The 71,735-nt window shown below is 41.2% G+C and overlaps 6 protein-coding genes across 7 annotated transcripts in view; 3 read left to right on the top strand and 3 right to left on the bottom strand.

Annotated features, from left to right (window-relative positions):
* Positions 1–2,782, top strand: part of LOC117254372 (cocaine- and amphetamine-regulated transcript protein-like) — a 3,936-nt gene extending 1,154 nt beyond the window's left edge. The window contains exons 2-3 of the mRNA XM_033622596.2: positions 701–784; positions 2,675–2,782. Coding sequence (XP_033478487.1) covers positions 701–784; positions 2,675–2,782 — 192 coding nt within the window. The remainder of the gene's footprint in view (positions 1–700; positions 785–2,674) is intronic.
* The window catches only part of LOC117254361 (uncharacterized), a 17,605-nt gene extending 14,772 nt beyond the window's left edge, over positions 1–2,833 (top strand). The window contains exon 10 of the mRNA XM_078168422.1: positions 2,675–2,833. The gene's annotated coding sequence lies outside the window, so the exon portion shown is untranslated. The remainder of the gene's footprint in view (positions 1–2,674) is intronic.
* A 1,653-nt stretch (positions 2,834–4,486) lies between these two features.
* fam174c (family with sequence similarity 174 member C) lies at positions 4,487–15,546 on the bottom strand. The gene is made up of 3 exons (XM_033622257.2): positions 15,071–15,546; positions 13,266–13,388; positions 4,487–8,723 (listed from the first exon to the last, which is right to left on the bottom strand). Exons 1-3 carry the CDS (start codon positions 15,352–15,354, stop codon positions 8,720–8,722), a joined length of 411 nt encoding a protein of 136 aa, XP_033478148.1. The 5' UTR covers positions 15,355–15,546; the 3' UTR covers positions 4,487–8,719.
* Positions 15,547–20,391: 4,845 nt separating this feature from the next.
* LOC117253336 (calcium/calmodulin-dependent protein kinase type IV) lies at positions 20,392–62,089 on the top strand. Its single transcript, XM_033620695.2, has 11 exons — positions 20,392–23,208; positions 37,348–37,426; positions 38,974–39,036; positions 39,550–39,632; positions 40,462–40,534; positions 48,351–48,441; positions 50,549–50,623; positions 51,497–51,572; positions 51,999–52,125; positions 53,542–53,694; positions 53,803–62,089. The coding sequence occupies exons 1-11, from the start codon at positions 23,102–23,104 to the stop codon at positions 54,313–54,315; spliced, it is 1,440 nt and encodes a 479-aa protein (XP_033476586.1). The 5' UTR covers positions 20,392–23,101; the 3' UTR covers positions 54,316–62,089.
* Positions 62,090–62,153: 64 nt separating this feature from the next.
* Positions 62,154–65,984, bottom strand: LOC144463641 (uncharacterized). Of its 2 annotated transcripts, none has more exons than XM_078168424.1 (4): positions 65,746–65,984; positions 63,799–63,883; positions 62,891–63,042; positions 62,154–62,647 (listed from the first exon to the last, which is right to left on the bottom strand). In XM_078168424.1, the coding sequence occupies exons 2-4, from the start codon at positions 63,837–63,839 to the stop codon at positions 62,343–62,345; spliced, it is 498 nt and encodes a 165-aa protein (XP_078024550.1). In that variant the 5' UTR covers positions 63,840–63,883; positions 65,746–65,984; the 3' UTR covers positions 62,154–62,342. The 2 variants fall into 2 exon arrangements, with proteins under 2 accessions (XP_078024550.1, XP_078024549.1); XM_078168423.1 differs by having other exon boundaries at positions 63,799–63,880; positions 65,746–65,982.
* Positions 65,985–67,666: 1,682 nt separating this feature from the next.
* sid1 (secreted immunoglobulin domain 1) lies at positions 67,667–71,156 on the bottom strand. Its single transcript, XM_033620763.2, has 2 exons — positions 70,965–71,156; positions 67,667–70,315 (listed from the first exon to the last, which is right to left on the bottom strand). Exons 1-2 carry the CDS (start codon positions 71,005–71,007, stop codon positions 69,921–69,923), a joined length of 438 nt encoding a protein of 145 aa, XP_033476654.1. The 5' UTR covers positions 71,008–71,156; the 3' UTR covers positions 67,667–69,920.
* Positions 71,157–71,735: the final 579 nt, after the last annotated feature.

Below are 71,735 nucleotides of genomic sequence, written 5' to 3'. Positions count from 1 at the left end.
ACTCTTCATTCAGAGTCGACAGAAACAAAATAAGACTCACAAAAACCATCTTGGTTCATCTTTCCACTGTTCCAACAATCACCAGCTCTGGTTTGGTTTAAATTAACCCTTAACTCACCAGTTAGATGTGACAACATGCTGCCTCTATACACACTAACATGACTGTTGATTTAAATGGAGTCTGGTGGGTTTGGTGACGGTGATTTCAGGACTGTTTCTGGATCTTTATCTTCAACACAAAGCTCTATCTCTGTAGGGATCCTTCCATAATGCTGTCAGACACTGAGAATAACAATCTGGGCCTGTCAGCCTGTTTCACTGCGGCACGCTCTCTCTCATTACTGTTGTTCCCATCAGTCACTGAGGCACAAATCATGGGAACATAAAGTCCAGGTTGACAAATACCAGTTACTCTTTAAATGAGTCGAGTCCTTTAACATTATGTCGGGCCTCCGTCTCCTCTCCCTGGATTTCCTCTGTGTCAGACTTGTGATGAAGTCTGAGCAGGCAGAGGATTATACTTTTACTGAATTCATATTTGATGTGTTTCCTAATGATCTGTACATGTAATGAAGACTAGAGCCATGGATGACAGTGGTTTTTATGTGTTTTCCCCCTCAGAGAAGTTTACTGTTGAGCAGCAGACGTGTTAAATATCTGATGGAAGGACAGGAAGTTGACGCATGTCTTCTCTCCTCAGATTGAAGCTCTGCAGGAAGTTCTGGAGAAGTTAAAGAACAAACAGCTGCCGTCGTCAGAGAAGAAGCTCGGCTGGGTTCCTTCTGTAAGAAACTCTCATTTATTCACCTGATTATTCACCTGAGGGGCTCAGCAGGTCTGCACGGGTCCTGTCTGTTCAACACTGCTCAGGTCTGAGGAGGTTTATAAAGCAGGGTTTGAGTGAGACGAACTAACTGAAGCCTGTTTTATGAGCAGCCCCAGACTGCTTTGGCTTTTTTGTCAGACGGTGTTCAGTTGTTGAACGTGCGTCATGCTGTCACTTCTCTGCCACAGCTGGAGAGAGTGATGAACTATGAAAAGAAACAACCTGCAGAAATAACACCAGTCAGAAAAGCAGCACTTGAACTGTTCATGGTTAAAGGACATTATTTTAACCTTACATGGATGATGGAGATAAAAACAGCAGTTAGCTCAGACACAAACTGACATGACGTCAGAGAACAGCACTGAGTCAAAGGTCCCGTCACACCGACCACTTCCCTGTGTGATCCACAACTTTCCCCAGTTCACATTCCCAGATTGCATCGAGAAACGTTCCAGTTTCTGTCTGACATTTCCAACATTAATAATTAGCCAACAGCCCGTCCTGAACAACTTAGAAGGATAAAGTAAAACCTATGGATTACTTTATACTGAGTTATATTTCCCAGTATTTGATGGTATTTTCAACCATCCCTCAGTGTTTTATGCACACCCTCGGTCCTTCTGCCAAATGACCCTCAGATTTTTACAAATATCTTTTGGTAACCCACTGAGCTGCCCTGTGTGCTTATACCAGGCAATTCCAAAAATTACACTGTGAATGAATTGGCCTTTAGTGAAGCAGCTTCTGATTTAAAATCAGTTCTAAAATCAACAGGTGACCAGTGTTGGGAAGCCGAGATCAGGGTGATGTCGTCATGTTTTCTAGTCCCAGTCAAGATTCTAGCAGCAGAGTTTTGGATGAGCTGAAGGTGCGTTTACTGATGTCAGAGAGTGAGGAAATGAGAATAGGTAACACAGTGACTGTGGATAAATATCTCATACAACCCCGCTCCAAAACGTCAGGAGCCGTTTACACAAAGAGCCTGAGAAGTGTCTCACAGAGCTCCTTAACTCAGCCTAAAACCCTTTAGCCAGCAGTCAGAGGTCAGAGGTCAGGAGTGATTCAGGAAAGTTCTGTGAGTGATGAAGGGACAGAAACTGTGACCTCAGTGAGGAGGTGTGGTCGACCCTGTTGTTAGGTGTGATGTGATTGGTTGTCAGAGACACGCCCCTCTGTGAGCCTGTAAGGTGTGAGGACACCCAGTGGACATGAGATGAACTGCAGACTGTGACAGTGTCAGTGTTAGTGTGATCACTGCTGATGAAGGTTGAGACAGACTCAACTCATCACTGCTGCTCTGACCTCACATACCTCAGTGATGATGTCATCATTTTGTTTCTGACGTTACAGAGTCAGCTGGGAAATGTGTGTGTATCCCTGATGACATCATCTGATCTGCAGCGTCTCATTTCCTCTGTCGTCCAGTGTTTGGAGAATATTTCTCTGACCTCTTTGTGTTTCCACCATTTTCTCCTCTGATTCAGAAACTCTTAAACTCCTCCTCCTGCTCCCAACACTTTGTCTCCTCAGGAGCTCTTTTAAGATCAGAGATGGTTTGTGAATAACGTTTATCTTAACGAGGACCTCGTCTTAAGTTTAAGGGAAAATTCTAAGAAAACGTCACAATTCTTAGAATTTTCTTAGAGTTTCATCACTACGAGCCACTCTTAGCACGAGGAAGCTTTGTGAATACGACCCCTGGATCTGTCCCTTTAATCAGGTGTGTTTGTAAAGGAACATTTCACTGCATTTTTTTATTTTATTCTGTTTTCTTCAAGTCGTGTGTGTGTGTGTATATTTTATAGTATTAACTGTGTGTGTGTGTGTGTGTGTGTGTGTGTGTCTCAGTGTGATGCAGGTGAGCAGTGTGCGGTGCGTAAAGGTTCGAGGATCGGGAAGTTGTGCGGATGTCCCGGAGGAACCGTCTGTAACTTCACTGTCCTCAAGTGCCTGTAGGAACTTCCTATTTTTCTCAGCTACAAAATAAAAGCGGCTTTTTCAAAACTCCACTGCTCTCTGTTTGTTTCATATCACACACACCATGCTCCTGCTGCTCCAGGCACCAAACACTCACATCATTTGTCTCATAGCAGGCGTGGTCAAACTTTGGTTTGCAGGTCATTCAGTTATAATACAGTCATATTACATGTGACTTTTTTCTCTTGTTTCTCAGGTTGATGTTGAAGATCTCACACTTTATTTTATGAACTCAGTAGATTTATTTCTCAGGACGTCCACATCCAGTGTCTCCATCTGTGAGATCATAACTAGTTTTAACAACTAAAGACTCTCTGAACAAACTGTCACACTCAGTCTGTTTCTATGGCATCAGAGAAAATGGATTTATTGATATTAAAATCCCTGTAAACATGTCAGTGTGAGTGAAATGGTCCTGCAGTGAATGTGTCACAGTGGGACTAACACACCCAGATCATGTGACTCCTGCATGTATACAGTCAATCAGACCCAAACTGGCCGAGGCGCTCTGAGCATGCTCCACAGTTTCCGCCCCGGGCTTTGACCCGGAAGTCCAATAGCATTAAATGTGTAAGAGAAGAAGAAGCCGGTAACAACATGGAGAAATCTACATCCAGAGCCGTGACTTTTTGGACGCACCAAATGTACAGAGCTGTAAAGTTGTCCACCATGGTAGCAGTTAGCTGCTAGCTAACCGTAGCTAACTTTTTTGTCCATTGTTTGGTCTGTGACGTAATAGGTCAACAGGAAAAAGGTCCAATACTAACAAGCTGAAAGGGGGCATATCTCCACCTATCGTAGAGGAGTCGCACATACTTGGCTCAATAAATGGATTCCCCTCCCGTGCTTGTATACTGGGACAAGGACAGTAGGCCAGTTAGATGTCCTCGTCCAGCTGGGACTGGAGCTACACTTCACTGTTTCCATGGAAACGGACTGAGTGAAGCTCATCTGGAAGCTCATCATCCTCACCAGGGTCGACCTGACAGCAGTTGCCGTGTTGTGCAGCTGTGAGGTCAGTTGATGTACTGCTGGTTGGATGTTCAGAAACAACACTGGAGACGTCTCCTGGTTGTGAAATGAACACAGTTGACAGTCAGCAGCTCTGGTGGATGTTCCTGCAGTCAGCATGTTAACAACACGCTCTGTCTGTGTCATGTGATCAAACATGGTTCATCTCTCCACTGTCCCAACAATCACCAGCTCTGCTTTGGTTGAAATGAACCCAGTTAGATGTAAAACATGCCTCTCTGTACAAGAGTTTCTCCACGTCAGAGAAACTCCACTGGTTCATGGATTCTGGCTTGTTTTGGGATTTTTATTCTTCTTGCATTTTAACTGGCTGCTGTGCTCGCTCTTTGTGGCGTGTAGCCGTTCAACTCGTCAGTGTTTATAGTTGTAACAACAGGTCGCTCAGTGAGACTTTCACCTGGTTAAACAGAGGATGGATCAGTCTGAGGCACACGTGTCAGGTGCTGCTCACTGTCACAGTTTAAAATATTCTACTGAGCGCATCAAAAGTTTTCAACCTGTGAAAAATGAGAGCAAAAACAAAGTGCTGTGTGAAGTGTTGCTCAGTATATGATCATTATCACATGTTAAATATGCAGCAACAATAAAGGAGCAGTTCAAGTGCAAACCAAACAGTTTGAGATTTAATTTCAGCGCAGACAGAAACATGGAGAGATTTTAAAAACACTTTAATGTTTTTAGTAAAAGTGAAACTTTGGCATTTTCTGACAGGAAACAGCAGCAGAGAGAAATACGGGCACTTCATTTACCTTCAGTTTAAAGCTGTGGAAAATATCAAAGATGCTGAAACATGTTAAAATGTTTATTTCATAAGTTCCAAGAATTCTCCTGGAAATATGAGAAACGTGAAACTGAAATGTGACCTGAGAGTTTTAGTTGCTGAAAAGCAGCTGAATATGAAACACGAGTCGTCTGCAGGCAGAAAAACAACAGGTGGAGAAAAAGATTCAAATCATAAATAAACAAAGAATTCGTATTTATTTGGCTTTAAACTGACGATCTTCTCATTATTGGTCACTAAAAGTTGTTTCTGAGAAACTTCAGTTCTGAGGAAACGATTTATCGTAAAGTCAGTGAGCTCATCCGTCCACCTCATGAAGAGCCCCCCCCCCGTACATCTTACATCATATCATCGTCATCATCGGGATTTTAGTTAAGACCAACTTAAAGGAAAACTCTTCTTTACATCAGCCTGATGGGTTTTACATGAACGTAACTTTGACTCAAATCATTTCAAACACTTTGTTGTTTGTTCAACACAAAATAAACTGGTTTATTTACGTGTAGATGACGCCTGTGACACACTGCCTGCCTCAGGCGTGTGTTGTTGTTTGTTTGTTTTTTGGCGTCCATGTTAAGAGGTTAGATCAGCCACACTGCCTGTGTGAGCAGTGCTTCTCAGATGCTGCTGAGCGTGAGCTGAGTGGTTCCCAGCTGGTGGGTCGTGGGTCCGTTCTGAGTGGACAGCAAGTGACTCGCGAATGTGTCAAGTTTGTAAAAAAAACAAAAAAAAACACTTTATTTTGAAGTACAGTGAATTTTTGGCACAGCTTTTATTTTGAAGACGGCAAACTAGGCAAAGGCAGGTATGACGCAGCATGTCTTAAAGTGTGCGGAGGCTAAACTGATGACTGAGAAATGTGGAGCAGTTAGGAATCACTGGTGTAGAGAAGAGAGTGCCCCGGGTATGATTCTTAAAACCCAGAAATGAGTTTGCATGTTAGCATGTTAGCGCTTCCTGTTCCCTGGTCTTGAGGTCAGTGTTTTTGGTTCAGTGTGTGAAATAACACAAGCTGAGAGACTTTCACATTTTGTTCTTTGTCAGTAAATACCCAGTGTGAACTCTGAAGCTTTTATGTGTCTCTAACAAGAGTCTAAATGAGATGACAGAACGTCGTCACGCTGAACACGACTTTACAGCCTCACTGTGGTGGCGATGTTAAAGTCATGTGACCGTGATGTAGTTAGTTTACAGCCTTACGTTAGCGTTTTACCTCTGTTGATTTAATTTATTCTTCAATAATCATAAAGTGGTGTTCGTCAGTGAAGATTATCTCACTGGACAAAACCTGAAGAATCAGAAACGTTTATTTTCTGTAATAATCCAAAATCAAACAAAAAAAATCCTGTTTACTTTCTGACCAGGGAACCAGGGCGACGCTGACTTCAGGGCTGGCCAACAGAGAAGTACATCCTGCAGCGCTCTGTGGGAGCCCCGCCTGTTTTATTTTTCTGCGTGCGGTTTTCAGCAAAAACAATTGAAAGTGTTTTTTTTTTGATGAAAGATTCTTTTTGTGTTTGTAAATGTGTTTTGTGGGCGGAGCCAAACTGGCGGCAGAAAGTGACAGTAGTGGTGTCGGCATTAGCGCCAAATAAAACATAAAAATCACTGTCACGTTTATATTTCTCAACCGATTGCAATGAGTCATTTTTCGATCCACGAGTTTATGATCTACGTGTAGTGGAAATGAAGTTTTGTCTGCAGTTAATTATAATCTGGATATTCAGACTGTAATAGCTGCTGGATGCTCAGTAGAGGAGTGTGTGTTTGGATCATTTATTATTTACATGGTGATAAATCATCATAAGAATTGAAAAAAACTCACATTTGTCAAACATGGATTTGTCTTATTATCCTTAATTAATAGTTGTGGAGACGTCCACATATAATTTAATTTAATGTGGACGTCCATCTTATCAACGTGCTAGCATGCTAGCTAGCTAACGCTGTCTGTTTATTAACTCCTGGATCATAACAAAGTACATTAACTGTCACCACTGCTCACTTTAGAAAGGACACCACAAGAAAACCCTTAATGTGCATTTAGATCGGTTCATCTGCATCCAGGCACGGAAAGTGAAGGGCTCGCTAACATTAGCCATGTAGCTAACGTAGCTAGCATGCTACCTATGGCTGATCGCTGACAGAAACAAACAATGACCTAGTGTCTGTTTATTAATTTCAACAAAGAACATGTTTTCTTGTGGTGTCCTTTCTAAAATGAGCAGTTTCTATATTCTGTTCTGATCCAGGAGTTCATGAACAGACAGCGTTAGCTAGCTAGCTACAAAGGTGTCTGATGTTGCTTCCACATTAAATGATATTCTGTGTGGACGTCTACTCAAGTTTGAACCAGGGACAATGAGACAAATCCATGTTTGACAGATGTGAGTTTTTACAGTTCCAATGATGATGAATTATCTTTCAGCACATCAGTGATTCAGTTCATGTAATCCAAACACACACTCTTCTGCTGAGCGTCCAGCAGCCATTACAGCCTGAATATACACATTAGAATTAACCAAAGACGAAATTTTATCTTCTACTACGGCGTCCTCAGAGACGGTTTTCCATAAAATGAAGGTTATCTTAAACTGTGTTCCTATTCTGACATCCAACGACACCACAAGACATCTTTATTCTGGGTCTGTCTTGCTTCTCTCTGATGTCGGCTGTTTTTCTGCCACCAGGAGGCGCACGCCACTGCTGTGACGTAACTGTGACGTCCACTCAGAGCTGGTCTATTAACGTCACGCCACCTTTCACCGCAGTTTAAACGTCTATCTGTCACAGATATGAAAAAATAAAAATATTTCTTATTAACTCAGCCCTTCCTGTTTCAAAATAAAAGCCTTCAGACAGTGTATCTGTGACAGGATCCCTTCATCTGTCAACACCACGCTTTTAATTGTGAAATATTTGCAGAGTCGTGATGTTGTCGATGCAGCGGCTGCACGGTGCAGTGAGTTTTTAGGGGATCGGCTTTTAACTGTGTAAATACAGTCGTTACAGCAGCAACGCCGTCTTTGTGACACACGTGCGAGCTGCAGCGAGGTAGCATCACACGCTGCTCGTGCAGTGATCGAGACCCTTGCTCTGGTTTGTGTTTCATGTGATACAAGCGATGTTTCAACAGTCACAGATTTCTAATTAATAACACGAGGAAGACATTTCACGTAACGTCTGACATGTCTTTGGCTCTTTGTGAACTTTTCTTAAACAACAGCCAAAACAACGTGTGATCAGCACTTTTCTAAACATATCGTTCATTCAAAGCCTGAAAAACAGTTTTTGTAGTTTGATAACTTTTCCAGGGGTTGTATGACCGTGTGAACTGTCACTGCGATCTGATATCACCTCAGAGGAAAGTTTCGGCTGTGTTGGATTATTCAGTTTAAAAAAATACCCCAAAATAAAAAAGACATCTCAGAGTGAGCGTGGAGAGCGAGGAGTCGTCACACAGCTGTTACTGTGCAGCTTCATTCCTGCACATCAGGAAGTTTCAGGCACTCGTTTGCAAACAGCCAAAGACACACACTGACAGCCTCACACAGGTAAACAAAGTCGACCTGGACGTCTGCAGTGAGCCAATCACACGGCTGCTCTCAGTGTTTACTTTGTGTCACAGACTCAGAGTGTTTGAGATGACTCAGGTTTATTGTGAACTACGTTCTAATTTCACTGAGTCTCAGGTGGAGAGTCACATCAGTAGAGCGGAATCGTCCTTTAACACAGCGTTTAAACTTGAACACGCCGCCGCCATCAGACGGCAGAAAGTGAAAGTGAAACCTCAAAGTGTCTCAGCTGGTCTGGAGTCAGTCTGCAGTAGTTTAAGCACAGTCAGAGCAGAAAACTCAAGACACAAGAACGTTCTTAGAAATAATAATAAACAGAAGGTGATTATATCAACACAAACTAACCAATACCACCTTAAAAAAATAATAATTATCCCGCTCGGGTTCGTCGAGCAGCTTTGGCGTTAATCTTCAATAACTGTTTGGTCCGTCTCTTCCTCCTCCAGCAGTCTCTCTCTCTGATCCATAATCAATACCATGTGATCACGTCTGATCCGTCAGGTGACGACATGACAGCTCCGACGGGACTCATCTGAACAGAGACACAGATAAAACTGATCAATCAATCAATCAATCAATACTTCAGTTACAACACGTTACTGAAGCTCAGGACACGGCTGACCCCGGGTCAGATCCAGGCTTCAGAACCTCTTGTTGTTTATGTTTATTATGTGGGGTCATAGCTTTAACTCTTTAATGTCCACACCAGGAAAACAGAAATTATTGATCGAACAGACCCGGTCATTTCTTATCTACAGAACAGATGAGACGTCTCTTCATAGTGTTTGTAAAAATCTACATTACAAACCATGTTCTGTTATAATATCTCTAATATGTTAATATAGAAACATATATCAGGGGTTACCGTGGAAACAGCAGTGTTAGCAGTACGAATAATATGTCCATGGATTTATTCTGGATATTTACCATCACAGAAAACATCATACAGATATAATTTTATTCATCAAATATATAAAGTGAAAATGGGGGAGGCGTGTCAAATCATTTTAAGCTTCGGGGGGATATACCTCAAATAAATACCCCAAATAAATACCTCAAATAGATGCCTCAAATAAATACCTCAAAAAAATACCCCAAATAGATACCCCAAATAAATACCTCAAATAGATGCCTCAAATAAATACCTCAAATAAATACCCCAAATAAATACCTCAAAAAAATACCCCAAATAGATACCCCAAATAAATACCTCAAATAAATACCTCAAATAGATGCCTCAAATAAATACCCCAAATAGATACCTCAAATAAATACCCCAAATAAATACCTCAAATAAATACCTCAAAAAAATACCCCAAATAGATACCTCAAATAAATACCTCAAAAAAATACCTCAAATAGATACCTCAAATAAATACCTCAAAAAAATACCTCAAATAAATACCTCAAAAAAATACCCCAAATAGATACCTCAAATAAATACCCCGAATAAATACCCCAAATAAATACCTCAAATAAATACCTCAAATAAATACCTCAAATAGATACCTCAAATAAATACCTCAAAAAAATACCCCAAATAAATACCTCAAATAAATACCCCAAATAGATACCTCAAATAAATACCTCAAATAAATACCCCAAATAAATACCCCAAATAGATACCTCAAATAAATACCTCAAATAGATACCTCAAATAAATACCTCAAAAAAATACCCCAAATAAATACCTCAAATAAATACCCCAAATAGATACCTCAAATAAATACCTCAAATAAATACCTCAAATAAATACCCCAAATAAATACCTCAAATAAATACCTCAAATAAATACCCCGAATAAATACCCCGAATAAATACCTCAAATAAATACCCCAAATAAATACCTCAAATAAATAACCCGAATAAATACCCCGAATAAATACCTCAAATAAATACCTCAAATAAATACCCCGAATAAATACCCCGAATAAATACCTCAAATAAATACCCCAAATAAATACCCCAAATAAATACCTCAAATAAATACCCCAAATAGATACCTCAAATAAATACCTCAAATAAATACCCCGAATAAATGCCCCAAATAAATACCTCAAATAAATACCTCAAATAAATACCTCAAATAAATACCTCAAATAAATACCCCAAATAAATACCCCAAATAGATACCTCAAATAAATACCTCAAATAGATACCTCAAATAAATACCTCAAAAAAATACCCCAAATAAATACCTCAAATAAATACCCCAAATAGATACCTCAAATAAATACCTCAAATAAATACCCCGAATAAATGCCCCAAATAAATACCTCAAATAAATGCCTCAAATAAATACCTCAAAAAAATACCCCAAATAAATACCTCAAATAAATACCCCAAATAGATACCTCAAATAAATACCTCAAATAAATACCTCAAATAAATACCCCAAATAAATACCTCAAATAAATACCCCAAATAAATGCCCCAAATAAATACCTCAAATAAATACCCCAAATAAATACCCCAAATAAATACCCCAAATAAATACCTCAAATAAATACCTCAAATAAATACCCCAAATAAATACCTCAAATAAATACCTCAAATAAATACCTCAAATAAATACCCCGAATAAATACCCCGAATAAATACCCCGAATAAATACCTCAAATAAATACCCCAAATAGATACCTCAAATAAATACCTCAAATAAATACCTCAAATAAATACCCCAAATAAATACCTCAAATAAATACCTCAAATAAATACCCCAAATAAATACCCCGAATAAATACCCCGAATAAATACCCCGAATAAATACCTCAAATAAATACCCCAAATAAATACCTCAAATAAATACCCCGAATAAATACCCCGAATAAATACCTCAAATAAATACCTCAAAAAAATACCCCAAATAAATACCTCAAATAAATACCCCAAATAGATACCTCAAATAAATACCTCAAATAAATACCTCAAATAAATACCCCAAATAAATACCCCAAATAGATACCTCAAATAAATACCTCAAATAGATACCTCAAATAAATACCTCAAAAAAATACCCCAAATAAATACCTCAAATAAATACCCCAAATAGATACCTCAAATAAATACCTCAAATAAATACCTCAAATAAATACCCCGAATAAATGCCCCAAATAAATACCTCAAATAAATGCCTCAAATAAATACCTCAAAAAAATACCCCAAATAAATACCTCAAATAAATACCTCAAATAGATACCTCAAATAAATACCTCAAATAAATACCTCAAATAAATACCCCAAATAAATACCTCAAATAAATACCCCGAATAAATGCCCCAAATAAATACCTCAAATAAATACCCCAAATAAATACCTCAAATAAATACCCCAAATAAATACCTCAAATAAATACCTCAAATAAATACCCCAAATAAATACCTCAAATAAATACCCCGAATAAATACCCCGAATAAATACCTCAAATAAATACCCCAAATAAATACCTCAAATAAATACCCCGAATAAATACCCCGAATAAATACCTCAAATAAATACCTCAAATAAATACCCCGAATAAATACCCCGAATAAATACCTCAAATAAATACCCCAAATAAATACCTCAAATAAATACCTCAAATAAATACCTCGAATAAATACCCCAAATAAATACCTCAAATAAATACCCCAAATAAATACCTCAAATAAATACCTCAAATAAATACCCCAAATAAATACCTCGAATAAATACCCCAAATAAATACCCCAAATAAACACCTCAAATAAATACCTCAAATAAATACCCCAAATAAATACCTCAAATAAATACCTCGAATAAATACCTCGAATAAATACCCCAAATAAATACCTCGAATAAATACCCCAAATAAATACCTCGAATAAATACCCCAAATAAACACCTCAAATAAATACCCCAAATAAATACCTCAAATAAATACCCCAAATAAATACCTCGAATAAATACCCCAAATAAATACCCCAAATAAACACCTCAAATAAATACCTCAAATAAATACCTCAAATAAATACCGCAAATAAATACCTCAAATAAATACCCCAAATAAATACCTCGAATAAATACCTCGAATAAATACCCCAAATAAATACCTCAAATAAATACCTCAAATAAATACCCCAAATAAACACCTCAAATAAATACCTCAAATAAATACCCCAAATAAATACCTCAAATAAATACCCCAAATAAATACCTCGAATAAATACCTCAAATAAATACCCCAAATAAATACCCCAAATAAATACCTCGAATAAATACCTCAAATAAATACCTCAAATAAATACCCCAAATAAATACCTCAAATAAATACCCCAAATAAATACCTCAAATAAAGGAGAGATTCTCCGTCCAGTTATCATAGATAAGTGAATGTACACGGTGTGATAGCTGTCAGCTTTTATATCACAGTATATCGCTGCCACTCTTCCCACCACACAGAGCCGTCATGTCTGCAGCGACTGTTTCTGATACTAACTTCCTGTAAAGACAGACTATTTAAAGACACAGTGACATCTAGTGGATGTTTGTAGCATAACAGACTCAAACTGAAGGGTAGAGACAGCTCAGTCAGGTCGACTTCAGAGACTCAGAAGGAGCTCCACCAAACTGTGAGCTCAAGTTGATCGATATCTGTCGCTTGTTTTATTCTTTGTCTTACTTTTATTTGGCGGCTACTCCGTTTGAAGCTACAGTTCCCATAATGCTTTTGGGAATGTAAACAGGAAGTGTAATGTTGCTGTGAGTTAAACTTTGAGCCCTGTTGTTTTTAATCTGGTGAAATAGTCTCGATTCACAGTGAGCTGAACGATGTGAGAGCAGCTCCTGTCTGCAGTGAGCCTACTGATGTACAGGCGTCTGTGACACTGCAGATAATATCAAGACATGAGGATCCTCAGGGAGGTTCCTCTGGTTTCTTAGTGGATTGGCAGGTGTTTATTCTGGACAGACGTCAGAGAGAACGAGACGTCACACTGATATAAACATGTTTCTGTGTGTTCACATTTCACTGAGTGATGAAGAAGAGGAGGAGGAGGAGTTCTGACTGAGTGAGTTGGTGCTAACATGCAGTATTCTGTGTGTGTTGACCTCTGACCTGCGGAGGCTGCGAGCTTCGTAAAGCGTCTCGTCCTCATCGCTTTCCACCGCATCCATCTCCACGGAGTCGTCGTAGTTGGACAGCAGGCCGTACTTCTTCTTGTAGGTGGGTCGCTTCAGCCTGACAACCAGGTAGAAATCATCATTACCAGACTCTAATGCTGGTGGAGGGAAATGATTCAGCGTTGTGTTTGGTGGATCAGACGCATGCTGAACTAAAGAGAGGCTCCAACTGCTTCAGAAAACCACCTGAATCATGTTGACAGAGTGTGTGCGGCTTCTGGTGAGAGACAGAGTTTAAACTGTGAGGTTCCTGGGTGGAGTTTGGTGTGACGGCTAAAGGGGCCGTTATGGAGGTATGGTTAGTTTTTAGTGAAAACAGATAAACTGATTTAACTAAACTGATCAAGTGTCAAACCTTGACTACATAAAAATAATCTTGAAGGATAAATTCATCATTAAAATATTTGCTTGGTGGGCTGAACGCAGCGATGAATGCAGAACTAAAGAGTAAATCCAACAGCGTTAGAAAAACACATGACTCACATTTAACGTGTGTACAGTCGATAACGGGAGAGAAAGCATTAAATTACTTGGTTTTTTAAATGGACTTTGGTGTGATGTCTGTCCACAGGTAAGACAGGCAGTCAGTGAGGTGACATTACAGTTGAGATAAGGAGGTACAGACCTCGTACTGTACGACCACTAATCAAATTTTCTACAAATCTCTCCCTGTGGTTCTGTTCCTTCCACCTGCCAGTCACCTGGATGTGCAAAGACACCACACCAAACTCCATGGATAAATCTGCTGATTTAATGCTCCTCCTCTTATCAGCACTTCGACATCGTCTGTTAAATGTGATGCATGTGATTTTCTAAAGCTGCAGGAGCGACTCTTCAGCTCAGCTTACATCTGAACCAAGAACAGCCTCAGTGATGTTCACAGCTTGGACGAAAATAAACAGATATTGCAGGTAAAGGGAAGAGTTTATTGTATTTTGATGATGTGTAGATTTGATCATTTGATGAATGCTGTTTGACTCAATGTCCATATGTTGTAATGAAAGTATATTTATGGTTATTCTCTGTGTCCAGCTCTGATGCAGAGGCACCACTCTATAAATAGCTACTACACAACATGTTTGATTGACTTCCTGAGAAACTAACTTGGTGAGGGAGGATGGTGAGAGTTAGGAGGAGGTTCACATGCTGAATTAAAGAGTGGCCACAGACATGATACTAAAGGGCATAAATCATCTTTCACAGCATATACACACCTGCTGATACTAGAGGAAGAATTAAATTGATAGGTTTATGAATGAGGTTTGGTTTAACAGCAACAAATCTATTAGTTTTGGGTTAATATAATATTTGGCAACTGTCTTTATGTAGTTTTGAACATCTTTTATCTGAGCTGTGCCTTAAACCCATCATATTTAATATCACAGACATTACACTAAGCTCTGCTTCTTCCTTTACACACACACACAGTTTGGACGCAGTACCAAACTCCATTGATAAATCTAGTGATTTAATACTTCTTCTCTTACCAACACTAACACATAATGTATTAACTGTCATACATGTGATTTTCTGAAGCTGGCAGTGACGCATTTCCGTTCGGCTTACATCCCGTCTGAGAATACAGTTAATCTTTCTATAATAATAATAATAATAATAATAATGTTTTTAACATTATGGGAGATAAATGTCAGGACCAAAGTTAACATGGTGTTTAGTTCAGGTGTTCACAGAGTTGTAGATTGTTCGTTTTACTGAGCGGAGTCAAACAGTTGTTCTCACCTCACGGCTCGGATCAGGAAGTAGAGAACTCCGATCATGGTGATGCCGATGAGGACGTACAGGGCCCTCTGGATCATCGAGCTGTCCACATCGAACCCGTTAGACAGCCCTCCGATACCCTTCCCGCCGCCGCTGTGTGTGGAGTTCAGCCCGCTGGAGTTCGTCACGGCGGGTTGGATCGCCGCGGTGCTGCCTGGGGCCGCTGAAGTCACATCCTCCGCCGCGGACACGAACAGCCAACAGATCGGTACAAGAGCCGCCGAGAGAAGTCTGTAAAAAGTCATTTTAACAACCGGAAACTGTCCGCGCGGACTGAGAGGAGAAAGCAATGGCGGGAGAGTGTGGCGTTTTTCACCGGAACCGAGAGCAGACCCGGGTTTTCCAGATACACGTCGCGTTGGCTGAACTCTGTTGATATCATAAAGTAAATCCAAAACTAGGAAGTTCACATCCACCTACCAATGACGTCAGGCCTGTCTGTGGAGCACGTTCTCCCTCAGTCTGACTCGTAGGACTTTCAGGTAACTCCTGCCAACCAATCACAAGCCAGACACCTGCAAGGTCAGATCCGGGGTTTAAATAACACAGCACAGCAAGGAAATGTGAATCACTTTATTTTATCCAAAATTAGATTCTTTTTTTAAATTAATTTTTAGACCAGATTGAGCCGAACTGATGAGCGGCTCCTCTCAATGCAAGAAAATATATAGATCACATTTTACAGACAATGTAGAAGTGTTATGAAGAGAAGAAGCATTAAATCACTACATTTATGAGAGGAGTTTGGTACAGCGTGTGTTTACATACAGGTGAACAGAAGGTTGTTGTTTTTAAATGAGTCAGTTTTTGCCTCAGTTCAGATGAGGAGGTTCAGAACTCCAAAAGGAGGAGTAAGAATATCTACTGATATAAGAGGTCATCAGTGAAATGACTTTAATCACTAAATTGTGATATTTATGGATGGAGTTTGGTGTGGGGTCTGTCCAGGCACAGGTGAATGACAGGACGTATGCTGTTAGGAAGGTAACGTTAGTTTTCATCACAGTTTATGAGGAGGAGCTAAACCATCAGGATATCAGTGTTACTGAGGGTTTAAATGACACATGTAGTTGTCAGTAAATGCAGTGAAGATTAAAATGACCAAACGTGAACAAAGTGAAGAAAATACTATGCAAAACCAATAATTAGTGTCCAAAATAATGAAATAATTTCAAACATTTTCAGATCAGATATGAGCTGAACTGAAGAGCGACTCCTTCAGCTTTAGAAAAACATATAAATCACATTCTTCAAAGTAAGAATTCCTCTTGATATGTGAGATATCTTTAAATTGTGAGATTTATGAAAGGAGTTTGGTGTGGTGTCTGTCCAGGCACAGGTAAACCACGTTGAGCTTTTATCAAGGTAATGTTTTGTCATACTTCATGAGGAGGTGCAGAAATGTTGGCATTAAACGTGTTACCGATAAACAGTTTGAGAATTATATATATTTTAGAAATCTATATATATTTAAAAAGGTCAGAATAATTAGAGGGGATCAGCTGTGTGAGATGCATGCAGAGTGATTCTACAGAGTGTACCAATGCTGAAAACAAATAAACCATCACATGGCTGAATTTAAAATAGAGTTTGGTGTGAATTAATTTATACAGCTGATAAATGATAAATAATAATGATGGATCAGTTGGCTTCATGCCAAACTCCATTAGCAAATCCAGCTAATTAAATGCTTCCCGTCTGATCAGCAGAGGGATATGTGCTGTAAAATATGATTTATATTTTTTGTAAAGTTTTAGGAGCCACCCTTCAAGTCAGCATGCATCCTTTCCACAGAAGATAAAACTTTATTGATCTCCAGAGGAAAAACAATCGCTTGTCCCAGCAGCACAGAGACAGACTGAGAGCGAAGAGACAAATTTGACTGAAAGAAATACAGATAAATATTGATATTGATGATGCAAACTGTTCTCTGTCCTCAGCCTGATCAATCCGCAGATATCCAGTTACACGTGACCTTCGGCCAGTCTCATTTGTAATTGATTGTATAACCAAGTCCAAGTCATGTGACCTCACCTCAGCTGTATACTGGAGAGGTCAAAGTTCACCATCATGCTGAATCCTTTCTTCATGACGGCCTTTTTCCCTCTGATTTTACAAACCTCTGCTTAATAACTTTTCATGTAAACATCACAGAAACACGTTCAATATCTTGAATTAAAGAAAACATTTTCTTTATTTATACAGGCCTGTTTAATCGACCCTTTTAGGTGACGTCATGATGATGTCATGTTATCAGCTGGAGGTGCAGCTGCCTCTCCCCCACAGGGCTGTAGGCTCCATAGGAGTGTTAAAATGTGTTTGTCTTGTTGTGTTATTGGGAGCCAGAATAGAAGGAGTCATGGCTCAAAACCAGCCGCCACTGCCCGTCAACAAAAACAAAGACAACTATGGTTAAATGTGATAAGACCAAAGGACTGGACGGAGGCCATCATCAAAAATGCTCACATGTGACAGTGTCCAGAGTGCGCTCAGCTGCTCCGTCTCCACAGACAGAGTGTCCAGAGTGCGCTCTGCCACTCTGAGAGTGCGCTGCTCTGGATAACCCAACGCTACATTCAGACAGCACTCCCAATTTATCAACGCTCCAGTTTGTGTCAGAGTGCGCTCCCACACTCACAATGAGTGTTTCTGAACGCACCACTCACATCATCTTCCTCCATCGTCTAAAACAAGACAACACAACTTGTTAGCTAGCGCTAGCTAATGTCTGTGGAGAACTGTTTTGCCTCCAGCTAAGCCCCGCCCACCAAAAACCACCACACTGTTCACTAACAGTTAAAGGGTCCATATTTCCTTTTGTGAGCCAAAATCTCGCAAAACTGGCTAAAATGTGTTTTTTAATTTTTTGTTCCAGATTGTTTTGAACAGCCAAAGAATGAACAACAGATGCAGCGTCTCTCTGAATATCACTTTTTTAAAATCCCTTCTTCACGAGTCATGACTGAAATATTCATATAGTTTAGTCACTCATAATACATTTTTCACCTGTTTTTTTGGAGGAGTTTTTCCTGATCAGCTGTGACGGTCCAAAGGACAGAGGGCTGTGGTCTGCTGTAAAACCTCTGAGCCAAACTGTGATCTGTGATATTGGGCTTTATAAATAAAATTGAATTTAAATTCTTGTTTGTAGAAATCTGCTGCCTCTGCAGAGTCTGCAGACGGTCATCCAACAGCAACAACACCTCCATCACAGAGTCAGCACCACCTCTGTTTAACCTGAGAGACAAAACCCAGGGTCAACACATAAAAAAGTCTTTTTTCATTTAAACATGCAGGAAGTTCACACCTCACAAAGTACACATGGTGTGTGTTTCATCAGCTAATAAGGAATCTTTAGACTGACTCTGACTCACTGTAGGCCAAATAGACAGTAATTAAATAACAGATAAATAAAGTCTTTCACATTCACTGTTAACTGAATGAATACATTATTTATAGAGAGGTGGTGGCGACGTGGCGTGTTTCTCCCGTCTGTTGCAGGTCACAGCTGGACTCTGTGAGAACATCTGGACAGCTTCAGATCTCTGCTGATCTTGGTGGTGGTGGTGTTTCCTCCGTCTCTGCGTCCTGATGATTTCTCCATCAGCTGTAATCCTGAGCAGCAGCAGCAGCTGTCTACCTGCCTTTTTAACTGATGAGCACTGAGCACGCTCACATCTGGACAGATGACATCACTCGGAGCTAATGATTACACTCTCACCTGTTCATCCTGATGGTCTCACACACACACACATACACACACACACACTTGTTAATGCTGACATCACACTAACACTGTTGTCTGCACCAGGAACACGTCTAGATTTAATTTAAAACAAAATATATGTATTTTTTTAGAGATAGATTAACTCTATTTTAAGATGTTTATGTGTGTGTGTGTGTGTGTGTGTGTGTGTAAATATATATATCAGTATCTGAAGTTAAAGTTGTTGTTATCACAGGCAGCAGAGCTTTTGTCCACACGAGGGCGCTGTGGTGTTTCTACTGCAGTGAATGGACTTCAGTCAGCTGTATGAAGGAGTGTCACAGTCCCCATAGTGTATCCCCACAGTGTGTCAGAGTCCCCACAGTGTGTCAGAGTCCCCACAGTGTGTCAAAGTCCCCACAGTGTGTCAGAGTCTCCACAGTGTGTCAGAGTCCCCACAGTGTGTCAGAGTCCCCACAGTGTGTCAAAGTCCCCACAGTGTGTCAGAGTCTCCACAGTGTGTCAAAGTCCCCACAGTGTGTCAGAGTCCCCACAGTGTGTCAAAGCCCCCACAGTGTGTCAGTGTCCCCACAGTGTGTCAAAGTCCCCACAGTGTGTCAGAGTCCCCACAGTGTGTCAAAGTCCCCACAGTGTGTCAAAGCCCCCACAGTGTGTCAGAGTCTCCACAGTGTTTTACAGTCAAAGTCCCCACAGTGTGTCAAAGTCCCCACAGTGTTTTACAGTCAAAGTCCCCACAGTGTGTCAAAGTCCCCACAGTGTGTCAAAGTCCCCACAGTGTGTCAAAGTCCCCACAGTGTGTCAGAGTCTCCACAGTGTGTCAAAGTCCCCACAGTGTTTTACAGTCAAAGTCCCCACAGTGTTTTACAGTCAAAGTCCCCACAGTGTGTCAGAGTCCCCACAGTGTGTCAAAGTCCCCACAGTGTGTCAAAGTCCCCACAGTGTGTCAGAGTCTCCACAGTGTGTCAAAGTCCCCACAGTGTTTTACAGTCAAAGTCCCCACAGTGTTTTACAGTCAAAGTCCCCACAGTGTGTCAGAGTCCCCACAGTGTGTCAAAGTCCCCACAGTGTTTTACAGTCAAAGTCTCCACAGTGTGTCAAAGTCTCCACAGTGTGTCAAAGTCCCCACAGTGTGTCAAAGTCCCCACAGTGTGTCAGAGTCTCCACAGTGTGTCAAAGTCCCCACAGTGTGTCAAAGTCCCCACAGTGTGTCAGAGTCTCCACAGTGTGTCAAAGTCCCCACAGTGTTTTACAGTCAAAGTCCCCACAGTGTGTCAGAGTCCCCACAGTGTTTGTGTTTACTAATATTTGTTGGGTAATATCAGCTTTCAGATATTTGGCTTACATTCTTTCAGATGAATTATTAACTTTTGTCCAGTATTTTACTAATATTTTGGACTTTTTTAAAAGATATTTTACAAAATGTAGTCAGATATTTTACTAATATTATCAGGATGTCCAAATAATATTTTTTAAGGAAATTTTAGTCACATCTTTCCGATATTTTACCGGTCAATATTATTTCAGATGTTATAAAAACATATTTTGGATGTTTTACTTAAATATTTTTGGATACTCTACTAAATATTCTACTAAAGTTTTTCACATATTTTACTTTTTTTTTTGGACTTTGGACTTTACTTACATATTTTGGATACTGTAATAACATTTTTCTTTATATTTGGCTCACATTTTTTCAAATATTTTATTAACTTTATGTTAATGGGTATGTTTTTTAGATAGCTCACTAATATTTTCAAGATGTTCTACTAATATTTTTTAAGATATTTTACTGATATTTTTTGAATATTTTATAAGCTAATATCTTTTTTCTGCTGTTGTAACATATTTTGGATATTTTACAGGTATGTTTTTGGATATTTAATGGATATATTTTGGGATATTCTAATAATATTTATGGGATACTTTACCAATATTAGTCAGATATTTTACAAACATAAACAGTTTATTCACTAAACCTGATAAATCCATGGGCAATTTTTACAATGGATTAAAAAAATGCATCTGAAAAAAACAGACTCAGTGTGCAAAGACCATAAGTTAATTGGACCTAGAGGCTAACAAGAACTAGAAGCTAACTCTCAGTCAGCTGGATACCTACAGAGATAGAGCTTTGTGTTGAAGATAAAGATCCAGAAACAGCCCTGAAATCACCGTCACCAAACCCACCAGACTCCATTTAAATCAACAGTCATGTTAGTGTGTATAGAGGCAGCATGTCGTCACATCTAACTGGTGAGTTAAGGGTTAATTTAAACCAAACCAGAGCTGGTGATTGTTGGAACAGTGGAAAGATGAACCAAGATGGTTTTTGTGAGTCTTATTTTGTTTCTGTCGACTTTAAATGAAGTGTGTTTGACAATGATATATTTACTCTTTATTTAAATGGAGTCTGGTGGGTTTGGTGATGGTGATTTCAGGACTGTTTCTGGATCTGACTCTTAAACAAATCAATCAATCAATTTTATTTATAAAGCCCAATATCACAAATCACAATTTGCCTCACAGGGCTTTACAGCATACGACATCCCTCTGTCCTTATGACCCTCACAGCTGATCAGGAAAAACTCCCCAAAAAAACCCTTTAACGGGGAAAAAATACGGTAGAAACCTCAGGAAGAGCAACTGAGGAGGGATCCCTCTTCCAGGACGGACAGACGTGCAATAGATGTCGTACAGAACAGATCAGCATAATAAATTAACAGTAATCCGTATGACACAATGAGACAGAGAGAGAGACAGAGAGAGAGACAGACAGACAGTCCTAACAAAGAGCTCTGTCTCTGTCTCTGTAGGGATCCTTTCATAATGTTGTCAGACACTGAGGAAAACACTCTGAGCCTGTCAGTGACAAAAACAAACACTTTTAGTGGACAGACACTGAGGAGAGTGGTGACATCACTGCTGTCTGTACCGGACCAGTCTCAAAATCTACTGTTCCCATTTCAGTCCTGTAGACACAAAAACATGAACATGAACAGAGTCCAGGTTTAAAAACACCAGAGTTAGCCTTTAAGGTAAAAAAGAAGAAGAAAAAAAAAGTTGTTGCTTTTCTGAAAAGTCCTCTGGTCTGGACTTTAAACAAAGATCTGATGAGCACACTGAGAGGAGGTAAATAATAGACTGACAAAACTGTAAATATGGAGACATTAAACATTCTGACGTGTGTGTTAATAAACGTGACTGAAACTATTAAAACATGTGACAGACCTTCTGTTTGTCAGGAAGAATTAAATGAAGAAGAAATAAAAACGGGAGAAACGCGCGTGTGTTGGTGTGAGAGTTGCGGGTTTGATTCCCGCAGGATCAAAGCCTCCAGATGTCACGCTAATGTACATTTATGTATTTAGGTTATTTCTGTATTTAGGTTGCTGACAGAGGCTCCGCTGACTGACAGGCCCGCCGTCCAATGGGAGCGCGGCTCGGCTCTCCTGCGGGGCTGTGATTGGTCGGCGCGGTGACAGAGGGGCGGGGCTGTGAGATTACAGCAGCATCTCTCTCTCTGCAGATCCAGCGGACATCTGGAGCTGCCCTGCCCGGGAATCAAACCTCCGAGCTCCGAGCACCGACATCCCGCACCGAGCCTGTCCGGGTTTCGCTGTCTGTTTCCCGGTGAAAACGTCTCCGGGCTACGGTGTTGTTGTCGCGGCTCTCCGGGCTGGATCTCCGCTGGGAGGCTGCAGCGCTCCGGAGGGACGGACGGACCGTTTCTGCCGGTAAAAACACGGAACTACGAATAAAACCCGGGAGGGGGGGTGATGGACTGAAGTGATCCGACATCTGAGAGGGTTTTAGGCCCGATGGAAGCTGCGACACATCCGGACCCGGTGCGTCTGGATCCCGGTTCCCACTCCAGTCTGGACTGAGGACTCGTGTTTGTCTCTCGGGATTTGAAATAATTTCTCTTCTTACAGTTTTTCAGTTTTGATCTTTGCTCTGATAAACGGTCCTGATTGAGAGTTTGAGGGTGCAGGCGGATCCTCCTCCTCCTCCTCCTCATCCTCCTCCTCCTCCTGCTGGTCTGGATTAGAGCCCATCAGGATCATGAATCATCCCCCCTCTGCTCCTCTAATCTGGGCTTTACCGAGCTGGATTTAAATCTGAGATCTGATCTGGATTACTCTGCTCCTGGATCTGATCGGGTCACATCTGACCCGGTCTGACCCGTCCCTGGTCCTGGTCTTGGAGGGATCTTGGACTCGGTGCTGGCCCTCTTGGTCCTGGTTTTGGGGAGTTCTGCTGTCACCATGCCAACGTCCCGGCCTGGTTCGGCTCCGGTGGAGTTCTGGGTGGACGGGTCGAGGCGGGACGGGGCGGTGGAGGAGTTCTACACCCTGAGCTCCGAGCTGGGCAGGTCTGGACCACATTAATAGGGGGCACAGGGGTAAAGTGACACACGGGTGGTGGTGAGCTCACATGGACCCCTCATTGGACCAAAGGGGCCCACATGAGGGGTCCATGTGATCCTCCTCAGGTCCTGAATTATCTATAATAAACACACCAAGGGGGCACAGCAGTGGTCATGTAGAGGGTCTGTGGTGGACCACACCTCCAGGACACCAAACCGCCAGTTCGAACCAGCAGCAGGGGTCGTGATGGGAGGGTCGCGTACATATGGAGGATGAAATAACCCTCAGTCCTGTCCTGTCACATCATAAATACATTAACTGTTATTAGATATCAGACTGTAAAGTTCTCACAGGTTCTACTTCCATTTTGTCTCTGCAGCTGGAAGGATTCTTCATGTGTTTAAGGTGGGAAGGAATTCTTTGTTACAGAGGTCACCGTGTCACAGAGGTCACATGACTCTGTTTAATGATTATTAAAGACATGTATAGCTGCAGAAATATTCTGTTTGTAACGTATTGGACACGCCCCTACAAACCACGCCCACCACTAGTACAAAACAAACCCACCAATGAGACAGTTATCTGAACCCTGTAAAACTTTATAGCTAGCAAATTGCTAACTTAGCATTAGTATAGGTAACTTCCCATTACCCTTACCCTATCCTTAATCACCTCTCTTTTAACGGAAAACATCATAGCTAGCTAACTGCTATCTTAGCAATTTCGTCGGGACTTCTGCTTCCGGGTCAAGGAGCGAGGGGGGCTGACCATGGACTGATGTGTAGGTATGGTGGGCGAGTCATGTAGCTAGATTTTGGGTCATGTAGCTGCTCCAGCTGCAGTTTTACCCACTGTGATTATCTTCTGCTAAAAGTTAAACAGTCTTCAACTTTTAGTTTGGCTGTTCTTTGCCGCTGAATCAAATGGCTGCCACAGCTTTCCGTATACATTACATACCACTTCGCTGCTGCATGGTGTGTTGTCGGCGTAAGACAGCAGATAAGTGTAGTTTCAACAAAGTGCTTTATGAACAGAAAGATCTCTGTGAAGCTCTCAGCATCGTCTCTGTCCACAGTGCAAACTTTAAGGTTGGAGGTTTGCCATGTGTCTCTTCCTGAACCTAGCCACAGTAACTTTACTCAGCTAAACCTAACCTCTGTAACTTTACGTCAAGAACGTAACGTCATCTGTGGGGTGCTAACTCATAAGATATCATGCAAACCATAGACAAGAGGATACATTGAATGTTTACAGCAGAGGCTTTGTTTACGTAGAAATTAATACCATCAGGTCACCAGCAGGTGCTTTAAGGTATCCCAACTAATATGCCCAGTGAGTGATGGAATATTGTGAGCGTCTGGTTGCTATGATACAGAATATCTGCAGAAATTAAAATGTGTGCCCAAGATAGAGTACCTGCTCTGGATGAAGAGAGGACTGATGCATGTGAAAGGACAGGGTGAACCCACCTATGTAGGTGGGTGTGGTGGGCGGGCACTGGGGAGCGATTCATCCCAGCACTTAGAGAAAAATAAAGACTTAAAGAAAAAAAAAAAAACTTAAAGAAATACTCCCACCGCTTTTTTTTAAAACGATGTGCTCTGCATTGGTTTTGTTTCTATGCCAACAATATATTGGCACTAACATTAGTTTGATCGCTAACATAATGCGATGTTAACAGCGGGTTGACACAGATAACATCTAGCTTACAGAGGTCACAGTAGGGCATGGCGATATGGACAAAATTTCATATCTTGGTATTTACAGGTGATACACAATATATTTATGTGTATATATATATATATATATATATATATATCGGTATTTTCTACTAAATGCGCTCCATGTTTTTAGCTGCAAGTGAAAGCTGACATCACAAGCAGTTGTATAAAAACAGACTGATCAAAATAAAACGCAGTGATTTTATTCCCGTGTTTGAAAATATAGAGCTGCACAACAGTTACACCTCCAGAACACTAGTTCGTGGCAGAAGTGCTGTAAAGTTTAGTTGATTCAAAACACACATTAAACACGTATTAAACACATTAAACACACATTAAAGACATCAAACACACATTAAACACAGTAAACACACATTAAACACACAAACACATTAAACTCACAGTAAACACACATTAAACACACAGTAAACACACAATAAACACAGTTAACATACATTAAACACATTAAACACACATTAAACACACCGTAAACACATTAAACACACAGTAAACAAACACACATTAAACACAGTAAACACATTAAATAAACACAGTAAACACACATTAAACACATTAAACACAGTAAACACATTAAACACATTAAACACATTAAATAAACACACATTAAACACATTAAACACACATTAAACACATTAAACACACAGTAAACACATTAAACACACATTAAACACATTAAATACATTAAAATCACATTAAACACATTAAACACACATTAAACACATTAAACACACATTAAACACGCAGTAAACACACATTAAACACACATTAAAGACATTAAACACACATTAAACACAGTAAACACACATTAAACACATTAAATAAACACACAGTAAACATAGTAAACACACAGTAAACACATTAAACACACATTAAACTCACATTAAACACATTAAACACACATTAAACACATTAAATACATTAAACTCACATTAAACACACATTAAACACGCAGTAAACACACATTAAACACATTAAACACACATTAAACACATGAAACACACATTAAACACATTAAACACATGAAACACACAGTAAACACACTTTAAACACACATTAAACACAGTAAACACATTAAATAAACACAGTAAACACACATTAAACACATTAAACACACATTAAACACATTAAACACACAGTAAACACATTAAACACACATTAAACACATTAAATACATTAAACTCACATTAAACACATTAAACACACATTAAACACATTAAACACACATTAAACACACATTAAAGACATTAAACACACATTAAACACAGTAAACACATCAAACACACATTAAACACAGTAAACACACATTAAACACATTAAATAAACACACAGTAAACACACAGTAAACACATTAAACTCACATTAAACACATTAAACACACAGTAAACACATTAAATACACATTAAACACATTAAATACATTAAACTCACATTAAACACATTAAACACACATTAAACATATTAAACACACAAACACACATTAAACACATATTAAACACACATTAAACACATTAAATACATTAAACTCACATTAAACACACATTAAACATATTAAACACACAAACACACATTAAACACATATTAAACACACATTAAAGACATTAAACACACATTAAACACAGTAAACACACATTAAACACATTAAATAAACACACAGTAAACACATTAAACACACATTAAACTCACATTAAACACATTAAATACATTAAACTCACATTAAACACATTAAACACACATTAAACACATTAAACACACAGTAAACACATTAAACACACATTAAACACATTAAATACATTAAACTCACATTAAACACACATTAAACACGCAGTAAACACACATTAAACACACATTAAAGACATTAAACACACATTAAACACAGTAAACACACATTAAACACATTAAATAAACACACAGTAAACACACAGTAAACACATTAAATACACATTAAACACATTAAATACATTAAACTCACATTAAACGCAAACACACATTAAACATATTAAACACACAAACACACATTAAACACGTATTAAACACACAGTAAACACACAGTAAATACACATTAAACACACAGTAAACACATTAAATACACATTAAACACATTAAATACATTAAACTCACATTAAACACATTAAACACACATTAAACATATTAAACACACAAACACACATTAAACACGTATTAAACACAGTAAACACACAGTAAATACACATTAAACACACAGTAAACACACAGTAAACACACATTAAACATATTAAACACACAAACACACATTAAACACATTAAACACACATTAAACACACATTAAACACAAACACATTAAACACATATTTAATACATATTAAACACATTAAAGCAGCTGTGCGGAACTTTATGTTTTTGTTAATTATAGCGCCCCCTTTGGTCAAAGTGGGATGACACCCACAGCCTGGTGTCGTAAAATTCCGACTGCAGCCGGCATTCGGCTTCATTCATAAAATCTCAACTGCAGCCGGCACTTACCGCATGCATTTGTTTTGGAGAGCGAGAGGAAAATCATAAATGTTCTGGTGTAGCTCTAATTTCTTATAAACTGAGGACAACTGCCTGCTGTATGTTTGTGTTCATGGTCACAGTCACAGATAATTTTGTGGCGTTTGTTGTAACGTTACTAGACAAAAGCGGCTCACATCAGCTAACGTTACATTTAGCTTGCTTATAACATCCATGTTGTCATATATTGAAGTGAAACAATGTCTAACAAGTTGCGGTATATTCTCTAAATAAAAACAAAAAATACATACCTGTCGATTAGGAAAAGGGCCAACTCGGGATCAGTTTTAAAACCTTTCAAATCTCTCAGCTCTCTGCACTTGGTGAATGCCCGACCGAGGTTTACACGCGTTTGGACTCGAGTCCTGTCACTGTCCTGTTTAGCCTTCTTCTGTTCTTCTGTTCTTTTTCTTTTAGATGGTGCTCCTTCTTTATCCGCCATGACATCAAAAGTACAACCAAGCCCTTATAGATACATCTGGTAAAACTGTTGTGTTCAGCAATGCCCGTTGCGTACCGCTTACTCGAAGAACACTCTCTGTAAACACGGCTCTTCTTCTTCTCTCAATTTATTGGCGGATCGTAAACAACTTCCAGGTGCATACCACCACCTACTGTACAAGAGTGTGCAATGTGTCTGAAATCATTCACTACTCCCTACTACATGTCATTTAGCCTGTTTCTTAAATCCTACTCGTAAACACGGCTCCTTCTTCTTCTTCTTCTGTGGTTTAATGGCTGCGGGCCGTTGCAGGTGTGCAGACTTACTTCCGCCTCCGGGTGCCGTATTCTGGTTTGCTGACTTCCGCTGTGTCCGACCCGACCGAGGCTACGCTAAATAGCCATATAGAGAAAGGCTTTTTTGTCACTGTTGGGTTCAAATAATACGAATGATACGAACTAGGGACAGTTTTATAAATGGTAAAAAAGTTCAGCACAACTGCTTTAAACACACATTTAATACACATTAAACACACATTAAGCACACATTAAACACACATTAAACACACATTAAGCACACATTACACACACATTAAACACACATTAAGCACACATTACACACACATTAAACATGGCTTAATAGAGACAGTTTCAAACACAAATCAGCTTCACTATAACTCACAGCATTCACAGACAAACACTTGTCTTTATCTGGACACATTTTCACCACAAATACAACATGCTAACGTTATTAGCACAAGCCTATGGCATTTTACATTGTATAAATTAGCCTAGCAGCTAGCAGAGATTTCCTCTGCTCATATTTCAGCCAGGATAAATCACACACAGTGTGTGGAGGCTTTATTGTCTTCACAATTTATTGTTTCTTATCTGTGAAATTAAAGTATTCACACTGGACTTTTTATTTTTTTCGCTGTCGCTCGGTTCGCCCCTTTGATATCGCTTCTTCACTCAGTTGCAATCGCTCGTCAATGTGGCAGAAATCAACAGACTCGCTTTTTCGCTTTGATGACGTCATTGAAGCAATCGGGGGGGGGGGGGGGGGTGCTTGACTGTCATGACATGTCAGCTTCATTAAAAGTATAGCTGCAAATTAAAAGCAACAATAGATGTAAAAACACACAAAGACAATGCATCTGAACATTTATACCTCCGACCGTGGCAGCGGCTGAAAATTATACATTTTGATACATACAGGTATACATATTGCAAAACTCTGTACAAGTACACCAAAGCATACATTTTCGTTTCCAGATATTTATTTGAAAACGAAACCATTCATACGGTCTATAAAAAACCATTTTGTTAATAATAAAAAACGAATGTAATCTCAACAGTGACCGTGCCAGCCGTGTGTGTGCGTGCGTGTGTGTGTGTGTGTGTGTGTGTGTTAGTATGTCAGAGAGGAGGAGTATCACTGAAGAAAAAGTTTCCAGTAATTATTTCGGTGTTTATTTCTTTTATTCTTAAGGTTTTTTCATTAGAATGCGTAATATAGCCAACAATATTATAGACCAAAAGTGAATCTAATTTATTATTGTAGAATGTATTTAGCAAATCACCACTTTCAACTGGAGACACAGTGCAGCAGCAGCAAAAACAAAGGCATTATAAAAAGCCGACAAATAGTGTTAATTAATTGACATGAGACATTGGAGAGGTTGTCAGTCCTATTCTATAGTCTGTAATACTTTTTTTTATTTTATCATAACTTCTCAGAAATTACTCAAAAATGCATTCATTGTGTAGACTCACAAGTCAGTCTTTAGATGCTTTGCTTAACTAAAGACTGATGACTTTCTCCCTGATTTTGTGTTTAGATGGGCGGATACAATTTCAGAGTTTAAAAAACTCCCTACGTTGCAGAACCAATAGTAAATCTGCAGGGCGGTCCTTCGGTGGCTCGCTGAACTCTTGTGCTTGTAAACATAGTCCCACTAGAAACACGTATAGCGGTACAAAATGGCTCAGCCGTGCTCGCAGAAAACGCCGTCAAAGTTAGTGGATGTTTGTCGCGTTTGCGGCGACACATTCTCGCCAACTAAAAGAAACAAACATAGTCTTTTACAAGGCCATGACTCATCCATCCGGACGGACGCGCCTTGTTGTTGTTTACAAATACTTCCGGGTAGAAAACCAGCAGAGCTTTTAGGTATATACATATATATATGTATGTATATATATATATATATATATACATCTTTACAGAGACACACAGGAGGTCTGCGTCACTATGACGTGGAGTTGCATTTCTGGGGAGGTGCATGTCAGGCTAATGCCAGGTTCACACTACACAATATCGGCCTGATTACAGCCCGAACCAGCGACTTATGGTGTGGGCATGGATCGTGAATGACAAGTGTCGTACACGATGCCACGTCTTTGACGCCTCACGACGTTCCAACAGAAAGTCTAGCGTGTTTGATTTTCTTTTTGTCTTCCACAACTTCTCCCGTCACAGCCGTCACTTTGACCAATAGGAACACAGAGCGATCTGTTGCCATGGAAACTGTAGGACAACAACAGCCCAGCCTTTTAGATATTTCCTGTAGGGACGTTAGCACACAGAATACAAAGGAAACAGCAGAGGCACTTAATCAACCCGCTGAGTACTGCCATTAGCATCAAGCTAGCAAAGAATGTTCTTTCTTCATAATGGAGGATATAAAGGAATCAAACTCCTGTGGAGGATTCAGTGACTTGTATGTTTGTGTACAGTACTTCAAATGTAGCTCCGCCCATCTGGTGGCGCTTTTTTACGTTACTACAGTAACAGTTCAGCTGGCACATGAACAGACACAGTGACTGAGATAATTGTAAAAGTAATAAAAATAGGACAAGAATAACCTGATGACATCACACATGTCGTGAAAGACGACCGGGGATAATTGGTCGTGGACCATCGTGTAGTGTGTCATGTCTGTCGGCCATGTCACGGCACGATTTTATGACTCCACAATCACCTAATGTGACATAGTGACTGTTGGAATGGACAGAAATGTTGTGTACTGTGAACCAGGCATCAGGCTCTAAAAGTGTTGATGGAGAACTTGTGAGTGAGTGAGGGGGCGGAGCTATGTGGAGTGTGACAGAGGAGAGATGAACACTGGGATGCGTCGTGTAACGCAGCTTGACCCTATATCGATATAAACGTTGTCTAAATTTATATCTTGCTTAAAAAATATATTGATATATCGTACAGTCATTTTATCGCCCAGCCCTAGCTCACAGTGATGAAAGCACAACACTCACCAGCAACATCCAGAGTCCCCCGGCCGATCTGCTTCCAAAAATGAGCTTCTCTGTCTTTGCTGTGACAGTAGCTTCACTAAAGACGCAGCAGTGATGTCATCGGCACCTTTTTGAAGAGTTCAGAGATTTTGAACCTTAAGCACTCGGAGCAGCTGCACAAAAAAGGCAGTGTGCTCTTAGAAAAGATGCTGGGCGCGGCGCTCTCTGTGGTGGACACGCCCTTATTTCTTCAAACAACAGCGCTCTCATTTCAGTGTGGAGCGTCCGACTGGTTTCACCCCGCCAGCTAAGAGAAGCAGGCGCTGTCTGTCCTGACATAAGGACGAAATTAGAGCTCCAACAATTAAGTGATTAATCGATTAGTTGACAACGATTAAATTACCTGTTAACTAATTTGACAATCAATTTTTGATTTGGTACAAGAATCAGATTCCAGCCTCTTAAATGTGAGTATTTTCTGGTTTATTCTCTGAGACAGTAAACTGAATATTTGAGGACGTCGTCGGGAGCCGTAGGAACACTGATCAACATTTTTCACCATCGTCTGACATTTTATTGAAAAAACAACTCATTGATTTATGAATTGACATGAAGGTAATCATTAGTTTCAGCTCTAGATTTATTTACTTTTTTAAATAAATAAACAGACCAGAAAAGGTTCTCGAGAAAACAAAACAAGGTCGATATAATTACATACTCAATAAAAAATGCATTTCTGAAGGTATCATTATCTCCGACATCCGTCCTGAAGAAACGACCCGTATGCTGTCACTCAGTGGATGGATGATGTCACAGGAAGCCAGTCTTACAAAGGAGGACGACACTTGTTTGTTTTGCTATGGAAGCTAACGTTAGCTAATGTGCTAAAAAGTTAGCATTCCAGAGAAATTTCCAGAGCTTTACCTCCAGGTGATAACATGATGTCATCGTGACGTCAGGCCTTAAAAGGTCCATTAAACAGGCCTATATGCTGATGTTAGCGTGTTAGCATCTAAAAGGTTAGCATTACGACCCAGGTGAATTGACTTCTATCACAATCAGGATTTGATCCATTTGGATAATATTTGAGTCTAGAAGAGCCACAAGATTAACTTCTTTTGTTCCCATTCAAGTTAACAGAAGCCAGAAGTAGACCGCTCGGCCGGCGGAAGTCTCTAGTGTGCCTGCTCTATGGGCCCGTGGGCCTGGTGATGTGGAAGCAGGGCTGATTACCTGAGCGATAGATAGACAGCAGCTGAACGCTTTGGCTTCATGCGCCACTGAGCAACCTTCATAGAAATGAACAGGGTCCTGCCTCCAACGCTGTATCCAGGTGTCTTCATACATCCAAGGCTGCTACGAGGTAGAGAAAAAGACATACTACGCTGTATTTTCATTTTTTGACTTTGTATTATTTGTATCATTTTGTGGAAGGACCCCCTCGAAAATGAGATGATTCATCTCAAGGGGCTATCCTGAATAAATAAATCTCTCTAAAGGAAGGCTGAAGCTGGGGCGTCGGTAGCGTAGTGGATAGTGCTGGCGCCCCATGTATAGAGGTGACGCCTCGCTGCCGCGGTCGCAGGCTCAACACCGGCTTGCAACCCTTTGCTGCATGTCAACCCCCACTTTCTCTCTCACCCCATTTCACTCTGTCCTGTTCATTAAAGGCAAAAAACACCGCAAAAAATAATCTTAAAAAAAAAAAAATAATAATAATAATAATAAAGGAAGGCTGAAGCTCATAGTGAGGATGAACCCGCCAGTCTGTGTGGATTCAGTTTTTATTTCTGCTCCATTGTTGTTGTTGTTTAGCGATGTGACGGTTGGTCTTTGTGGTATTTGTCCCGCCCCTCCTCCACTGTGATTGGACAGCTGGGTAAACCTGTACTGACCTCAGCTTGTAGTGAAGTCTGCTGGTCAAGTCAAAATGACCACTGTTGGCTTGCTGCAGCAGGTGCTCCGTCCCCACAGAGCCCTCTGTTTCTGTCCTCACAGTGTGCCGGTGTCAGACGGTGGGTCGCTGCTGCTGCTGGCTGTATGTGCTTATGCCCCGCCCACACACACATTCTCATTGACTGATGAATTGGCGCTGGTTATTTATATTATTGTGGCGTATTGATTATGAATACAGTCCATCTGATGCTGGTTTTGTTTCATCACTGTAGCCAGTATCTCACTATCACTATCCTCATTCAGATTTTAAGAAGCTACAAATTATATTCAGCCACAAAATAAGTCTGAAAAGATGCAAATCAGAACAAAGCACAGAGAGTTGTTGACTAGAGACGATACGCCGTCTCATGGTGGTCACTTCCTGTCAACGTTACAGATCAGAAGCACAGAGAGTTGTTGACTAGAGATGATACGCCGTCTCATGGTGGTCACTTCCTGTCAACGTTACAGATCAGAAGCACAGAGAGTCGTTGACTAGAGATGATACGCCGTCTCATGGTGGTCACTTCCTGTCGACGTTACAGATCAGAAGCACAGAGAGTCGTTGACTAGAGATGATACGCCGTCTCATGGTGGTCACTTCCTGTCGACGTTACAGATCAGAAGCACAGAGAGTCGTTGACTAGAGATGATACGCCGTCTCATGGCGGTCACTTCCTGTCGACGTTACAGATCAGAAGCACAGAGAGTCGTTGACTAGAGATGATACGCCGTCTCATGGTGGTCACTTCCTGTCGACGTTACAGATCAGAAGCACAGAGAGTCGTTGACTAGAGATGATACGCCGTCTCATGGCGGTCACTTCCTGTCGACGTTACAGATCAGAAGCACAGAGAGTCGTTGACTAGAGATGATACGCCGTCTCATGGTGGTCACTTCCTGTGAACCAGCAGCTTTTTACAACATTACAGAACGGAGCGTTGACAGTAGGTGTTTGTTTCAACTTGTCTTGTCGTGAATCTTTGGTCTGAACTGGACTTAAAAGCTTTTTGAGTGGCTGGAAGACGAGACAGGAGCTGTATGAGTGCTGTTGGTCTACTGCTGCCTCCATCAGTTAGTTTGTGATCTCTGTAGACGAGGACCTGCTCCCTATGTAGATATAAACGTCTCATTATGAGGGAACCAGAACCAGAACACAACCATCCTGATCAGTGGAGCTTTAAGACACCAGCAGCTACCCGAACTGTTTAGATCCAACTTCAACATGATCGCAGACTCAGCAGCACACAGGTAGAAATACTCACAGTGATGTGGAGCCTGCGTACAACATTAAACCCTGAAACACATCAGCTGATAAATGCTGCGATATAAAAAACTGCTCTATGAAATTCTAATCATTATTATTATTATTGTTAGTTGAAACACACTGTTAACTGTTTCCTCCTTCAATAAAACAGCCACTTCCTTGATTCAGCTGCACGTTCTGATGCAATCACAGAGCTCAGTCATTAATTTTACATTCACAGAGATAATAATGACCAGTTTGTGTTGACTGTCACAGAGAAATGAATTTAACCAGATTATTATTGAGGTGGTTTGTGGTGATGTTAAACTGAACTTTAATGTCTGTAAATGGAACAACCTCAGTTTAATGTCGTCCAGTTCAAAAAAAAAAAAGAATTCCTCTGTGACAGTCGACAAAAACTGAACCTTATTATCTTTGTCACTGATATATTGATCATGTATCAGCATTATAATGCAACGTACGCCCGTTCAAAAATCGCTGAACTTTTAATTCATCAGAATATGCAGACTCTGAAACTGGACACTTGATACTGAAATGTTGATCAACAAAAACAAAACCGTGACGTCTGCCACTCAAAGACAAGTTTGGATTAACAGATTGGCAGATGAAGTTTTTGGAGGTTAAACTACAAGATTTTGGCTCGTAAGGGACACGACAGAAACCTTCAGTGCAGTGTGTCTGTGTGTGCTGAGCAGGGACGGAGGGACAGGTGAGCTGGACGTCAGTGAACGGTCAGCGTGAACCACAGCTCGTCAGAACCGTAGGACCGGTGAAGCTGTTTCAGCTGCAGAAGAGAAATTCAGTTGCATGTTTTGAGTCACATGACAGGGTGCCGGCTCCGGCCTACGGGTCCTACGTTTGACACCCCTGTCTGAGATGCTCATTAAATATGCTTAAAAACTAAAATAAGTCTGTGCAGGTGTGCCTAATAAAGTGGCCAGTGTGACATCATCAACACTGTCCAATCAGTGAGTTCCCTGTGAGTCAGTGTGAACAGGAACTGAAACAACAACAGTCTTTATGTCCTCAGGTTTGTTTATTGTGTGTGTGTGTGTGTGTGTGTGTGTGTGTGTGTTTACAAGTCACGTTGTTTGTTGTTATCTCAGTAAACAACAACAACACTAACAGCTCCGTGGAAACAGTAAAATGATGTCAGCAGAGAATTCAGGACCCTGTGAGCAGGCCGCCACCGGCTCTGTTACCAGGTGTCCTGTTGCCATGGTGACCAGCCAGGACCGTGTGTGTGTGTGTGTGTGTGTGTGTGTGTGTGTGTGGTTGCTCTTCAGATGGATCCGTTTCCTCCATCTGTCCCAGCAGAATAACAGATCCCCTCTAAACACACTCCGCACACACACACACACACACACACACACACACACACGGTCGTATTTTTGTGTGTTTTCTCAGTCTGAATTTGTGTCCACACCACTTTTCACTGAGAGCGGAGGAGACGGCGTCTGCAGCCGACACTAATTAGATCATTTCCTGCAGTAAAAGTAAAAGTATGATGAAAATACTCCATTACAGGTACGAGTCCTGTGTTCAGACCCAGACTGCAGAACAGGAAGTAGTAGCGGCAGTGTGTTTGTTTCTGATGTTTGTGGATGCATCTTCATTTGTTTTTCCTGCTGTAGATGTTGAACTCATTGCAGTGCATTTTCATAAAAACTTTTTTTTAAAAATTTGAACAAAAAGCTGAGAAAATGAATCGCTGGTAAAGAGTCATTTTCAATATAAAATCTTTCACATTTACATTTTTTGTTTTGTGTTTTTCTCATTTCCTTGCATCAGCTTGAATCGTAGAAATCAAAGTAATAATAATAATAATGATATTGTCGTTGAGGTTCAGAGGAGCACGTTGTCACGTTCAGTGTTCTGTCGTCTCCGTCTCCTCTGTGGTCGTCTCATCCGTGTGTCACTGTCCCTGTAGTCTCGCTCACCAGACCTTTCTCAAGAAAAGAAAGGTCTGGCTGGGCTGACTCTCACTTTAAAACGCCCCGGCTGCTTGTATTTCTTTCAACCAATCACAATCGTTCTGGGCGGTGCCACAGCAATGGTGCGCTTGCAAAAATATTGCATATTGGTGTAACATGCCCACAAAAATATCGCCTATAGGACGCGAACCATGGCAGAAAAATGGCTACATCCCCGCAAGATCAAACACCGCAAAAGTTAGTAAAGGACGTGTTGAAAACAGTAGAAAACTGCTGCACAACCAGAGGTGGTAGGGCGGGACTTCAGCGGGTGGCTCGTTCCACCCAATGAGAGGCTGATCTGTGCAGCAAACTTCCGCCCACTCAGACTACTGTCCCCGTCATGGAGATCTCGTTTCGTCCCACCAAACTCGTTTGTTTCTTCGCCCAATCAGATTCACAATGTTGATCAAAACAGGAAGTGCCGCGGTCTGAGTCCATCAACGTCTCCACGGCTTCAGAAACCGTAAACGTTTCCATCGGCGCCGGCATTTTCACGTTCAGTTTGTAAACTGCAACATCTTCTTCTGGTTTCCAGCAGATCTTCTTCTTCCTTTGTTTGTGGACACAGCCGTGCTGTTCTATTTCACAAGATGTGTAACAGCGCCCCCTGTCTATATCAGTGAAAACACAGACGGCCAGAAAATCTCGTCAATGGCGGGGAAAGAGTTAAAAAATCTCACTGTAAATTGAAAATGGTGCCATTTGCTATAAGCTTGTGTCTTAAAAAAATGCAAACTCATCTCCATTATCATTTTCTTTTCTTTTGTTTTTTTTGGGGAAAACAGTCGTAGCAATCTGTAACAAAATGAAATCCTTGTTTTACATCAACAATAAAACCGAATAAAGTAAAGCCAACAGCCTGTTGGTCGGTTAATCACAAACAGGTTTGTTATTTCCAAACCTTTTACAGCTTCTTGTTCCTGACATCTGTCTGACACAGGACAAAAACACGTGTGGCGTTCAGGTCTAACTCTGTGCTCTGGTGCTTTGTGTTTTGTTGCAGAGGAGCGACGTCCATTGTGTATCGCTGTGAGGAGAAACAGACTCAGAAACCCTACGCTCTCAAAGTCCTCAAGAAAACGGTCAGTGAATCTTGATACTGCACACACACACACACACAAACACACACACACACAGGCACCACAAACGGGGGAAGAAAAAAAAACCTAAATGTTTATCTTTTACTATTTTTCACTAAAACTATCACTGCTATTATTTTGAAATATTAATATAACCACATATCAAAGCCTGCTAAATAACAGAGAGGCCTTTTTGTCTGGGTTCATGTGGCCCCCCCAAACCCCCCCCCCCCCCCCCCCCCCCCCGTTAGCAGTTAGCAGCTAGTTATTGTTATCTCTGAGCAGCTGGTGAACACAACCAACATCTTACAGAGGTTACATTGATTTACATTGTGAGGCGTTCAGGCTCTATTCTGTATAAATGAGTACTGAGTGAAGGAAATTATAAGGTTCTCATGATGTGTTCAGTGTAATCTTGTAAAATGTAACTTTTGGAGGTAAAGTTGAATAAATCAGTTGTTTGAAGGAGAAATGTGTCGATGCTGTCACAGCATGATAAAACAGATATTACAGATGAATTATGACGGATCATATATAGTAAATATATGTTTAAAGATGTTTTTCAAGTGAAGGTTGTCTCATAAATGTGTGTTATTGAATTTGTGCTCATTCAAAGGTGTGAAGTGTGATGAAGGACTGAATTCATGTATTTTTTATAGTGTAGATTTCTGTGTTTCCCTGGAAACAAAAGAGGAATAAATAAAAACAAAAAACAAAAGCAACACTAATATAAAAACCTTGGTGTCAGTATCGACCCAGAATTTCAAAATCGCTGCATCCCTCGTTCAGTAAGAAAGTTAATTTGTACTTTTTTTTTTGATGTCGTTTATTATTTTATTGTTTATTCTTCTGAACAAGTTGATTTTTAATACCTTTTTATAGATGAATTAATGATTCTTATCCTCCTGAGACCTGAACTTTTGTTTGGTATGCCTTTTTAATTTCTCCTAGCTACTTGGGATCAGTGTGAGTATGAAAAAATTAAATATTGTCAACAATAATAAAGTCCCAATGACCTCAAATCAGATGATAATTAAGCCTAATGTCTTCAGTGTCTTATCTTGTTACTGTTGCTAAAATTGGTAAAATGTGTTGCCATATCAACCGACAAACATTATTAATCATAAATAAACAATTGTCAACAATAACTTGAGATCAGGTTTTGGACCTTGTCCACTTTTGTGTCGGGATCAGCTGCAGACTGACTCTGCAGAGATGGCTGCCATCTTGTTTGTACATAAATTAGAGTTTTGTGCTCATACTGCCACTAGAGGGCACACAATAGTGTCCACAAACGAGGACGACAGGTCTGAGTTAAGAAGAATGAAGTATAAGGTCAAGTAAACCCAAATTGTGATGTCATCATATGAGGACACAGGGTCTCAGGAGGAACTAAATGTGCTTGAACCGCCACCACACACACACACACACACACACACACACACACACACACACAAGCTGATCTATATCCTCATGTTGTTAACGCTCATTCAGATTAAACACTTCCTGTCACAGTTTGAACACGTCAGATTTTGTTTCTTGTGTCACAGATTGACAAGAAAATAGTTCGTACAGAGATCGGCGTCCTGCTGCGTCTGTCGCACCCAAACATTGTGAGTATGGTTCTCACTATGTGACAGTAATAATTTATTTAATGATGATTAACTGTAAAATCAGTGTGATTATTTTACATGTTTTATGAGTGTTTAAAGTATATACATGTAAATATTGTGATATGATGCCATTGGACAGTTGTTTTGTGTGTGTTCATATTCATCATGTGCACAACAGTTAGAGAGAATCAGTCGAGGAGAATCAGGTTCCTCCTCCGACGATGCTCATTAAATATTTATGAAACAGAGGAAGATGGATTTCTGGTGTGGTCTGTGAAACATTAGTGCACAGTGAGAAAAGCCTGTTACAATATCCCAGAGCCTGAAGTGACCTCATCACGTCATGTTTTAGCCAAAAAAACCTCAAATATTAAATTTACTGTGATGAAAGAAAAATGAAGGAAACATCAGAGAATCTGAAAAAATCAGTCAGAAGTTCTCATGAATCAGGAACATGTTCTCCATCAGAACCAGTTACTGATATAACCTGAGTTGTTTCTTGTTTCCTGTCAGATCCAGCTGAAGGAGATCTTTGAGACGGACACTGACATCGCTCTGGTGCTGGAGCTGGTGACGGGAGGAGAGCTGTTTGACAGGTAAAGTATATGACACCACGCACTACGCACCACAGACTACGTACGTTCTGAACGGCCTGAACATTTATTATTATAAAGGCTTTAGATGTGTAACTGCTGTCAGCTGCTCAGTTAGTTCATTCTTGTTGGCTCCTAGTTCTTGTTAGCGTCTCAGTCCAGTTAACTTAGAGTTAGCCTCTAGTTCTTGTTAGCTTTTAGTGGACACGGTTTTGTGAGTTTAATTTTGTTTCTGTCTACTTTAAATGAAGTGTGTTTTACAATGATATATTTACTGTGTATTTAAATGGGGTCTGGTGGGTTTGGTGATGGTGATTTCAGGGCTGTTTCTGGATCTTTAACAAAGAGCTCTATCTCTGTAGGGATCCTTTCCATAATGTTATCAGACACTTAGAATAACACTCTGAGCCTGTCAGTGACAAAAACAAACTCTTGTAGGGGACGGACATTGACGGTGTGAACAGAGTAGTTACATTACAGCCTGTTTTGCTGAGTGCTGGACCACTTTATTAGTCACATAGACACAAAAACATTGGACAGTAGGGTCCAGGTAAGCTAAATAGCGTGCAGTTCATTTTAACAGCTAATGCTGTTAGCTTCTGCCAACGGTTCATTTATCAGGTGGGGAGTTCAGTTAAAACAGAACATCTTTGTATGTTGTAATCTGCAGAGTTACTAAAACTGATAAATGTAGTGACGTATAAAGTAACTTAAAATGGAATGGAAAATTTTTGTCGTACTTGAGTAAATGTTCTTCCCCCACTGTTGGTCTTAGTATGAAATGTAAATACACTGGCACCATGTGATATTTCTCCCTGATGTTTGTCTGCAGGATCGTGGAGCGAGGTTACTACAGCGAGCGAGACGCCGCTCACGTCATCAAACAGATCCTGGAGGCCGTGGCGGTAAGACGACTGCTGCATTTAGTGTCTGTTGTCACTGTCGGGAAAATCCAGCCCAGGCTGAGGGTCTGGTTATTGTCACACAGGAGCCACAGTCAGAGTGGATCCTCCAGCTCCATCCATCCCTCCGCTCATCAGATTACTGTTCATCTCCTCCATCTCTGCTCATCTCTGTTCAGCCTCCACAGCTTCACCTTCTGATTCACTGATCACAGACCAGCTTCTCTCTTTAAACTCCATCAACCCGCGTGTTGTTTTTATGTCTCAAAACAGTCACATAACCAGCCGAGACGCTTCAACCTGTCCCATATACAGATCTGAGGTCCTGTTAGCTAACTGTTAGCCTCAAATTTTACTTTGTGTAGATTTAGCATCTTGTTTTTGTTTTGTATGTTATCTCCTAGGTCGGGTTAATGTAGAGTTAGGTCCTGGTTCTTGTTAGCTTCTAGATCGGGTTAACTTTGAGGGGAGCGTATCTATGTTTCCCAGATTCTATGTTCCCCACTTAACCCTGCAAAAAAGGTTCTATGTTCCCCGCTTACACAAAAAAAGGTTCTATGTTTCCTGGGTTCTATGTTGCCCGCTCAACCAAGTGGGAAACATAGAAGCTTTTTTGCAGGGTTAAGTGGGGAACATAGAACCCGGGAAACATAGAACCCTGGAAACATAGGGATGACCCCAACTTTGAGTTAGCTCCTAGTTCTTGTTAGTTTCTTTGTAGTTGCAGGTGCAGCTTTAGTTTGTGTAGTTGCAGATGCTAATGTAGTCGAGCTACTATACAGTTAGCTCCTAATGCTTGTTAGCTGCTGGGTCGAATTAACTCAGAGTTAGCTCCTAGTTCTTGTTAGCTTCAAGGTGGAGTTTTTTTAGAGTTAGCTCCTTGTTCTTGTTAGCTTCAAGGTTGAGTTTTTTTAGAGTTAGCTCCTAGTTCTTGTTAGCTTCAAGGTTGAGTTTTTTTAGAGTTAGCTCCTAGTTCTTGTTAGCTTCAAGGTTGAGTTTTTTTAGAGTTAGCTCCTAATTCTTGTTAGCTTCTAGGATGAGTTTGTTAGAGTTAGCTCCTAGTTCTTGTTAGCTTCTAGGATGAGTTTGTTAGAGTTAGCTCCTAGTTCTTGTTAGCTTCAAGGTTGAGTTTTTTTAGAGTTAGCTCCTAATTCTTGTTAGCTTCTAGGATGAGTTTGTTAGAGTTAGCTCCTAGTTCTTGTTAGCTTCTAGGATGAGTTTGTTAGAGTTAGCTCCTAGTTCTTGTTAGCTTCTAGGATGAGTTTGTTAGAGTTAGCTCCTAATTCTTGTTAGCTTCTAGGATGAGTTTGTTAGAGTTAGCTCCTAGTTCTTGTTAGCTTCTAGGCCGAGTTAATGTAAAGTTAGCTCCTAGTTCTTGTTAGCTTCTAGGCCGAGTTAATGGAGTCCATGTCATTGGTTCAACAGCCCACTGGTTCGACATCCCATTAGTCCGACTGTCCGCGGTGCTGAACGTCTCGTCTTGAGGCAGAGCAGGCTCACGGCTTATGTGTTTGTCACTTTCTTTTTCATTTTAACCCACACCATGATCTTTTCCTGACCCTAACCAAGTGGTTTTTGTGCCTAAACCTAACCAGACCTTAACCACAGGGCGTCATGATGATTTCGGAACGGACTTTGGAACAATGAGTTTAATATGGTCGGAACAATGGGATGTCGAGCCAATGGGCTGTTGAACCAATGGGCAGTTCCCGAGTTAATGTAAAGTTAGCTCCTAGTTCTTGTTAGCTTCAAGGTTGAGTTTGTAAGCATTAGCTCCTAGTTCTTGTTAGCTTCTATGTCAAGTTAATGTGAAGTTAGCTCCTAGTTCTTGTTAGCTTCTAGGCCAAGTTAATGTAAAGTTAGCTCCTAGTTCTTGTTAGCTTCTAGGTTGAGTTTGTAAGAGTTAGCTCCTAGTTCTTGTTAGTTTCTAGGTCGAGTTAATGTGAAGTTAGCTCCTAGTTCTTGTTAGCTTCTAGGTTGAGTTTGTTAGAGTTAGCTCCTAGTTCTTGTTAGCTTTTAGGCCGTAAAGTTAGCTCCTAGTTCTTGTTAGCCTCTAGGTTGAGTTTGTTAGAGTTAGCTCCTAGTTCTTGTTAGTTTCTAGGTCGAGTTAATGTGAAGTTAGCTCCTAGTTCTCGTTAGCTTCTAGGTTGAGTTTGTTAGAGTTAGCTCCTAATTCTTGTTAGTTTCTAGGTCGAGTTAATGTGAAGTTAGCTCCTAGTTCTTGTTAGCTTCTAGGCCGTAAAGTTAGCTCCTAGTTCTTGTTAGCTTCTAGGTTGAGTTTGTAAGAGTTAGCTCCTAGTTCTTGTTAGCTTCTAGGTTGAGTTTGTAAGAGTTAGCTCCTAGTTCTTGTTAGTTTCTAGGTCGAGTTAATGTGAAGTTAGCTCCTAGTTCTTGTTAGCTTCTAGGCCGTAAAGTTAGCTCCTAGTTCTTGTTAACTTTTATGCCGAGTTAATGTGAAGTTAGCTCCTAGTTCTTGTTAGCTTCTAGGTCGAGTTAACTTATAGTTAGCTCCTAATTCCCGTTAGCTTCTTTTTAGTGGCAGGTGCGGCTTTAATTTTGTGGTTGCAGATGTTGCTGTAGCCAATGTACTTGCAGTTGCTGTTTTTTTTCCTTGTTCTTGTTAGCTTAGAGTTAGTTTATTTCTTAGTTCCTTCATCTGACACAAGCGCAGACACAATTCACTGAGACAGTGACATAACAGTGACATCACAGCTACAACACGTTTCAGAACTTCAGAATCTTTACTTCTCGGTCTTAGAGTTAGACTTTTATGGAGCTAGGCTAACAGTTTCCCCCTGCTCCCAGTTTTTGTGCAAAGCTAGGCTAAACACGGCTCTACCTCTGTTCTGGACAAACTGTGACACATGTGGCAAGATTTCAATAAATGTTGTACTGTCCCTTTAAGGTTTGTTAGCACAAACGCATGGTTCTGTATTAGGACTTCCTGTTCAGGAGCAGGTTGTGTTTTGAGGTGTGGGAGTTTGTCCTCCTCCAGCTGATGAATCAGACACGTCTTGTTTCTCAGCCTTTCTCAAACCTGAAAGTGGCACAAAATCATATTTAAATGTCCACATGTGACGAGGCGTTCACTGACATGCTTACACAATGCTGCAGCAGAGAGTCCAAAATGGCTGAATGAGCAGCAGCAGGAAGACGTCCTGTAAAAGTATAACTGATTAAAGAATCACTGATGATCGTAACGTCTAATTAACGTCAGCATGAGTGAACACAAGCTTCAGTGCAGCTGCTGTCAGTCGTCAGACAGGGTGGGAGGAAGCTCTGCCTGACAAGACGAGCTCAGGGGGAAACTAAAGCCCAGCGTCGTTAACCTAAACAGGATCTCACAAATATTGTGGGAATTTTTTAGAATAAATTTATAATAATTTTATCTAAGACTCGATCATTCATGATTTATATAACATGTAATATCTGTGATCAGACATATAAACTATACTCTGTTATTTCTGCGTATGACACTAAACTACATTTATCAGCTTCACATTTACAGGACGCAGGTTTGGTTTCAGAGCAAAATATATAAATATGAAACATGTTATTATGTCTTCTATTTGCTATTCACAGAAATATATCGGATTATTTAATTAATGAGGTCATTATCTTATCATTAATTATCATAGTATAAAAATAAATTCTGTTTGAACCTCTGAACTGTGCTCTGTTGGGGCTCTGCCACCGTTAACTGGTTAGTTGCAGGTGTTGCTGTAGTTTTGGTAGTTGTTATGGTTTTTGTGGTTGCAGCTGTTGCAGTAGTTAGTTGTAGTTTGTAGTTACAGGTGGGCTGCAGTTGGTTGTACTTTGTCACCAGCTCAATGGCCTAGTGGTAGAGTGTCTGCCCTGAGACTGGGAGGTTGTGGGTTCGATCCCCGGCCGGGTCAAGACTGTGACCCATTGCCTCCCTGCTTGGCACTCAGCATCACGGGTTGGAATTGGGGGGTTAGATCACCACATGATTCCCGAGCGCGGCACCACTGCTGCTCGCCGCTCCCTCAGGGGATGGGTCAAATGCGGAGAACAAATTTCACACACTCAGGTGTGACAGTCAGTGGAACTTTAATCTTTTAACTTTAGTTGCAGGTGTTGCTGCAGTTAGTTGTAGTTTGTAGTTACAGATGTTGCTGTCGTTTTTGTAGTTGTGTTTTTTTTGTGGTTGCAGCTGTTGCAGTAGTTGTAGTTTTTGTAACTGTAGGTGTTGCTGTAGTTAGTTGTAGTTGCCGCTTTTGCTGTAGTTACTTGTAGTTTGTAGTTGATGGTGTTGCTGTAGTTGGTTATAGTTTGTAGTTGCAGATGTTGCAGTAGTTAGTTGTAATTGCAGGTGTTACTTTAGCTGCTGTAGTTGCAGGTGTTGCTGTAGTTAGTTGTAGTATATATATATGTTTTGCAGGAGTTAGTTGTAGTTTGTAGTTACATGTGTTGCTGCAGGTAGTTGTAGTATACATTTGCAGGTTTTGTGGGAGTTAGTTGTAGTTTGTAGTTGCTTTTTTTGTGGGAGTTAGTTGTAGTTTGTAGTTACATGTGTTGCTGCAGGTAGTTGTAGTATACATTTGCAGGTTTTGTGGGAGTTAGTTGTAGTTTGTAGTTGCTTTTTTTGTGGGAGTTAGTTGTAGTTTGTAGTTACAGGTGTTGCAGTAGTTAGTTGTAATTGCAGCTGTTGCTGTAGTTACTTGTAGTCTGTAGTTGATGGTGTTGCTGTAGTTGGTTGTAGTTTGTAGTTGCAACTGTTGCAGTAGTTTGTGTAGTTGCAGTAGCTGTTGTGGTTTTGTGGTTGCAGCTGTTGCAGTAGTTAGTTGTAGTCTGTAGTTGATGGTGTTGCTGTAGTTAGTTGTAATTGCAGGTGTTACTTTAGCTGCTGTAGTTGCAGGTGTTGCTGTAGTAAGTTGTAGTTGCAGCTTTTGCTGCAGTTACTTGTTGTTTGTAGCTGCAGGTGTTGCTGCAGTTGGTTGTAGTTTGTAGATGCAGATGTTGCTGTCGTTTTTGTAGTTGTGTTTTTTGTGGTTGCAGCTGTTGCAGTAGTTGTAGTTTTTGTAATTGTAGGTGTTGCTGTAGTTACTTGTAGTTTGTAGTTGATGGTGTTGCTGTAGTTGGTTGTAGTTTGTAGTTGCAGCTACCGCAGTAGTTAGTTGTAATTGCAGGTGTTACTTTAGCTGCTGTAGTTGCAGGTGTTGCTGTAGTTAGTTGTAGTATACATTTGCAGGTGTTGCTGGAGTAAGTTGTAGTTTGTAGTTGCAGGTGTTGCTGGCAGCAGCAGAGTTGTTGCACATGGTGGCAGCGTGCAGCAGCTGCAGGTCTGTTATGTAACAGCAGCTTCCACCCTGCTGTTGCAGATTAAAACCAGAGAGGATTAATACACACACACACACACACACACACACACACATCAATATACACACACAAATATAAACACACACACATAAATACACACTAATATAAACATACACACACACTCTGACCACAGCTGACCTACATCAACCACGCAGAGTGACATACACAAGCGTATGTTTGTGTGTGTGTGTGTGTGTGTGTGTGTGTGTGTGTGTGTGTGTGTGGCATTAATCTGCGGTGCAGAAACATCCCACAGCCCCTGAACACATCAAAATCTTTTTTCCACGAGCTTCTCAAACTGCAGATCACAAGTGAGGAGAGCAGAGCGCCGATGCATCATCAGGACGTCTCTTGACGTGGACCTGGGGGGTATTCCATCAAGCAGGCTGAAGGCAAATCCAGGCTTAAATGGCCAAGTCTGGCTAATGTGAGCCAGAGTTCTGTTCCATCAAAGTGGCTAAGATTAGCCTCACATCGGTAACCATGGAAACCATGGTTCTGGCTAAGCCTGATACATCGAGCTAAACTCCGGTTTCTGTTCCATCAAGGTGGTTAACCTGAATCCCATTCTAGTAACCATGGTAACTAATCCTGGTGTGTAGCAGGATTAAGGTGAGGATTAGCTCCATCTATGATCAACAAATGTTCAATAGACAAGAACAGACACCTAAAAGACAGTTCTGCCAGAGCTTTACACACTCACAACTGTCATGTAGTGATAAAGTAATATGTAGATCATAATATATATGACATCATTAATCAAAAACAGTAACTATTAAAAACAAATTAAAATGTAGTAAAAAATAAGATAATTAAAAAAACACTTACAACAGTAAAGCCAAAATCAACTAATAACAAAACTATAATACAGTGAAACTGAGCATTAAAGAAAGATTGTACATGAATATGTGATTCATGCATTCACTTAATAGTTTTCCTCATCTCCACTGAACCGATGGATTTGCTAAATGTCATTTTCTACAGTCAATAGATCAATGTCATGTGATTATTTCCTATAAACTGATCATTTCAGAAATGTCATAATCTGCAATCAATGATGTGATAAATGTGATGACTGACATAAAATAGTTTGATTAATGCATCATCTGAACTTTACATAGGAATCAAATGTGATAAACAGTCTGTCACTAATATTAATTTACACATGTGGTTAATTTCATTAGGCAGACTTGAACTGTTAGATTTAACAGGTGTTCTTATCGACCATATATTTTGTCTCTTTGATGCAGGATTTATAGAACATGATATTATGCTGAATTTTCTTTGTCACTTACACATTAAGCCTGTGGGCAATATTCTGCCACGCCACCCCCCTTGCTTTATTAATCTCTGCAGTGTTGCCTTTGTTCCTAATCATGTCCTTATAGTCCTCATACACTTCCATAAGGAGCGTTTGCTCCGCCGCAGAAAAAACCTCTGCTCGCTCCTTTCCTTTGCTTTTTGACACTCTGCAACATGTTCGGCACTCGACTAGTTTGGGCTTTTTATTTTCCCTGGGCGCGTGCAGGAGTTGAGGCTTAACAGGTGAGGCTTGAATTAGCGTCAATTAGAGCCAGCTGGTTTCACTTGATGGAAGGTGTTGGAGCTAGACTGGGAGTTGGCGTTTAGTCAGACTTCAAGATGACACCTTAGTCTGGACAGACACAAGACATGAGACAAAGCTGATGATTTATCTGCTTCTATTGTCCCACTGATGAAATCTGTCTCAGAGAGGACAGGAGGTGACAGCGGGGCATGCTGGGAGCTGGAGGAGGAGGCCATCTGTCAATCTGTCCTGCCAGACCCTCCACAAGCCCCCCCACCCCCCCTTCACCTCCCTCACCACCCTCACCTCCTTCACCTCCTTCACCACCCTCACCTCCCTCACCTCCCTCACCTCCTTCACCTCCTTCACCTCCTTCACCACCCTCACCTCCCTCACCTCCCTCACCTCCTTCACCTCCTTCACCTCCTTCACCACCCTCACCTCCTTCACCACCCTCACCACCCTCACCTCCTTCACCTCCTTCACCACCCTCACCTCCCTCACCTCCCTCACCTCCTTCACCTCCTTCACCTCCTTCACCACCCTCACCTCCTTCACCTCCTTCACCACCCTCACCTCCCTCACCTCCCTCACCTCCTTCACCTCCTTCACCTCCTTCACCACCCTCACCTCCTTCACCTCCTTCATCACCCTCACCTCCTTCACCACCCTCACCTCCTTCACCTCCTTCACCACCCTCACCACCCTCACCTCCTTCACCTCCTTCTTTTTTTTTTAGATTATTTTTTTTCGGGCTTCCACTATCCACTGCGCTACCGCCACCCCCTCCTTCACCACCTTCACCTCACCTGAATCCTGTCATGTCTCCTTCACTCCTCTTTGTTTTGTCCAATATGTAAAAACACTTACAATAAATGTGGAGTGGCTTTTAAACTGTGTGTGTGTGTGTGTGTGTGTGTGTGTGTGTTTCAGTATCTCCATGAGAACGGGGTTGTGCATCGAGACCTCAAACCGGAGAACCTGCTGTACGCCGACCTGTCGCTGGACGCTCCGCTGAAGATCGGTAAGTAAACACCACCTCACCCTCTGACACGACTTCAGATCTGATGAGAACTGAAATAAAAAAAACTTTATTGATCCTCGGCCGATGAAACAACACAGACGTTCTTAACAGGTTTCCCTTGTGGACCATTGGACCACAGATATAGAAACGTAGAACCCTCATTGGTTTTGGATTCTATGTTGACGTTGCCGCCATATTGGAGAGGGCGAGACTTTCCTGTAAACAGACGACAGTGAATGAGTGAGCTGCGTTTTTATGCTTTATGTTTATATTTCTCAACCAATAGGAATGAGTCGTTATATTCATGAGTTTATGGCTGGTAGAAAATAAAGTTTTGTCTCCAGTTGATCAGAATGTGGATATTTAGTCTGTCATCACGGCGGGACGCTCAGGAGACGCGACGCTGACAGGGATCATAATCCATCATCACAAGGGACTGTGCAAACTGTAGTTAGGGTGGTTAGTTGCCGCTGTTGACAGTGGTTAGTTGCAGCTGTTGCTGGAGTTAGTTGCAGGTGTTGCATTTCTTAGTTGCTGATGTAGCTGTACTTGTGGTAGTTAGTTGCCTGTGTTGACAGTGGTTAGTTGCTGGTGTTGACAGTAGCTAGTTGCAGGTGTGGCTGTAGTTGCGGTAGTTAGTTGCCTGTGTTGACAGTGGTTAGTTGCATGCAGCTGACAGACTGAGCCGTCCTGTTCGTGTGTGCGCTCCGACTGTTCGAGTCTTTATCTCGATGCACTTCACGTTTGTGCTTGTTTGAAGCAAACAAGAGAAGATCTGCTCCCACTGTGCTGTTTCATCGACTGCCATGATAAAGACACTCCAGTTGTGACTAATTGCACAACAAAAAAACAATATCAAGACACTCTGTTGTGTAAGCAGTCAGCATTTGGGAAGTGATTCTCTTCCTGAGCGCAGCAGGAGAGCTGCAGGAGGCCGCTGTGATGCTGAATGAGATGTTACCACGACCAGAAGTCACTGACGACATTAATATGAATATAATACTGGAATGTTCCTGTAACTTACAAACAGATGGAGGAAGATGTATTGAAATGTTTGTTTGAAAGCATTTTTTAAAGTAATATTCCAAGGCGCTCTGAGCATGCTCCACAGTTTCCGCCCCGGGCTTTGACCCGGAAGTCCAATAGCATTAAATGTGTAAGAGAAGAAGAAGCCGGTAACAACATGGAGAAATCTACATCCAGAGCCGTGACTTTTTGGACGCACCAAATGTACAGAGCTGTAAAGTTGTCCACCATGGTAGCAGTTAGCTGCTAGCTAACCGTAGCTAACTTGTTTGTCCATTGTTTGGTCTGTGACGTAATAGGTCAACAGGAAAAAGGTCCAATACTAACAAGCTGAAAGGGGGCATATCTTCACCTATCGTAGAGGAGTCTCACATACTTGGCTCAATAAATGGATTCCCCTCCCGTGCTTGTATACTGGGACAAGGACAGTAGGCCAGTTAGATGGACCACGGTCCATGGAAACGGACTGAGTGAAGCATAAAAAAGAAATAGTGAAATAAAAGTACCTTCAAATTACCTTCATGTCGGACTTGAGTAAATGTATTTTCCACCACTGCAGCTTTTCGGGAAAAACATAAGATCCCATCTGTCATATTTTTCCTTCCTTTCTTACACTGTCTGTGCAGCTGAAGTTGTAATGATGAAAGTTCTGACAGCACCTGAAAGCAGCATCATGTTCTGGTCTTTACTGTGAGCACAAAGAGAACAGACAGACTGGTTTATGATCTGGTCCAGTTATCAGTGTGAGTCGGCCTCCAGATGGCTGCTGGGCCTAAGGCTCACAGCTACAGATGGAGGGGGCTCACATTCAGCCTCCACTCTCCTCCACCAACACCTTCCTCTGGTTCAGGGACTCTCCTGCAGAAAGCAACGTTCTCCTCCGCCCCCACCCTCCACCTGCTCCTCTCACTTTAAATAGAACCAGGAAATAGCTCAAACACCTCAGTGCCAGAAAAACAGATTTTTACATCCAAACCTCAACATTTACAGGAAACAGTGAATCATATGTTTTTGTTTTTACCTCAGACTTGTTAAATTTGATTCTTTAGTTGTAACGAGGAAACGTTCTCCTCTCTTACAGCCGACTTCGGTCTGTCCAAAATCATCGATGATCAGGTGACCATGAAGACCGTCTGTGGTACACCAGGGTACTGCGGTGAGTGTGTCACCTCCACCACACTGTGACCAAACTGTACCAGCAGGACTTCAGGGTGTAGACGGAGTACTGTGTGGTGTAGTAGCTGTAGTAGAAGGTGTGGTAGCTGCACTAACAATGGTTTCACAGCAGTACTAAAAGATGATGTAGTAGCTACTACACCATCTATTACTGCTACTACACCATCTACTATGATTACACCATCTTCTACTACTACTACGCCATCTACTACTGTGACTATACCCATTTATTATTACTACTACACCGTCTACTACTACTACTACTACTACTACACCGTCTACTACACCGTCTACTACCTCTACACCATCTACTACTACACCATCTACTACACCATCTACCACTGTGACTATACCCATTTATTATTACTACTACACCGTCTACTACTACTACTACACTGTCTACTACTACTACTACTACTACTACACCGTCTACTACCTCTACACCATCTACTACTACACCATCTACTACTACTACGCCATCTACCACTGTGACTATACCCATTTATTATTACTACTACACCGTCTATTACCTCTACACCATCTACCACTGTGACTATACCCATTTATTATTACTACTACACCGTCTATTACCTCTACACCATCTACCACTGCTAGTACACCATCTACTACTATGCTACTACAGCAGTCAATGGTATAGTATTAGCAGTAGTAGATGGTGTAGCAGAAGTAGATGGTGTAGCAGTACAAGTGTTAGATGTGTTTAATGACCTGCATTGCTGTGATGTCCGGCAGCAGGCAGTGATGCATTCACTGCTCTGTGGGATTTCACATTACTCTCAGTTAGAGCCATTCTGTCAGCCATCTGGTGGCTAACAGGCTCCTCTGCCTGCAGCTCCAGAGATCCTGCGGGGAAATGCTTACGGCCCTGAGGTGGACATGTGGTCAGTGGGCGTCATCCTCTACATCCTGTGAGTCCTTTCACACCTCGCTACCAGTCTGAGGTCCACACACACACACACACACACACACAGTGAATTGATTATTGACTCACTCCTGTCCGTATAGATTACGTCCGTCTGTCTCATAACAGCGATGACATCATGTGAAACACTGCTTCCTGTTTATGTGTTGTGCTCAGACATTAACTGGGTGTGTTCATGGTGTCTTTAACTGAGTCTGATGGTGATGACTCGGCTGCTCTGCTCCGTCAGCAGACAATTTGTTGAAACATTTTCATTCATTGATCGTCTAACATGAAAACATAAGAAGACGTTGTGACATTTACGGTTTGTGTCAGTGTCTGAGACAAAGAGCTTGTGATGTAATGACCAGCTGATTAGCAGCCATATTATGAAGTCTGGTACCTGTGCCACTGACTGTGTCCTGTCCCCCAGACTCTGTGGGTTCGAGCCCTTCTTTGACCCGAGGGGGGATCAGTACATGTACAGCCGCATCCTCAACTGCGACTATGAGTTTGTGTCTCCGTGGTGGGACGACGTCTCCCTCAACGCCAAGGATCTGGTGAGTTCCTGCACCTGTCCTGACATCAAGCTAAACGCATTCAGCTTCACTTGATCAATACGTATCAATCCGTCATGTTTGTTTATAATAAAACTCCACCACCTTTAACTCCAACCTTTTTTGGAATTTCTTCAGACTTGGATTCGTTTAAAATTACTAATCAATCAAGACTCAGATTACTTGACTAGGACGTGTCTTCATTGACTTGTTATGTCTCTGCACTGGCCGGAGGCATTATGTTCCTGGATTGTCCATCTGTCTGTCCGTTCATCCCATTCCAATGACCGCGATAGCTCAAAACATCTTCAGGGAATTTCTTCAGATTTGGCACAAACGTCCATCTGACCTCAAAGATGAACTGATTAGATTTTGGTGGTCAAAGGTCAAGGTCACTGTGAGCATACCGTCTCATGCTTGTAGACCCAATTTCTCAAGACGGCCTTGAGGGAATTTTCTCAAATTTGGTACAAACGTCCATTAAAATTCAACGATGAACTGGTTGATTTTTGGTGGTTAAACGTCAAGTTAACTGTGACCTTGTTTCCATCTCATTCTCATGAACATTATGATCAGATTTTGGTGGTCAAAGGTCAAAGGTCAGTGTGACCTCACAAAACATGTTTTTGTCCATAACTGAAGAATTCATTCACTAATTCTGACCAAACTTGACACAAATGTCTAACAGGACAAAATAATGAAGGTCAAAAGGTCAAAGGTCAGCTTGACTGTGACATCATCATGTCTTAACGTCATATCTCAGGAACAGAAGGGGAGACATTTGGTCAGATACTGAATTGGTGACTCTAATCTTGAAACTGTGCTGATTGTATAGATCTTCTGTGTGTGAAGCATCCATGTTTTCACTGACATGGATGGAGACTGTCAGAGACACTGGACTGGTGGGCGGAGTCATACAACCACAGGGTGGACTGGTGGGCGGAGTCATACAACCACAGGGTGGGCTGGTGGGCGGAGTCATACAACCACAGGGTGGACTGTTGGGCGGAGTCATACAGCCACAGGGTGGACTAGTGGGTGGAGTCATACAACCACAGGGTGGACTGGTGGGAGGAGTCATACAACCACAGGGTGGACTGGTGGGCGGAGTCATACAACCACAGGGTGGACTGGTGGGAGGAGTCATACAACCACAGGGTGGACTGGTGGGCGGAGTCATACAGCCACAGGGTGGACTGGTGGGCGGAGTCATACAACCACAGGGTGGACTGGTGGGTGGAGTCATACAACCACAGGGTGGACTGGTGGGCGGAGTCATACAACCACAGGGTGGGCTGGTGGGTGGAGTCATACAACCACAGGGTGGGCTGGTGGGTGGAGTCACCAGTCACTTGTCTTGACTGTGTTGATACTTGAGGTGGTCTGAACCTGGACTTGTCTCTGTTTAACTGTTTGCAGGTCAGTAAGCTGATTGTCCTCGACCCTCACAAACGCCTCAGTGTCCGGGAGGCCCTGCAGCACCCCTGGGTGCTGGGCAAAGCTGCACGCTTCTCCCACATGGACACCGCCCAGAGGAAACTACAGGAGTTCAACGCTCGACGCAAACTTAAGGTGAGGAGGGCGGTTAGCGTTTGACTCTGATTTTAGAAATGTTAGAGACACCTGTACAGGTTTTATCTGAGGGGACACTGAGGGACATGTCTCTGAATATGTCCTCAGGCTGCCATGAAGGCCGTCGTAGCCACCAGTCGGATGCACGAGGGCTCACGGCGTCGCACCGACAGCTGTGAGATTCCAGGCTCAGGTGCTTCCAGGCAGAGCAGCATGCAGCAGGACCCGCCTCCTGAGTCGACAAGCCCCATCCCCGCAGACAAAGAGGCCCTGCCCCCAGGTCAGCAGCAGGAGGACCAATCAAAGCCCGCCGACCGCAGTGCCGTCCACCCCTCCCCTCCACGCAGCCCCAAACCACCCAGCTCTGACGTCACGCCCACAGGCCCTGCCCCCACCAGACCGCCGCTGCGGGCCGATGGGCTCCGACAGGCGTCCGTCGTTCCCAAAACAATGCCGGTCCAACCCCGACTGCCGCAGAAGAGCTGCTCTGTGGTAGAGCCCACCTCCAGGGTCGAGCCCACCTCCAGGGTCGCGGTGGCCACGCCTCCAAGTCCCAACAGCCTCAGCAACGGCTTTACACCGGGGGTGGAGCCTGCAAGTAAGACCGCCCACTGCCAGTGATCACCTGACCAACAGAGCAGAGACGCTCCACTCTGCTTCGGTTTCTCACAGCCACTTAAATATTGAGGTTTAGCCTTCGATTCTTTACAAACGTCTGACATCATTTATCGGGACCAAACGAAACAAACTAACACGTAACGTCTAGCTTCCATGTCTGTAGCTTTGCTGCTACGCTAACATGCTAACAGCTGCATACTCACTGAGGGTTTGTTTTGGGTGTTTCTGCAGCCTGGACGGCACCTCTGGTTTCCAGTGTGACGGCTGGAGACGATTCAGGATCTGAAAAACAAAGAGTGTTTGTCCCACGTCAGGATTTAACCTTTATTTAATCTGCTCTGTTCTCGTTACTGTGGTGAGAAAAAAAACACAGGTATGTTCAGATGATCCCCTTCACAGATCTTTATATGTACAAATCATTTCAACATCATTAAGATTTTCCTAGGGACTGTTCTTAATCTATCAGAGGAGGGGGTGGCTGGGATGTTCGTTTGTTTGCTTTAGTTTTTTGTCCCTCTCCAAAGCTACAGATATTTTTCCTTGAACTTCCTCTTCGATGTTTGCAAGTTGAAAGTTGAAGACAAAATCATGGAATTGAAAAAAGCCTCGGATTTTCACTCTCGTCGTGCATGCTGGTTAGTATGTGTAATATAAACCGGCCTGTGGGCAGGTTTGGAAGGCATCTTTTCTTTAAAATTCAGCGGTAAATTAAATAGAAAATACTCCAATTTAAATCTGTATGCCCCTCCCCTAACCAAAAATAAAACCATACGCCCCTTCCTACTGATTAAAAAGTCATTTGACATATTTACCCATTTTTGCACAAAACAGCATCTTCCACAAAAAACAAACTCTTTTTGCCTTTCATTAAATACTTTTTAGATCAGCAAAATGCTTCTTTTCTAGCTGCGAGCAAAACATCCTTTTTTCGTCATTAATGTTTTTATGGATGTGGTGTTATGTCTCTAACATTAGATTTAATAATCAGATTCAGTCTCTTCATCTGGTCAGTTCGTCTCGTGCCTGGAGAGTTATGGCGCAAAACATTTTCTCTTCTAAAAATAAAAAGTAATTATCTAAAGGTTTAAACCAGTCTTTATCACCTAACGTGTAATTTATTGTTATAATCTAATGTCACAAACCACAGACAACAATGAAAACAGACATTGACTCTATTGCTAACCCTCGCTACTTTAGCATCTCTAAGCTAACATGCTAGGTCATACTGTGGGTCAACAAAAGAACTTTCTGGGTTCCTGTGTTGACCTGAAACATGATTAAAACACTGTTTCTGCAGCTGTAGAATATGCCTGCATCTATTTTATTAAACATATTAAAACAAAAGCACTTAAAACATCAAAATTAGAAGCTTGTAGAGCGGCTGTGCTAGCACGAGCACATGCTCTCTGAAGATGGATTGATAAAGTTTTGACTTGTGTGACAGGTTAATTTGACACTCCGCCTCCTAATGATTAAATCAGACCTCTCATGAACCATCACGGTACAGCTGGGTGTGTTTACGTGGTTATGAATAACCTGTGTATTATCGGGTTACACATTTATGTCCTTAAACATTAAACACCTTATTGTGTTTATAAGAAACTGAACATGTTAGCCGGAGCACTCAGAGAGAAACCAGGAAGTATACGGGGATTGTGAATGACCTGGTTTCTTGTGCTCACATTAACACCATATCTGAACATGATCATAACCAGAATAATCCTCATTATCAGGTTCTTCATGTCCATTTCATCACACTAGAGGACTTCTTACAGGACTTTCATTTTGTGCCATGACAACATAATTGTCTACTGTACCAATTTATTTCTCCCAACAGTGTGTTGGTTTATGCGTCATCGTCCTGCACGCTAAACTCATGCCCAAATATTTTTTAACTCTACAGTTAATTGACTTTGTTCTGAACAGAGTGTCGTCCTCTACTCCTCACATCACAGCAAAACGTGTCTCTTGCTGTGTTTGGCTGCTTTTTACCACAGTAACAGTACAAATGTATAAATTAGCATGTTTGCGACCAAACTGAAGCGTCGATTCGTACGTTTATCTGAATCATGACGACCACATTCACACCTGCTGTTACAGGATAATTAGGGTGTCTTTCAACCGCAGCTTTATTCTGATAATTGTGTCCATTCTAAATACCGTAAAACTTTGATTAGACGCGCCGCGCTATTATTTGCTTAAATCCCTGAAGTCAACAGGCCTGTGTTTGGGACAGGCCTTTTATTCGTTTCACACAAAACTGTTGCTCAGCAAAGATCAGGAAATACAGTCAAATGGTTCATCTGAACCAGTAAGAATATTACTTGTTTAAAAATTAGGCTTCAAATAACCAATCAGTCATGAATCATTCATTCATTGATCGAGCTCCGACAGACAGAGTTACAACACTTGTTTTGCAGCACACCAACATAGCACCACTTTATCCTGTTAAAACAATCCTCACAACTTGGATTCATCCATCCATCCATCCATCCATTTTCATCCGCTTATCCGGGGCCGGGTCTCGGGGGCAGCAGGCCAAGCAAAGCACCCAGACATCCCTCTCCCCGGCAACACTTTCCAGCTCCTCCTGGAGGACCCCGAGGTGTTCCCAGACCAGACGAGATATGTAATCCCTCCAGCGTGTTTAAATTGCTTTATACCCATTCAAGTTAGCAGAGCGCTAAACAGGAAGTTAGCCAATTGGCCGAAATATAACTTTTTTTTGGCTTTTAATGCGCCACTAAACAGCTTTCATAGGAATGCACAAGGCCCCGCCTCCAACGCTGTTTCCAGGTCTCTTTACACATCCATGGATTATAGAGACGAGACGAGCTTCACATTGGTCACAAACTTGCAGTTCAGCCCTGAAAACAGACCAGAAATCAGTTTGGTTTGTAGTTTACTGCCACTTTTTTCACGTTCTTTGACAGTGAGATGTTCAGATGGAAGGGCGGCGCCGTGGTGCAGTGGTTAGCACTGTCGCCTCACAGTAAAAGGGGTCCAGGTTTGAACCGGCCGGCCAGCTGGAGCCCTTCAGTGTGGCGTTTGCATGTTCTCCCTGTGTCAGCGTGGGTTTCATGCATGACCCCCAACAAGATGGTGCTGGCAGAGCATGAATGAATGAATGGTCAGGATGGGGTTAAGCTAGCTTAGCATAAAGACTGGAGGCGGAGGGAAACAGTTAGCCTGGCTCTGTCACCTACAAACAGCTCTGAAACTCAACGTGTTGTTTCATCTGCATGTAAAACAGTTAAAACAGGCACTGGGCGGATGGATACACTGCTGTTCGTCTAGAAATAGTTCCTAATTCTGACACTCCACTTCATGAACATCTTTCTGTCAAACAGAAACACTGAAGAGAATTTATTCCTCAATATTCTGATCTGGGACAAACACTGATTTTTCTTCTTTGGTACAGAAGGTGACTTTTTCCTCGGACGCTCAGGGCGGAGCTGATTGATTGTATTTTATTAAACTTTATTGAACAGCTGTGCGTGGACACTCTGATGTGAAGGCAAAGAGACAAAGAGCAGCTTCTTCCTCTGTCGGGTTTCTCTTCTTCTTCTTCTTCTTCTTCTTCTTCTTTCTCTTCTTCTTCTTCTTCTTTCTCTTCTTCTTCTTCTTCTTCTTCTTTCTCTTCTTCTTCTTCTTCTTTCTCTTCTTATTCTTCTTCTTTCTCTTCTTCTTCTTCTTTTGCGTCTCTTTCAGTGTCGGAGCATGTGGCGCCGCCTCAGACGGACTCGGTCTGAAGAGACAATTTGCTTTGACTTTTTTAACCCTTTCTACTCTTTACTGTTGACTGCAGCTGTTGAGTAGATAGACCCACTGTGTAGTTCAGTGACGTGTTGTGTTCGTGAGCTTCTAGTAAAACGCAGTGTTGTTTACACTTTTATCAGCAGTGATGGTGATGATGATGATCTCCTGTTTGCACTGTACATAGTTTGGTTTTAGGTTAATACTGACATCTTTAGCGCTCGACCAGAGACACAGTCGATGATCAGACCTCCCCAAAAAAACACCAAATTTGACCTTTGACCTTAAATTAAACCATCTGATCTGAAACCACACGTTCTACCTCTCTCTGTACAGGGGCTTCCAAAATGATCCAAAACAAGGTGCAGACGTCTCTGGAAAGAAATTAATGATAATAATCTGATGCCACTCTGAAAGACACACAAATGTACGGTGGCCAGGACGGACCAAACAGGACAGAAGCAAACATCCTGCTGAGTTCACAGAGGGTGACGGTCACAGATTTATGAATCAGTGGGAATCAGTCCTAACTGACTGAAAACTGTCAGAGTGACGTATTTATACTGCGGTCACCAGTCACGCCACCATGACAGCACTTTATAGTGGACACCAACAGCAGTGAAAAAAACATGAACAAAGCAGGTGGAGCAGGTGACCCATGTACAACAGCTGTGGGTTCAATTCCAGCCTGCTGGTCGACTGCTGCCTCCATCAGTCAGTGTGTTTGTGTCACTGTGTGACTTTGGTGTTTAAGGGGTTAATGCAGATTCACCAAAGTCACACAGTGACACAAACACACTGACTGATGGAGGCAGCAGTCGACCAGCAGCTCCTGTGTTCACTGGTGTTAAATCACTGGTTTTCTCAGGGGAGTCTGGCTGTGACGAGAGCAGAGATGGGAACTGAAGCATTTAACAGTTTCCCCATTGAAACAGTCAGTCTGACATGAAGCTGAAGCAGTGAAAATATTCTAAATACATCGTGCACTTAAACTGATGGTTCTTTTAGGCGTCTAAAACAGATTTTGTTGCTGACTCCGCCCACTGCAGGACATTGCTGAGCTACGATGTCAGACTCCAGACTGCAGACTGACACCTGCTGTAGGTCACACACTGACTGTGGATCAGTGCCTCACACAGCCCCAGAGCCTCGAGTACAGTGACATGTTGTTGTCGTTCCTCTGTGCTGGTCGGCTTTTTGTTTCTTCCTCTGACATGTAACATCAGACTACAACACTCAAGACCAGAAGAAGTTCATCTTCAGTACCTTCAGTACTGGAGGAAAACTAGTACCACCATGTTTGCAGAACTTTTAGTGACGTTTAACTAAAAGCTTCGACGACAAACTGCGACTTGAATTATTATCTTTTAAATTCACGTGCATTATCTGTGTAACTCAAACAGGATCAAAATATTATTTATCTCTTCACATATTAATTTCCAAAGTCAGGTCCCACTGGGGACACCTGAAGGGGAGTGGCTTCACCTCTGTATAACTGCAGTAAGTCACCTGAGGTGTTTATTTACCTGCACACATAAAACCTGCCGCTGCATTTTTAATTTCACCATGTTTTCATATTTCAAGCTCAAAATACAAAGTGAGAGCAGGAAGTTTGATGAATGACTCTGAAGTCGTTTGTTTGGACCCATAGAATAACTCACCGTGATCAATACGGGCCCTGTGCTTTTTGTTCTGTCTGAGCCACCGTACAAACATCCTGGACTGTGAACATTCATCCCTGAAGGGCTTTTCTCTTTAAAGAGGAACCAAAAACCTCCAAAGACCTGAAAACTTCTTTCTTCATGTTGAGTCCTGGCGCTGGAGGTAGTACTGAGATCCTTTACTGAAGGAAAAGTGCAAATATCACAGTCTGAAGAGACTCCAGTACAAGAACAGGTCCTGCGTTCAAAATGTAACCTCACTCAAAGTAGGACTTAGGGACTGTTCTTAACTTATCAGAGGGGATCACTTCATTTTATTTTATTATTTTATTTTGACCCTCTCTGAAGCTCCAAATATTTTTTCTTCACCCCCCCTGAGTGACTGGAGGACAATCCATGACTCCTGCACCATGAATGAGTTATTAGATTTTTAAAGCTTTGATGTTTGAAAGTTAAAAGTTGAAGATAAAATGGTGGATTTGAAAAAGGCCTCAGTTTTTTACTTGTCATGCAGACGGGTTATTTTTGGCCAGATTTTAAATGAGATGCAGAATAAAGTGATTTTGGTTAAAAAAAAAATAAAATAAATAAATTAAAAAAATCACTATTTCAAAATCTGATTATTTTTTTCTGGCAGAAGCGATTGTCACACGTGATGAGTCCAAGGACCGTCGGAAATTTGAAAATCCAGTGATAGTTTCTGTTTCTACAGTTTCTGGCTGATAAATGAAAAATGATTTTGGTGTTTTTTTAAAGAAAACATGCCCTCCAAACTCGCGGTAATTTTTTCTTTACCAGTACCATAAATACAAAATACAACCTTTTGAATTTGTATGCCCCTCCCCCCAAACCGAAATAAAACACCTAAGTCCCTCCCCAGTGCTTGAATAATGATTTGACATGCTGCCCCCTCCTCCTTCACATACACAAACAGTCCCTCAGTGAGAAATTCAGAGCGTACAAGTTGACTGCACACGGTTCTCAACATGGAGATGGCTGAGCCAGCAGCAAGTAGCTAACGGTGCTAACTCCATAAACAGCACTAAACAAACAACAACAGTGCCGACAGCTAACGGTGTTAATGAGGGGGGAACTGGAGGGTGGGCGCTACGTTTCCATGATGACACCGTCCTGATGTCAGTCATCACTGCCGTACGAGTGGAGTGCAGAGTATTGATTCTCTGCTGATCATAAGACTGCTTCAGGACCAGAGGTCTGTGATGGCGATAGAGTCACACACGTGGTGACAGGGCTAACTGTTAGCATCACACCGCTACCATTAACATGTCAGTCATTAACTATTTTTTCAATTTTATTTGTTCCCACAATTTAGGTGCAAAAATAAAAACACCTGTAAACACACATCATCTTCTTTTAGAAAAGCTGCAGTAAAAACCAGACGTTTCAGGTCACAACAATACCGCCGTTGTTTTTTACACAAAACCAAACAGCAGCGGCATCACATCGCTCCAGTGTGTGATGTTGTCAGTAACAATCATTTAGTGTCCATGTTATATGGCGGCTGATCTCGTCTTCTGCTCGGAGGGTAAGGAGCTCCTGGATCTCACTGTTTGAGTTAGCTGCTAACTGCTGCTAGCTGCTTTTTAAATCTCCTGCGGTGGGTCACACACATAACAGGACATCAAAACGTCACACCTGTCCCGTCCTGCCAGCTGTCCCTTTCACACCAACATCATTGTGGTGCTGTCACTCCCTCCCTCTGTGGGTTGAAGGTGAGACACCTGTGATCGTACCTTTCATACAGGCAGGTGGAATAATGGCGTGATATTCCCACCTTGAACAGGCTGTATAAAAGAGACGAGTGACGTCGGTCTAATGTAATTTGTTACTTGAAGAGGTCGATGTGCAATTTAAAAAAAGATTATATTATATTACTGTTATTCACAGTTTGGAGCAGACGGTCTTGCTGAGGTCTGGAGTTTGGTTCCTCTTTAAATAATTTGGTAAAAACAAGTCTTCTGTTACAGCTGGACGCAGTGTTCACCTGTTACCAGTTGCTCACCTGTCCTCAGGTGTTTATATCTTCTTGCCAAATGGAAGTCACAGACAGTAGGTGTCATGGTGGAGAGCATGAACTCTGTATATTTGATTTAATTCTATACTCTTGTGTAAAAACATGAATATTTTGCTTCTATTTATCTCGGCTTCTGAGGGACAGTCGGGGGGCGGGGTTGAGGTGGGCGGGGCTAAACTGTACATGGTGTTAGTTTTGTGTTTGCTGAGTGAACTCGTATCTTTTTTTATTTGGAGGATGACATATAAAGTGACAGCTGTTGTATCTCTGCATGTATCATTTACTTTCTGTTGAACATATCAGATTAAAGGAGCAGAGACTCTGACAGCTGATCTGAGTTCAGTCTGATTCAACACCGAGGCCACACCCACTTCTCCTGTACGGGAAAGGTTACACTCAGTCCTGGTTTCTGTTGTTGTTTCCTGTGGCGGACACTGAGCCGCTGTGACATCACCTCAGTGTCCTCAGCTGTTTGAAGATCACATTTGAAATATAAACCCACATTTATCTCACAAACAGCGACACGTGTCAGTAAAGCGTCCCGTCATCAGCGGGGACTTGAACCTGTGACCTGTGAGTCACAGCACGTCCTGTGAGCAGAGTTTCTGTCTGTAAACTCGTCCCTCCTGAATCGTCCCACACCAGTATGAAGACCCGGACCTCCAGTCTGATGCTGACATCTCCCACACCGAGGTGGCGCTGTAGGCTCCGCCCTCCTCTGACCTCGTCCATGAAACATCTGATGATGTCACCTCTGTGTCATCGACCCACCACAGGACGTCCTGCACAGGTGAGTTTAATCCGGTGAGGAGGCAGACCAGCAGGTGAGGAGGTCGTGGATCCAGAGAGACGGACGACAGGATCTGAATGGTCGGAGCAGAACCTGCAGACACATGGACAAAATAACACAAACAGGATTCACTCACTCTCACGACATGAACGTCTGTGTCTCCAGGTAACGTCTCGTGATGAAGACTTCCTTCCTTCATCTTTTGCCTCGCTGATGTTGAGCGCTTGATTTCTCCACCAGAGGCAGAAGGTGACAGGAAGTTGTCTCATCAGTGTCAGAACATCTGTACAAACTTGTTTTAATTATCTGGTTTTATCTTTAAGTCTTGGAGCTGACCTGTCGTCTGGTTTCCATGGTGAAACACATCGTCCTCATCACAGTCAGCTGCCTCTTCATCATCAACGTCCACCACCAGCTGAGTTCCTCTGCTGAAGACTATGTGGAAGGAGACAGACTGTGGGCTGTGTGGACAGCAAACGCTCCAGCATCTGCAGACAGGAAAAAGGAAACAGACAGGGAACATTTAAACACTCCAACATCTACAGCGGGAAACATTTAAACACTACGACATTTACAGACAGGGAACATTCAAACACTACAACATTTAAACACTCCAACATTTACAGCAGGAAACATTTAAAAACTACAACATTTAAACACTGACATTTAAACAGTACGACATTTAAACACTGACATTTACAGACAGGGGCGATTAAACACTCAAACATTTAAACACCACGACATTTACAGCAGGAAACATTTAAACACTACTCCATTTAGACACTCCAACATTTACAACAGGAAACATTTAAACACTCCAACATTTAAACACTGACATCTACAGCAGCAAACATTTAAACACTACTCCATTTAGACACTCCAACTTTTACAACAGGAAACATTTAAACACTCCGACATCTACAGCAGGAAACATTTAAACACTACTCCATTTAGACACTCCAACATTTACAACAGGAAACATTTAAACACTCTGCCATTTACATCAGGAAACATTTAAACACCCTGACATCTACAGCAGGAAACATTTAAACACTCTGACTTTTACAACAGGAAACATTTAAACACTCCAACATTTACAGCAGGAAACATTTAAATACTCCGACATTTAAACACTGACATCTACAGCAGGAAATATTTAAATACTCTGACATTTACAGACAGGGAACATTTAAACACTCGGACACATCACACTGTTAAATGTTAATCTGTGTGTGGCCTCTGACCGTAAGAGGATGATGAAGGTCAGTGCTGTGTCCGTCCTCATGTCTTCTGTCTCCAGCTGTCTCAACACCTGCAGTAACCGTCCTGCTGAAGACAAATTCTACAGTAAATAACGAACAGTCATTCATTCACTCTTTTGATGTGATACTTTTAATAATGGTTTACCTTAAATTCTCTTAATTTAAGGCCTTCTTTAAATGTGTATGTGTCCTCTCTTTAACCAGGTCAACATGTCTTTCAGATTTAAAATCTCTTTTCGACAGCGACCTGTCTGAGACGGCAGCTAAAACATTGTTACTTATATGGAGAACAACAGTGGACCTAGTGTGGAACCCTGGGGCACACCTATGACGGTTTTACCTTAAAGAGTGATTATTAACCCTTATTTAAACTCCTCCTATCTTAAATAAATGGCCCAAATGTAGATTTTTTTCTTTTAATAAGAGGCCGTTTACACGTACACGGTGATTTTGATAAACGGAGACATCTTCCTTCATTTGTGCCCTTCGTTTACACGCAAACGGAGATTTCTCCTTCGAAAACGAGTCTTTCTAAAAACTCCGGCCAGAGTGAAGATTTTGGAAAACTCCGGTTGTGCGTTTGCATGTAAACTGAGATAAACGGAGATACGTCACAGTATGCGCCGGAACTTGCGCCTGTGTCAAAAGTGCGACCTATGTTGCTATGGTGACAATGGATACACGGAAGGCTTGAGCTTGTCGTTACACTGCCACCTACAGGTTTGGCATACTCTTGTGTATATATACACGGGTAAGTGTAAACGAAGATCTTTTTGAAAACGGAGACGGTGAAATGTCCGTTTATGAAAATAGCCGGCCACGTGTAAACGGTCTCTAAAACTGAAGGTTTTATCCTAAAACAGAGTGCTCATAAAGATGTTTTTAGACCTGAAATAAAATGTGTTTAACTTTAAATTAAAGTGCTATTAACTGTGGGTTTTTTAATCCTAATTTAAGGTCCTCCTTCTGATGGGTTTTATCTTAAATAAAAGGTCTTCTATGAGATTCCAAGACAGATTAAAGAAATAATGTAATTCATTTTAAGCTCCTGTGGTTTTAATCATAAATACGAGCCCTCATAGTGATGTGTTTATCTCAATAAATAAATTATGGTTCTTTTTTTACCTTACAACAATGCCAAATCAATTCAATCGATTTTCACCTTGCATCAAAGTACTTATAATGATGTTTTCTTCTTAAATAAATGCCCAAATAATATCAATTTTTATTTTATAAAACAACTAAAATAAAGGTTTTAACCTAAATGAAAGTCCTGAAAGATTTTTTACATTTTTAAATAAGATACTGTTTTTAACTGAAATGAAAATGCCATTAATAATTGTGGTCCCTTATTACCTGAAATTCAAGTTAAGTCCTTATAAGACTGATTAGTAACCCTTATGTAAAGCCCTTATAATGATGGTTTTAACATTTAATAAAATCATATTAATGTTAAAAACATTTTATTTAAGGTTTAAAAACATATTTATGAACACTTTGATTTTGGTTATATTATTAAAAGAAAAAATGATGTTTTTTGTGGCATTTATTAAAACAAATTCCATCATAAGGATAATAAGTACTGTCAATCCTGTTTTTTCTTTTATCTTAATTTAAGGTCCTCCTAATGATGGTTTTACCTTAAATAAAAGTCCTGTAAGACTTTCAGAAAGATATAAGTTAATGTAGCCTAACTAATGTAAGCTCCTGTGGTTTTAATCATAAATACAGCCCCTCACAGTGATGTGTTTATCTTGATCAATAGCCCTCGTGCCAAAATAATTAAGATTTAAACTTTAAATCAAACAATGTTTTTTTTTGTACCATAAACAGAAGTCCATGCAGTATTGTTTTTGTTCTTTAAAGGTCAGTAATCATGTTTTTAACCTGAAATAAAAGCCGTTATAACTCATTTTAAAGTCGTCCTACCTCAGTGAGGCTCTCTGTGGTGAACTGCTGTTGCAGTCGCTGTGAGTTCTGCCGTGTGTTAATGAGACTTTAAGGAAAACAGGAAGATGAAACTGTTGGAGCAGAACGGTGACAGTCTCCAGAGGAGAGAAGCTGCTCTGGGATCAGATCGACCGTTGGTGACGGACACACAAACAGGAAATTTTCTTGGTGTTGCTGTTGAGTCTTCTGTTGGTGTCTCAGATAAGATCCTTAAATCCAACCGTCAAAACGTTTCTGAAACACAAACACTGTTTTCATGTGTTTAATACAGAATATAGAACATCACATGTCAATGAAGGGTCGACTGTCTGTAACAGCTGAGACAAAGAACGGACCTCTAACATTAAATTAACAAGTGGGTATATGTTCACCAGAGAGGCTGAGCCATATCACAAAAATACATTTTCAAAGCAAACTTCAAAAACAGAGAAAATACTATTTCCCTGAAAACCTGTGACTCTGTGGGAAAGAAGCTCTCATAAATCCATTAGTAACACCACATATTATCTTCTTTCCCCACCCCGTCTAATGAACTGTATAAAACATTTAAAAAATATTCACGTTTATATGATACAGTTTAGGAGGGAGGCTTAAAGGACCTTAAAGGATTGAACTTTTCCCTCAAAGTGTCCGTCATATGTTGTTTGAGCTGTTCTAGGGGTTAAAATCCTTTTGTTTGATGGATCAGTTATTTTGCTGTGTACTCAGAGGTTGTTCCCATCTGTGCTCTTACGTCTTAGTCTTATCAAATTCAGTCAAGTTAGCATTTTCAGGCAGTAGGACACTAACTTTTTAAAGTTAAAATTATTACAAATTAACTCAACTTATCTTCTCTAATTCAGTCAACTTATAATTTTAAGGCAGGTTGGACATTACATTTTTTAAGTTCAAACTGTAACTTACACTGGTTTCTACAAAGATAAATTAAAAGCTTCCACCATATTTTTGAAAAGGACTCTCTCCATAAAAGTTACCCTTTTCATCTGGCTACAAAAAATGACTCATTTCCCTCGATGTCAGCTTTGATGGAAGATGCTGTCACAGAGTGGATACAGTACCATCAGCCCACCCCCAGAATAAACTGGACAGCATGTTACAACAGATAATAATCTGTTTTAAAGGATCAGTCCTGTGTAAGTCATCAATTATTTAAAGTATGATATTTGTAAATGACTCAATACTTAGCCATAACCAGACAATGACCTTCCACAAGATGTCACATGTTGACGGTCCAGTACGTACACCATTAGAATATAATGAAATTATGATATCAGTATCCAATGTTTGGAAAAATGCTTCTGCCAAGGGACTGTTCATTATTTATGAGAGGTGACTGAGTGGATTTAAAATTGGGGGAAGCATGTCAAATGATTTTTATGAGCACTGGGGATGAATTTATGCTTTTATTTTGGCTGAGGGGAGGAGCATGCAGATTTAAATGGTTCTATTTTGTATTTATTTTACTGCTGATTTTTAGAGGAAATATGTCTTCTTAATCCACCTGCAGGTTTGGAAAACATATTTTTTTATAAATTGCCAAAATTACACCATTTATCAGCCAGAAACCATAAAAGCAGGGATAATTGTTAGATTTTCAAATTTCAGATGGTCTGTGGATACATCATGTGAAAAAGGAGAAAAAGCATAACTAAATCAGAGCTTAAAATACTGATATTTCATCAACATCAATTATTCTACATTTAAAATTTGGAAGAAAAAAACCCCCAAAAAAACCCGTTTGCACGAACTGTTCGTTTGAAAGCGTGAAAAACTGAGGCTTTTATCAACTCCAGGATTTCGTCTTCAACTTCTAACTTTCAAACATAAACGGTGAGTTTTCAAAATCTAATAATTAATTTATGTATTTAAAATATTTGTAGCTTCAGGGAGGATCAGAATAAAACAAATAAATAAACAAAAAATGAATTCACATCCCTTCTCTGATAAGTAAAGAACAGTCCCTAAAAAACCAAGACAACAACTAGTATGCTGTATACTATATGCCAGTATACAGCCCAAATTAAGAGAATGGAAATATTTCCACAGAGAGATGAAATTGATATGATCCATGATCCAACCCAAGATGTTTCCAGACAATATGACACAATTACAGATAATAGATTGAAAACTTTATTTCACATGTATTCTCCTTGATTAAGCTTATTAAGTTAAAGAAATAAAGATCTCAGAAGGAAAGCTTCCAGTTGCACCAGGATGAAGATTTTTGTAAAATCACAAATAAAAAACAAAATGAAATAATAATGAAAGTTAATAAGAAATATATTAAAGAAGTGATTATGATTATTTATTTGAACCTGTGAACGAGACTCGTGTGTGCACACTGTCACGAGGCTCTGTTTAAATAAAGTAAAAAAGGAGTCTCTGTAAATCAGTGAAACAGCGCCCCCCTGACTGAAACAGTTTAACGTCAGTCAGTGTGAGCGGTGAGAAACGGTACTGCAGCTTCAGTGCGGGCACAGTGTGAGGGAATCACCAGAGAAACAGGTGAATGTGGATTTAAAAGTTTTATTTAATACTGAAACTGTGAAGGGACGAGACTGAGGAGGAGGAACAGAGGTGAGTCGATCGATCTTTGACCGAAAACAGACCTGATTACAGTTAACGGCAGAGTGTCGCTAATGCTACTAGCTAACATGTTGTTGGCTAGCGCTGATAAACGGCGGGAAGAGGAGGAGCTCTGTAAACAAACAATATGGCGTCGCAGGAAGAAATGCAGCCGGATTATCTGACAGCCATGAAGGAACGAAGGAGGAGAGGGGACTCTAGAGAAGGTGAGTCAGATACACTCTCTGTCTGTCTGTCTCTCTGCCTGTCTGTCTGTTCATCACAAACCTGAAAACGGCTGTTTGAGCTGGTGAGAATACACCTGAGAGGACTTCCTGTTTACCTGTCAGACTGGATTCTGTGTCTGTGTTGATTAAACTCTTTGCTGTGATGTTACTGAGGTTTCACTCTCTACTGTACTGATACCATCATCTGAGCTGTGGTTAAAGCCTGTGCTGGTGTTGTGTAGAAATCACCTGAGTGTCCCTACAGGCCGTCATATGTGAGGTTATCTTTACCGCCATCTTTTCTTCATCAGGTACTTTTGTGTCTAAACCAGCCAAACTTTAACCACAGTGTTCAGGTGTAAGTGTAGCCTCGCCTCACCAGGCTCTTCACTTTGGTTTCTATTCACTCTGAATTTTGTCTGGATTCTGGTTCCGGTCTAGAGAGCAGATGCGGAATTCACCAAATTCACCAAAGTAAAAGTGTTCACCAAAGTAAAACTTTGAATTCTGGCGCACCATCGATTTGGGGTGATGAGGGGTGTAAGAAAATCGATTAACTTAATGGCTTGGGGCTTTTCTTGTAAATTATATTCTTTAAATTAAAGTTTCACCGCATTTTTATTAGCTTGGTGCTTTTATTTTGACGGAAAGGCGCATCCATCGAATTCCAGGTCCTGTCTCACTCGCCCTGGTTCCAGTTCCTTACCAAAACGGCCACTAACGGCCCCAGACTAGTGTTAGTGCAGCACAATACAGAAGACTTCAAGCAGTGACAATAAAACACTCACTAAACTGTAAATCGTAGATTAAAAATTAGGGCTGCAACTATTAGTCGACTAAACGATGACTAATCGACTATTACAATAATCGGTGACTATTTTAGTAGTCAACTAATCGGTTTGAGTCATTTTTCATTGTAAAGTACTATAAAGCACCCAAAATACTCCTATTGCAGCTTCTTACGTTCAGATATTGGCAGCTTTACACACTCTCCCATGACGTGAACTGAAACCCTTTGGCGTGAGTACGAAACAAAATGACATCATTTTGGGGTTTGGGAGAGACAGGCCGACATTTTTCAACATTTTAACACATTTTTGGATAAAATGATTAGTCGACTAATCAAAGAAATAATCGACAGATTAGTCAACAGTGAAAATAATCGTTAGTTGCAGTCCTATTAAAAATAGGTTCCGAAAATACAGACAATGAAAACATTAAATGCCCTTCTGATTGTAGGTATGGGACATATGGAAACTTGTGTCTGGTCACAACTGAAGCTGTACTGTGGTTTTTGTTGGCTTCATTCCTCAGCCTCGGACAGACCAGGCCAGTAACCAGCTGCAGAGTTCCCATCAATCCTCAGTGAGCTCCTGTGGCGTTGGGTTTCATCTTGGGGTCTTCTCCCTGAGTGATGCCGCAGTAATAAACTGCTGAGTCGCTCTGCTCAGAGTTGTGCAGCAGCAGCGAGCCGTTGGCTGCAGCTGAGACTTTATCAGGACCAACACCGGCGCCATACTTCACATTAGACATGTCTGCACGCCTGATGGTCACCAGCAGCTCTGGACTCTGTCCTGCTGTCTTCCTGTACCAGCTGAGGGTGGAGTACGCAGCACTGATGGCGGTGGTGTTGGAGGCATTAGTGGTGGAGGCGTTGAAGGCATCCAGCAGGGGGCACTGCAGGGTGGCGTTCTCCCCGACTCTCACCTGTACAGTGGAGGCTGGCAGGGCGGAGGCAGGCTGCTCCAACCAGAAACCTTAAAGACAACAAATAAATTTATTGAAGATCTATCCAAACAAATAAACAATAAATTAATGAATCAAAGTTGCAGAGACAGTTCCTAACCTGTAGAGTATTTATAAAACATGCGTGACAGAGCCAGGTTTTAGTGGAACAGATACAGTTACGCTAAGATAGAAATACTATTGATATTTAATAGTATAATAATATTTCAAATTATGAGACACTAAATAAAAAAAAAAATTAGAACTTTAAAAGTCAAAATCCTGAGTTAAAAAGTCAGAATTAAGTCGAAGTCATGAGATAAAAAACTGTTTAATTTTCAGTTGACTGACTCATAAGATAAGATAATATACACCTTTATTGATCCCATAATTGAGAAATTCTGCTCTAAATATGTTTTATTTGAGCCATCCTTCAGTCTGCGGTTTTCATCATGTAAAGTCTCGTTCAGACGTCTCAGTGATGATTTTTAATCCTTCAGACAGGAAGCTTTACTCTGAAGGAATTTTCTGCATAAAATCCCTTAAATTGGCCTCAGATGACAAACAGCTCTTCATCCTGCCGACAGCTGCTTCACTTAATAACCAGCTTAAACATGTGTGAGTATTTGAATATGTGACGAGAGTTTAAAAATGACTGAAGTAAAAATAAAGGAGACGTACCGCTGACGGAGAGGAGGATCAGACAGACCAGCAGAGACTCCATCGTCAACTGACGGAGGAAACCGCTGCTGCTGCTGTTGTTCTACGAACCAACAGAGCGTTTCAAAACAACTCCCTCCTCCTCTTCATCATCGCTGAGCGAAATGTGAACACACAGACATGAAACATGTTTATCAGTCAGTGTGACCTCTCCTCCTCTCTGACGTCCATCCAGAACATACGTCTGTAAATCCACTCAGAAATCAGAGAAAAAAGAATCATTGTGTTTTTAAGTTTTCTTCAGTTGACGGTCTCTGTCCATCCGAACAGGAGCTGCTCGCACATCGTTCAGCTCACTGTGAACGGACTCACTGTGTCCCCATGGAAACATATACATAAGTGGTTCCCAACTGATGGGTCGCAGTCCAAAAGTGGGCCACAGGTCCATTCTGAGTGGACCACATGTTACTTGCGGACGTGTCAAGTTTGTAAAAAAAAACCAACAAAAAAACAAACCCACTTTATTTTAGCTCACAGACGTCACAGAGACAGGACACGAGCTGGATGACACGGCCAAACACAGACTGGCACTGAATATTTTATACTGTGTGGACCTTGAACTAATGATGAAGGACTGATCTGGACCCTGTGGCTGCACCAGTTTGGAACGACTGATATAGATTATTAATATATACTCAGGTTATGTCCCTCAGATCCCTCAGGTACCAGTGATGTGGTTTGGTGTGTTTGTTATAAAGCAGCTGTGGATCTGAACCAGACTCACTGACAGTT

This window comes from Epinephelus lanceolatus, chromosome 6 (genome assembly GCF_041903045.1).
Source record: "Epinephelus lanceolatus isolate andai-2023 chromosome 6, ASM4190304v1, whole genome shotgun sequence".
In the NCBI taxonomy this organism is placed as follows: Eukaryota; Metazoa; Chordata; class Actinopteri; order Perciformes; family Serranidae; genus Epinephelus; species Epinephelus lanceolatus.
The sequence above is the reverse complement of the archived record's forward strand: the minus strand, read 5'-3'. Positions and strand labels throughout refer to the sequence as shown.

Excerpts from the sequence above, each read along its gene's own strand:
- sid1 (XM_033620763.2), bottom strand. The coding sequence starts at position 71,007 with ATGGAGTCTCTGCTGGTCTGTCTGATCCTCCTCTCCGTCAGCG. Across the intron at positions 70,316-70,964 it reads GATCCTCCTCTCCGTCAGCG|GTTTCTGGTTGGAGCAGCCT; the intron begins GTACGTCTCCTT and ends GTTGTCTTTAAG.
- LOC144463641 (XM_078168424.1), bottom strand. The coding sequence starts at position 63,839 with ATGAGGACGGACACAGCACTGACCTTCATCATCCTCTTACG. Across the intron at positions 63,043-63,798 it reads ACCTTCATCATCCTCTTACG|ATGCTGGAGCGTTTGCTGTC; the intron begins GTCAGAGGCCAC and ends TCCTGTCTGCAG. Across the intron at positions 62,648-62,890 it reads CCATGGAAACCAGACGACAG|GTTCTGCTCCGACCATTCAG; the intron begins GTCAGCTCCAAG and ends ATGTGTCTGCAG.
- LOC117253336 (XM_033620695.2), top strand. The coding sequence starts at position 23,102 with ATGCCAACGTCCCGGCCTGGTTCGGCTCCGGTGGAGTTCTGGGTGGAC. Across the intron at positions 39,633-40,461 it reads GGAGGAGAGCTGTTTGACAG|GATCGTGGAGCGAGGTTACT; the intron begins GTAAAGTATATG and ends GTTTGTCTGCAG. Across the intron at positions 52,126-53,541 it reads CCCTCAACGCCAAGGATCTG|GTCAGTAAGCTGATTGTCCT; the intron begins GTGAGTTCCTGC and ends AACTGTTTGCAG.
- fam174c (XM_033622257.2), bottom strand. The coding sequence starts at position 15,354 with ATGACTTTTTACAGACTTCTCTCGGCGGCTCTTGTACCGATCTGTTGG. Across the intron at positions 13,389-15,070 it reads TTCCTGATCCGAGCCGTGAG|GCTGAAGCGACCCACCTACA; the intron begins GTGAGAACAACT and ends CCTGGTTGTCAG.